This window comes from Cottoperca gobio, chromosome 7 (assembly GCF_900634415.1).
Source record: "Cottoperca gobio chromosome 7, fCotGob3.1, whole genome shotgun sequence".
Taxonomy (NCBI): Eukaryota; Metazoa; Chordata; class Actinopteri; order Perciformes; family Bovichtidae; genus Cottoperca; species Cottoperca gobio.
In genome coordinates, this window is record NC_041361.1 from 1,203,581 (window position 1) to 1,273,337 (window position 69,757).

Below are 69,757 nucleotides of genomic sequence, written 5' to 3' on the forward strand. Positions count from 1 at the left end.
TGAGTTTTCAGTCTGCGACGGAAGGTGTGACAGCTTTCTGCTGACCTGACATCAATGGGGAGCTTGTTCCACCATTTGGAGCCAGGGTAGCAAACAGGCGGGTTTTGTTTGAGGGGAATCTGTGTCCCGCTCGCAGTGAGGAGTAGCGAGCCGATTGGCCGATGCAGAGCGAGGTGAGCGAGCTGGGGTGTATGGTTTAACTATGGCCTGGATGTAGGAAGGGCTGATCCATTCACAGGCACGGTAGGCCAGCACCAGCGTCTTGAAGCAGATTTGGGCCGACACAGTGAAGGGAGCGGAAGAGCGGTGCAGTGTGGGTGAACTTGGGAGGTTAAAGACCAGTCGGGCTGCTGCATTTCTGAATTAGCAAGGAGGTAGTTGCAGTAGTCAAGGCGTGAGATGACAAGAGCCTGGACAAAAACCTGCGTTGCCTTCTGAGTCAGCAGGGGACGTATCCTCCTGATGTTATAAAGAGTGCGTCTGCAGGAGCGGGTTGTTGCAGCGATGTTGGCACTGAAGGACAGTTGGTCGTCCAGTGTCACACCCAGATTCCTTACAGTCCAAGTCGGCCTGTTCGTTAGATGTTTTGTGTTGTGTTTGTACTTCCTGTTTTATTTTGTTAATTACCTATTCTCTGTTGTTTCTACTTCCTACCCCCAGGTGTTCCCAATCTGTTCGTTAGTGTCCTCACCTGTGTCTCGTTCCCTCTCAGTTCTTGGTGTGTATATAGAGTCTGTTTTGTTTGTCTCTCGTTGCCAGTTCGTCTTCGTACTTTGATGTCAAGAGTTCCAGCATTAGTCCCGTCTTCCTGTTTCCCAAGCGTTTGATTCCCCGGCTTCCTTGACCTTGTTTCCGTGACTCGATTCTGCCCTTGCCTGATCCTTGTCTGCTGTACTGCTACGCTGAGTATCTGCCCGTGTACCAAACCTGTTTCCGTGACCCGACTCTGCTCCTGGATTACCCCTTGATAATTTGTATGATCAACTGTCTATGCGTGTACCATAGTAACTGCAAAGTTTTCAGTAAAGACTATTCCCATTCAACACTTGTCTGCCTCTGTGTCGTGCAATTGAGTCCCACCTCCCTTCCGTCTTGATCGTACCGTTACAGGGTGCTGGTGAATGGTTGGCCGGTGGTAACCATCCAAGGTGGATCACTTGGAAGTGCAGGATGAGGCCAGCTGATGGTGGATGATGTTGATTTTGGTGTCAAAGAATTGCAGGAAGTCGTTGTGGTGGTGGGTGGAGACATCTGGAGGGAGAGTTGTAGCAGGTTGAAGTAGGTGGCTGACTGTTGACAAGAGGGTACCCCCATTGAAATTGTCAACACCTACAAATACTATTGACGACAACCTCTGCTTTAAAATCTTTTCAGGAAACTGAAATTAAAACTGGGCTTCTTTTTTTAGAAACAAGTTCACGTGTGAGTTGCTGCAACGCTTCGTAATTTTCTTTGTATTTAAACGTCTAAGGTTGAAAGAAAATGCCAATCGTGTGCGCAGTGTATACTCGTGGTCATAACGCTACTCGTGACCCAGAGAAAAGGTTCTTTAGATTTCCTAAAATCATCAAAAACAATGATCCACAAAAGAGGGATGAATTACTGTCTACCGAACGCCGTCAGCTGGTTTAGCAACATAACTCGTGAGGATTTAACAGAAGAAAAAGCACAATTCACCCGTGTGTGTGGCGTCAACTTTATATCTGGTAAGAGCTCATGCTAAAGCTATGTTTTCAATGTCTACGTTAAACATTTGTGCATATGATATACCCGAACACTGTAAGACCTTACTTCTCCATATCGCTGACTGGTAAATAAGGCACTTTCTTTACATGTGATGGCAGCCATTTGCTCTTTTCTTCTGTGCATGTTTTTGTTTGGCTTATTCTTGAGAATACTTCACCTGCGAAAAGCAAAGCACCAATGTGAGAACATGCTTCGCTTAATCCAGCCATACAATCACAGTGTGCGAGGATAACATCGCCGCTCTTCTCACTCACAAACCACGGCTTGAGCGGTGTATCTCAAGTTCTTTGAGAGTGATTTACACGGGCATGGACGAGCACCCTGTCATCTTTCAGTGGTTTGGTAAGAAGACTACCAACCCAGCCAGAAACAAAGACATTATAAGCATCTAAGCTCTTGTATGCCTTCATTTGTGCGTTGGTTGCCCACAACGTTTGTAACACAAGGTAGTTCACAATATCCGGATATTCAATCGGCGGTAATGAATCTAAATCCTCAATATAATCCGACGGCTTTAGCGTGTACGGGTCAAGGTTGCAAATTTGGACTTTTTCTCTGAATCTTGCCTTTGCAGAGGACTCCAGAGAGTCACAATACTTTGAAGTCGGAGTTGTATTGTTGTTCGCTTTAGACGCCATTGTTGATTTGTTTTTCATCCAAAATGGCGTCGCACACATGCGTCACACAGTTTTGTCACGTGTTTGCACACTACCTATAGTAAAAGGTTTCTTCTCTTAGCAATACGGTTAGTCACTAAGTATGATGCTCTCAGTGCACTCGCATGTGTTGATGTGGTGACCATCAGTAGTTGTTTATGCCCTTCTTGTTCATGTTTTTTTCTTTCAAAAAACGCCAAGGGCTTGTCTTTTAATGGGGGGTGCTTGGTCTCCAGGTGCCGAAGCAGTTTTGAAGGCTTCGTTGCCTCATGTGCGACCCTGTGTATTATGCAGAGTGGCGCATGAGAATCTACTGTAGCGATAAACACGTATTTTAAGTAGAACTTCTGATATTGTCTTTTAAATGCAGCTTTCGATTTCTTGGAAGGCTCTTCTTCTTCTGCCTCCTCATTGGGTATTTTCCAAAAAAGCTCCTTAAAGACATTTGTTTTCCACTCATTGTTGCTTGTGCGCTTACATTTTGAAGTAAAGTATCACGTGACTGACATGGATGTATCTGGTGATTTTCCAAAATAAAACCTCTTTCAAAATAAAATATTTTTTTATTCATTCTTTCTGTGCGGCCCGGTACCAAATGCGGTACGGACCGGACCGGTGGTTGGGGGCCACTGCTCTAGTCAACTGGACATCATTATCAGTGTGCAGATTTCTGCACTGGTACAAATTCATCTACACATCTATTCTTGGACTGCTTTCCATCTACATATCACACAAACAGTACAGCTATGGGCTACAATCTCAAAACTACATCACTCTGTCAATTCGCACGGAACTTGGAAAAAAGGCCTTTTCATACTCTGCCCCCTCAACCTTGAACACGCTTCAGCAGGAACTTAAGCTGTCCAGCTTGATACCCCGAGGAGATTTTAAACTCATTTAAAAAAATCTAGAGAAATCAGCTGTCGGTGTTTGTTCTTGTCATTGAAAATGCACTTTTATGGTTTCTTTATGATGCTTTATTTGACTGTTGCCTCTTTGTTTAGTGTCCTGTACGTCTGTAACTTGTATGCTGCTGTTGCCATTTGATCAGGTCTCTCTTGAGAATGAAATAAAAAGAGGGTTCTGGTGTTATTTTTACCAGTGCTGATGAGGTTGGAGTAGTAGGAGGTATTTGCGGTGGAGAGAGCGTTCTTGTAGAGGTGTAGGTGTTCAGTGTAAAGTTGGATTAGCACTGAGATTCCAGTCTTTTTGCAAAGCCGCTCGAGTCGACGACCAGTGGTTTTATGCAAGACCTTTAGTTGTAATGTAGTATTTTTAAAGTGCGATATATATATAAACAAATAGGCTTCAATTTGTTTATGTGCTACCAAACCAAACTAAATGCAAATTTTTGCAAATTTAAACTGAGATCAGAAGTTGTTTTGAGGACACGTCTGTTCGACATGTTTCTTTCTTTCTTTCTTGCTATAATGTTTCCCTCATCTGTCAACTATATCCTATGAAGTCACATTGTATCTGTTTTGTTTATTATTATTTTATCTTATATTAATTGTATTTTATTGTGTCTGCTCTGTAACTATGAGCACACAAACACTGAGCACATCTCTTTCATGAGACAGATGTGTATGAGAGGGACGAGGAGCTCAACAGTTGCAGATAAACTCCTGAACACTGTCAAACTTCAACAAAAAAAGTGTTGGTACTAAAGTTCGTCTGTTAAAGGTGTAGTACCAAAATGAATACATTTATCTTTCAAGTAAGAAAGTGTGCTGGAGCTTGTTTGCATTTGTTGTGCTCTGTAACTACATCATTTCTTAAAATGCAACAAGAATCCCTGTGCTGTATCTGCTGCAGCAATAACACGTTGTTTGATGATGTCATCGTTCCAGACTCCCACCGGCATGCCGTACGGTACGGTGAACCTGCTGAACGGAGTCAGTCCACCGAAACACCCGTCACTTGTACCGCCGGCGTGGGAACCTTCATCCTGGAGTTCGCCACGCTGAGTTTACTAGCAGGAGACGCAACGTTTGAGAACGCAGCCCGCCGAGCCCTGAGAGCCCTGAGAGCACTGTGGAAGACCAGATCTGACATCGGGCTGGTAACTAGTCTGTTTAGAGCTCAGTTTATTGTGTTAATGTATGCATACCTCTGCTCACTGTCTTCATGTGGTTGACACAGCCTACTTTGCTTCCCTGAGGTTCATTAAAGTAAAGTTTAGAGTTTGCTCTGACCACCTGTAGGCTCTGACATTGGTACACATTAATATATAAAGCAATTCTTGGTCTTCTGCTCACATACAGTCTTTGTGTCTCAACCACGCAGAAAAGTGCCGGACAAAACCTCTTTGTGTTCTCAGGACTTCTTGTTGCTTTTTGTCCCAAATGTCTGAATAGAAATAAGAAAAAGGGCATTTGTTTATTCTGCTATACATTTACAACAGTATAGCAGTTCAATGTTTACTAAGCCGTGTAAACTTCATGTATACTAAATCATATACTATGCCCAGTGGAAGTTCAGTTCATGAATGGAAAGGCTACTGAGCTCTCAGCTCTTAGCTCAGCTGGTGAATCCTTTGAGATGAAGGAAGCTTTGTTGTGCGGCGTGCTGCCGGTCGAGTCCTTGTGTCTTTGTGCTGTTTCAGCTGTGCTTCCACTGGGCTGATGCACCAGGATGTTCCGTCGTGGGAAGAGAAAGAAGACATGGCTGTGTTTTGGGTATATCAGCTGAGTTTTCACACCTACGTGTGAAAGGTGACGTCAGGTTGCAGGATGTGAGGGTGTCGGGGGAAAAAGTATCTTCCTTCGCGCCAAAAAGAAGTTTGGACCTCTTCCTCAAACACTTTCATTTTAATAAGCTGTAGAAGTTCTGGTTTAGTTCTAGTCTTTAAAGTTACAACATATTCAATTAAGTTCACTGAAGAAGAATCAAGTTGAATACACAGAGTTTGTTCTGACATAAATAGGTTTCAGCCAGCTGAAAGCACTACAATTCTTACGTTCTGTGTTTCCCTTTATACCCCCCATATCTCTCGTGGAAATAAAAGGTCATAAGGTCCTCAGTTTCCCACCATCTACTTTTTTATATCCATAAATCATGGAGCGCCACCTGTCTCTCAAACTCCTGATTCAGCGTCTGCATCTGTGGGGCCTGAGGCCGTATTCTTCACATGTCGTGATAGCGTGAAGCTGGTTGGTGCGGTACAGTCTTTGCTAGAGTCTCAAAACCCCACCCTCAGTATTCCTCCACCATTTTGTGCTTAGGGCCCTGTCACACAGCTCCGTATGGAAGAAACATATGCCAGCGTATATGAAAAGTAGCTCAAAATTCCAAATACGTCCAACTTTTCCACAGCTGTGTTTTTGTTGACGTATACATAACGAATTATGATACGTATGTCAACCCTATTGATAGCGTATTACTTACTTATACAAAAGGTATAAGAGCGTCTGGCCAGCGGAGCTGGAAAAGTGCCAATTGGTTCACATCATGCTGATGCTGGAGAACAGAATGTACTCTTGTCGCAGCCTCTCAGCATCCTCCATGCTCTCTGATGCTGGGTTGATGTATTCATCAAGACGTGCTGTGAAGAAGTGAGGATGAGCTTCTCACAGGGACCCTACATACTATATTCAAACCCCAATAAGCTCTCAAAACGCTAGCTGTACTGTAGAAACACGTATTCACGTATGTCTAACGTAACAAACTTATGTGTAACGTCTGCATAACTTATGAAGCACACGTACGTCCGAACATTTTGAACATGCTCAAAACATTTTCACGGCCTCAGCGTTCAACAACGCACCCCAGCGTAACACCGCCTGCTCTTAATGAATACTACTTATGCCTTATATCAACGTACACCAGCATGTTGCCGATATTTTGTATACGTTATGCATTCGTTGGGCATTCGTCTGATACATTTTGTATAAGTAAGTGATACGCTATCAATAGGTTAGACATGCGCTTCACTTTTCCGATCCGATGAAAAGTTGGACATATTTGGACTCGTATACGCCAGCACACGTTTCTGCCATACGGAGCTTTTTCAAACATGAACTTACTCTGAACCTACGACGTCATATCTGCACTTCCTCCCTTACACTACACTTCTCATATATGCCCCTCCCCGCTTCTCCATGAAGATATACATGTATATCCTTTCATACACAAGACTATGTACATTGAACATCATTGTCATTTTACACACTTTCATCTTATGTTTGATACAAAGTACTTGCCGAATAAATAATTCTACAACAAGGGAGGGTCTTGATTCAAAGGATCATGAGAAATTCAGTCCGATAGCTCAATCTCAATGCTGTGAGGATCCCAACACTTACACTTGAGTTAAAGAAGCAGAAAGGAGAATAAAGTAACTAATACATTTTCTTATCTTTTCTATTTCCCTCTCTGTTAATGTTAAGCCATGCTAGCAGCTCTAGGGAAGGCAGTCAGTCTGTTGGTCCACCACTTTGGTCCAGACTGAAATATCTCAACAACTATTGGATGTGTTGGATGGAAATTATGTTCAGACATTCATGATCCCCAGAGGATGAATCCTACCGACTTTGGTGAATCCTTGACTTTTACTCTAAAGCCACAGTTAGGTTTACTTTTGTGGTTCAGTCTGAAACATCTTGATAACAATAAGAGCAATTGTCAGGACATTTACTACGGATATTTAGGGTCCCAAGAGGAGGCATTTTAAGACCTTTGTTGATCCTCTGACTTTTCCACTAGCTCCACCATGAAGTCGACGTTTTACATCTTTATTGAAACATCTTCACCAACTTTTGGATGTGAAACCTGCTGCACACATTCATGGTCCCCAGAGGATGAACTGATGTTTTTGATCTTTGGTCCAATTTTTTGATTTATGATAAAATAACTTCAAAATGAACAACATTACCATCAGCCTCAGCTGCACTTTGTGTTTAGTGCTAATAAGCAAATGTTAGCATGCTAATAGTGTGAGGAAAATGTATTTTCTCCGGCCAGAAGTGAAGTCTGGACCTCTTCCTCGAACACTTTAAATCCTATAAACTGTTGAAGTTCTGGTCTAGTTCTAGTCTTAAAGTAAATCTGTCATGTCTGGGTTAATTTGGTAACTTAATGTTTCCCTCTAAAAAGAACCTGCTCATTCAGCATTGTCACCGTGCTCCAGACCTGCTGTGAGTGCAGAGTTTTATCATTTATGCTAGGTATAAAGTACTTGCTGGATGAATATTTTCTCCAACAATAGGTGAATTGTAAACAAGGTGAACACTAAACCTGCTTATTATCAGCATGTGAGCATTTAGCCCAAGTTCAACCTTGCAGAGCTGCTATCCTGACTGTAGACTCTTAGGGCCCTCTCTATCTTACACCACACAAAGCGGCCGATAGCGCAGCACAACTGTCACTGCTGGTTTCAGACGACACGTTCTGTAAGTAGAAAAGGTACTTGCACCCGTCTGTGCGTCCATGGGCCTGTCGTCTTAAGATTGGATGTGGTGAGGAGCATTGTTGGACCATTTGCATGAAGTCAAATGATGCTGGCGTACTTTAAGCCTTGTATGTCTCACACAATACACTCTTTCAACAGCCGCAACACACATCAAATGAACAGAGAGCAAACAACGATGGACGTAGTTCTTCTGCTCATCATGGCTGCACCAGGCAAGTGTTTTATATGTGTTTATATTATTTTATTACAGTACATTGAGACATCATTGTGGCAACAGAACTCTTATCTGAACACTATTGTGACGCACTTCAGTTATATTATAATTAATGTGCAGACGAACACTGATCTTGAATCCGTCTGAAAGATGCAGGATCCACAGCTCTCCATTATCCTTTAAACTAAACGAGGGATAAATCAATTAAAATGTACACAGGTACCATTTATACCTGCACTAGTGAACAACAGTGAATCACCTCATTCTATTGTATTTGTTCTAAATGCAGGAGCCCTCAGGCACATTGGCCCCTGGTAGATCTGCCCTGATGCTAGATCTGGGCTTTCACCCATATCTGAAGATAACTTACCAATGTGCATGTGTGTGTCACTACAGGGCTGTGTGCTGTCTCATCACATGCTGAACGTCAGTTCCATTTTATTTATGATCTGAAGAACATGACTGAAGCACAAAGTTACTGCAGAGAGAAATACACGGACCTGGTCACTGTACACAACATGGAGGATGTGAACACCCTGAACGACATGGTGGATTTAAGCAGAATTAAAGACCCTGTGAGTTCCCTTTTCTATCTCTTTCATTTCAAAGTCCTTTTTAATAATTATGTTGGTGACAGGTGGTCTGAAAGGTTAAAATCTGACCCGACATAGTAACTAATAACTAAACTGTATCGCAGTAAAAAGTACAAAATGTCTCTAAAATGTAGTCGAGTAGAAGTATAAAGTGTTTTAGTATAAAACTCCCTCATTGTGTTTCACCAGACAGTGTTTCCCTTTTGAGCTGCAGTGGACGTTATCCTTCATCACTTACATTAAAGTGCTTCACAAGAGCGTCTCTTATAGTCCAGTATGAAGAGGAGGAATGATGAACATGTTTCTATCTTATATGACACCTGAATATTGTTTTAAGACACAAAGAATGTGAACCTGATCTTTAAGAGCTTTCAAATTGAAACTGTTTTGAAAGTTGAGCCAAAGGAATCATGAAATCCTGTAATAAAGTCGTAGAGGATCAGACTGATGGGCAGTATCAAGACTGTGAATGCAAAGTTTATGTAAATATGTTGCATTGAACAAAAGCTAGAGCAGGGTCTAATTCTTTATATCACAATGAAATATTGCTTTCAGCACATCTGGATAGGTCTTTACGATGACCTGGACAGCTGGAGGTGGTCACTGTCAGACAGAAGTTTCTACAGACCCGGAGAGACAGAGTTCAGACTGTGGGGTCCTGGAGATCCAGACAACTATAAAGCGCAACAACACTGCACGTTCATAAATCATCTGGGACAATGGGGGGACGTGAGTTGTGAAGAATCTCGTCTGACAATCTGCTTAGATGTCAGAGGTGAGAATACTAACTTGTGAAGTTTCTCTTCTCTTTTCTTTCTCTTCATTTATTTTATTTTATTTTGAGCCTATATAGTATCAGTCAATCAGTTCATACAGTTTAGTTCAATTCAAAGTCCTTTACAGGCGACTGAGAAGCAAATAATAAGTAAACATATGGCAGCAAAGGTATTCTCTACCTGCTAGCATTGCTGCCTGTCGCTCCTCTTTTCTTTGTTTAATTATTAATATATTTATATTCATGTGGAGAGACTGATAAGAAATACTCAATAACATTTATTAAGATGATGTCTTACATTTTAATGTTTACAAATGAATGACTTCATTGATGTGATTTCTTATATATCAGTGATTTAAAGATCATATATTATATATTATAAAGGCACCACAGATGTGTTACTGATGGCAGGCTGTATGTTATGGTGCCTCTACACAGAACTTCACTGTCGTCCATTTTCAGGACTGAATGTGACATTTGTCTTGATCAACATCCCGATGACATGGACTGAGGCCCAGAGCTACTGCAGAGCAAACTACACAGACCTGGCCAGTGTGAGGAACATGGCAGAGAACCAGAAGATACAGGATCTGGTACCTGCTGGGGGCACAGCCTGGATCGGACTTTCCAGAGACTCCTGGAAGTGGTCGGATGGAAGTGACTCCACATTTAGCTTCTGGGAGGCTGGGGAACCTAACAACTATGGGAACAAGGAGGCTTGTGTGGTTGCACGATTCAACTCCTTTGGACGATGGTGGGACATTCCCTGTGAGTGGAAGTACCCGTTCATCTGCTACTACAGTCCACGTGAGTGGTAACCCATGATTCAAATAGTATTTAGATTAAACTTCACTTTAGCATCAAATGTCCTGAATGATAATATAACAAACAACACAAAATATCTAATTCTGGATGATAAAGTTGAACTCTAATGATGTTGATCATATGCAGATGATCACTTTGACTTAATGCTGAAAATACCACATTTTCTCTGTCACTGTTTAAACACATGAAATCCAGAGGAATGTCAGAATTATATGGAAAAACTGAGTCTGCTGAAAAAAGAACCAACAATAAATGTTGTGACTGATGAAGTTTGTTTGTGTCTTCAGTTCCAAAGCAAGAGTTGAAATTGTTCAAACTGAAGGTGAAGAAAAGCTCCTCTGCGGATCTGGACGACCCTGCTGTGCTGGAGAACATGTTGCTGACGGTAAATCATCTTTTATACTTTTATGAAGAAACAGAACAACCAGATGAATCTTTAAAGCAAATTCAAATGAGATAAAACTTTATTGATCTCCAGAGGGGGAATTCACATTACAGCAGTACAAGAGACAGAAGAGGTAGGAAACACATGAAGAGATATTTAAACATATTAAACTCTGCAAAATAAGAACATTCAGTAAATGACATTGAAAAGCTGTTTCCATTATACATTACAACACTTTGTCCAAATACAGGACAGGACTTCAGCAGAGCGCTGCTCAAATAACAATCAGTCATACATATGCAGGATGATGAGGAGGATGAGGAGGAGGATGATGAAGAGGAGGATGAGGATGATGAGGATGATGAGGATGAGGATGAGGATGATGGTGATGGTGATGATGAGGATGAGGATGATGATGATGATGATGAAGAGGATGAGGATGAGGATGATGAGGATGAGGATGATGAGGATGAGGATGAGGATGAGTATGATGATGATGATGAGGATGGTGAGGATGGTGAGGATGGTGATGATGAGGATGGTGATGATGAGGATGGTGATGATGATGATGATGATGATGATGATGAGGATGGTGATGATGAGGATGGTGATGAGGAGGATGATGATGATGAGGAGGAGTTTTGTATCTCAGATCAAACAGAAGCTGAAGGGATTGGATGAGAACATCCAAGTGAACTGGAAGAAGCAGCCTGATGGAAAAGTCTTCTACAAGGAGAAGAAGACGAAGGAGGAGGAGAAGACGAAGGAGGAGCTTTAATGTGGAATCTCTGTCTGTTTTTCTTTCTTTCCTCTAAGTCGTCATGTAACGGCTCAGAATAGAGCTGAACAATCAGCTGATTAGTCGATTAGTCACAACTATTCTGATTTGATGCTTTTCTTTGTTATATATGGTCATGAACTTCATGTCTGTGTTCTTTAGACTGTTGCATTTATCTGCTTGACCTGTGGGATATAATGACAGGCATCTTTACTATGTTCTGACATTTTATATGATTAGATTAAATACAATATGATAAGAAACTATAAGATAAAATAAGATTTCACTGAAGGCAACTCCAGTGGAAAAATCACCAATAAAAAAGATGACGTTGTGAAGAATCTTTAAAATCTATTTACATGAGAGATAAATATTTCTTAATTTGAGAGTAATATTGCATCACAAATGTGTTGTTGTCTCGCTGTTATGTCTCAGAATATCTTAAAATGTAGTTTACAGAAAGATAATTACATGTATGCTGATTAAAACAAGACATTTATTATTCATCTGCTTTGTTTCTGGGGTTTTATAACAGGGAACTTTTCTATTTTCTGACATTTTATAGATCAGATATGATTAAATTAATAGGTAAGATAATATTGTAAGAATAAAAAATAAATAAATAAAATAGATGACCTTTAATGTTTTGAAGAATCTTTAAAATATATTTTAAAGTGAATTTAATGTTTTTCATATGAGATTTATAGAAACATAATTGTATGTATTATTCTTATGCTGTCACTTTGTTAGAGATGCAAACATGTGACTTTTCTTAAGTGACTGTAACATCTTCTAAGATAAAATGCTAAATCTCCGCTGGTTCCAGCTTCTTAAATATTAAGACTTGATGCTTGTTTTGTCACAAATGATCATGAACTAAATATCTTTTGGTTTTGAAAGTGTCTTTGGGGGAAATGTCAAATGAAATAAAAACTATATCCAATAAAGTAATGTTATTGAGTTTGAATGATTTGTTAAATTATTTCTCACATTGTTGGTTGATTTATTTATTTCATTCGTATGATTATTTATTTCTTGATCTTTTTTAATATTGAAAACTTTCCACAATATTGTAGCTTCAATATACCAGAATGGTCTTTTCCTGACTTTAAACAATGAACGTCCTCGTTATCTACACCGTGTGTATAAAGTTTAATTATCTCTGAGAGCACGTGAAGGCAACGTGTCACACGTCATCACGTCAGGCTGTTACCATGGACACGGAGTACTCTCAACGCTCGAGACGTTAGTGAGCTAAACAGAAAAGATCCTCCAAACAAAACCCGTTAATTTCTGTAGGACTGGGTGAGTACAGCTTTAAATACTTTATATACTTTAATATATATATTTAATAGTTCTTGTAACTTAACGCTAACACAGTTTGTTATTGTAACGTTAGCTTAATTCACATTCCACAGTTATTAACGCTACCGGTGATTTTTACCGGTGTTTCTTGATTGATCTATAGTTGGCTTAAACGTCTGGATCAAGACTGGGCTTTTTAAGAAGAGGTTTGTTATGAAGCTACTTTCACTGACTGTGGTACACAGCCTGATAGTAAAGACAGGTGGATCATATTTCATTTAAACAAGTGTTGATTAAGGGTGAAACGTTTTTTAACAGTTTAGTTGGAATCAGGTACAAGAGACAGGTTGATGGCTTAGAAGAAGAAGTTGAAGTTAGTTGTTGAAGGTCGATGAGAGAAAAGCAGTCTATATATATATATATATATATATATATATATATATATATATATATATATATATATATATTTATAAAACGGACATGTCAAATCAAGCAATCTGATTGGTTCTTAGCCGTGGTATAATGAGCGTATATCACAGGTAGAATTGTAGTTACTTTTCACAACAAGTCAGTATCCCTCCGCGGCGGAGAAAAAGCTACAACCGTTACAGCTGTTAAATTAGGTCCGTTTAGAAACAAACTTACAAAGCTTTACTCTGGAGGAGTGGATCGATCAGTGCCTATCTCCAGAGAAGAGAGCCCCTAAAAGACGACATGCAGAGCTACGTGAAGAGCAGGTAGACCAAATATGTTCGCTAGCTGTTAGTGTTGTTGCATAGCAACCACCTCGCACTATGTTTTGTGCAGCAGGCAACGGGGGACTATTTTATTTTGAACATCATTATTTAATAATAAAAACTATTTGAATTGGAGTGTGTATTTTTCTTTCATATTGCCACACTTGGTAACCGTTTTATAAAAGCAATAGCTCACTTCAGACCGTGATATATGGTCATTATATCACAGTTAAGGGGCGTGGTTCGGCCCGACGCGAAGCAGAGATCGACAACCCCCTTATACCACGGCCTGTCGTGAGCTATTGCTTAAATATATATATAATCAGGTTTTACAGCTGTTTTTAAGCTGGTAGAAGATACATCTGTACAGGCTGAGGGCAGGAGGTGATTCATTTAGTCTCTAATAATTATAATTGTATGGTTAAAGAAGCTCATGAAGTCTCACTACTAAGGGATGTGGGAATAGTGAGCTCAGTAGAGCTGTGGCTCTCTGTCGTCCTCAGTGCTGTAAAGAAACCTGGTGTTGTTCTTATTCTCTTCTGTTAATGATGAGGAATACGCTGCTCTGGCATTACGGAGAGCCTTCTGAGATGTTTTAACATTATCTACAGACTAGAAGAGATTCTTCCACCTTGGAGGAACGCCATTTCCTTTCTAGTTTTCTCGACTTCTGCTTCAGTTTGCAGTTTCGGGGTTGTGCCGTGGAGCTTTCTTTGTGTCATTAACTTCTTTTTTAGAGGAGCGACAGAGTCCAGTGTCATTCACAGTGAGCCTGCAGCACGATCAACAAGACCATCAATGTCGGGGTTGGGACTAAAGAGTCCTACGTTACATTGAGACATGGTGTGAATTAAATGCTGATGGAATCACTTCCTTAAATGTAACTACAGCACTATCATAAAGACATCTAGTGTGGGAACTGTTGCCTAGTAACTTGTAGTCCAGGAACAGGACTTCAAAAGTTATTATAAAATGGTCCGATAAAAGAGGATTATGTTGAAAGACTAACAAATGTTCAATGTCATGTGTCAGAACAAGGTCGAGGGTTAAAACAGTGAGTGTGTCTATGTACATTCTGACTGAACACAATCAGATCCAACAATGAGATAAACACAGTATTAAGGCTGTTACTATCGACGTCACATGGACATTAAAGTCATCTACAATAATAACTTTAACTGTTTGAATGTGAAAGAACGAGATCACGGGTACAAGCGGCCGAAATGTGTTTTCTCAGACGGGTGGCGTCTCCCTTAGAGATAGGGTGAGAAGCTCAGCCATCCGTGAGAGACTCGGAGTAGAGCCGCTGCTCTTTTACGTTGAAAGGAGCCAGTTGAGGTGGTTCAGGCATCTAGTAAGGATGCCACCTGGGCGCCTCCCTAGGGAGGTGTTCCAGGCACGTCCAGCTGGGAGGAGACCCCGGGGAAGACCCAGGACTCGGTGGAGAGATTATATCTCCTCACTGGCCTGGGAACACCTCAGGATCCCCCAGTCAGAGCTGGAGGATGTGGCCCGGAGAAGGGAAGTTTGGGGTTCCTTACTGGAGCTGCTGTCCCCGCGACCCGATCCCGGATAAGCGGTGGACGGTGGATGTATGGATGGATGGATGGATGGATGGATGGATGTATGGATGGATGGATGGATGGATGGATGGATGGATGTATGGATGGATGTATGGATGGATGTATGGATGGATGTATGGATGGATGGATGGATGGATGGATGGATGGATGGATGGATGTATGGATGGATGTATGGATGGATGTATGGATGGATGGATGGATGAATGGATGGATGGATGTTTGAATGTCTAAACTTGATAAAAACTCTGAGAATTCAGATAAATATTCAGAATACGGACCAGGTGTGTGGTACAATATAACATGTACAATTGGCTGAAGTGTTTTCCAGGTTGGGTTTGCAATATTGAATTTCACTTAATGCAAAATAAGTAATCTTTGCATATCTTTATCCCCATCGTGTCTTTAAATGAGAGACGACCTGGAATATCTTTACAAGCAGAATAGAAATATGATAAAAAGCCTTTATTGTCATTGTACAGAATACAACGACATTAAGAGCACAACTCCTGATCAGTGCAGATATAAAGTTACAGAATACAAACAGCACAAAAACAAGACCACAGCAAACAAACATCCACGACACACAAACACAGGAAGCAAAGTCTCTGTAGGCGACAGGACAGTGATGATTCATCATGAGCTGCTCGTCAGGTTCATGAGAACATCCTTTGTTTCTGACCGGCTGTTCTGTGGCTCACATTTCACACTTTTATTAAAGATGGAGACTGTACTGGAGTCAGACAGTGAGGAGCAAGTCAGAGGAGGAGAGACACGAGAGGAGGAGGAGGAGGAGGAGGAGGAGGAGCCGAAGAAGCTGGAGGGAACACTCCATGTTTCAGCTCCTCAGGAGCTTCTGTGAGTGTCCACCACTTATAAACACACAACACACTCACACACTGAAGGAGGCCATACAAAGTGAGTCTGTGTCTTCAAATGACTAAACAACTACTAACTGTTGCATTCAATATATATATTAATACATTTAGGGCTGTAACAATTAGTCATTTAAGTATTTTACGAAGTTAAACTATCTCTAAATAGTTTTATAATATTAATAATAAACTTTATTTTAAGAGCACTTTTCCTACAAGAGATTTAGCTCAAAGTGCTTTACAAGACAAATTAAATGAGGTAAAAAGACGATCAAGTTAATAGTTTCATCAGTTTCTTTCTCACTATAGTTCACATGGACTTAATATTTAGATTTTGTACTGAGATGAGTAAAAATAATGTAAAGAAATGTTTACAGGCCAATTATAAATGTCTGGTGTGCAGATCTGGTTAAAATGATTCAGCATCTAATTACATCAAAGATTGTGATGATTTAGATTATTATTATTAGATTTATTTGACTGTCTTCTCCTGCTGTCCTTCACCAGTCTGAAGGTGGACCAGGCAGACGGGCTGTGTCCAGAGTCCTACAGAATTAACTTCCCCGACGAGAGTCGACTGTTGGCCATCGGCGACAACTTCCAGCGTCAGTATTCACACTTGTATCCCGACCGCAAACCGCTGCTGCTCTGCCCTGTCAACGAATGTGGCGTTAAGGTAAAATTAACAATCTCAATTTACTGGACGAGTTTCTGCATCAACTTTCTTCTCTTTTCCTCTCTCGGGGAGAGAAACGCCACCCCGTCCCTACATCTTCAAACAGCCCATATAGGAGACACGGGACAATATAAACTTTTCATGTCACCATTATCCACAATAACTGATTTACGACATTATCCTGAGAATCCTCAAAATATGCATAAAAGTCTTGAAAGTCACTAAAACATACTGGAAATCACTTAACATTGAATTTTGTAAAGAAACAAAACAAATATTTTTATTGCATCACAGATAGAACATCTTTTTAGTGAAGTTCAACTTCTTGCATCTCAGGCTCTCTTCAACAACGCTCAATAAATATGTTTAGAAAATCACACACGTCAAAACAAAAAGAGAATCTAAAATATAAACAAACATTAAATATAAAACATATTTATATAAATTAGACAGTGAAAAAAAAAAAGAAAAAAATTAAACAGAACATTCTTAAATAAGGTAATCATAAATCATAAGTTGTACATGCTCCTCCAAAGTGCGAAAAAAATAAAAATAAAATCAGGATGTCGTCCAGATAAACAAATACAGAACAATTCAGCAGGTCTCGAGGGACATCGTTCACTAGAGCCTGGAAAACGACGGGTGCATTGGTGAGTCCAAATGGCATCACCAGGTATTCAAAATGACCAAGGGGGGTGTTAAATGCCGTCTTCCACTCATCCCCCTGCCGTATGCAGACCAAATGGTAAGCATTCCTGAGGTCGAGCTTGGAGAAGACGGTAGCTCCATGTAATGGCTCGAAAGCTGAATTGATGAGGGGCAGGAGATACTTGTTCTTAATAGTAATGTTGTTCAGACCCCGATAATCAATACATGGCCGAAGCGATTTGTCCTTCTTAGCCACAAAAAAGAAGCCCGCTCCCACAGGGGATGAAGATGGTCTTATGAGACCAGCCGCGAGAGAGTCCCGGATGTAGACCTCCATGGCCTCTCGCTCAGGTCGGGACAGGTTGAATAGGCGGCTTGAAGGTAGAGGAGCGCCGGGAAGAGTGTCAATGGCACAGTCGTAAGGTCGATGAGGAGGCAGAAACAGGGCCAGCTGTTTACTAAAGACCTATCCCAGGTTATGATAAACAGCAGGAACTGCAGACAAGTTGACTGACTCGGGTTTGGATGTGGGTCTGGTGCAACCCGCTGGGGAAAGTGCAGACTGCAGGCAGGAGGAGTGACAAAAAGAGCTCCAGCTCTTGACTTGACCAGTAACCAGTCTATGTGGGGGTTGTGCAATTTCAACCAAGGCTGGCCTAGTACTAGGAGTGTGTGGGGAGAAGGCATAACATGAAACCTTATCTCTTCATGGTGGTTGCCTGACAGGATGATATGAAGTGGTTCAGTGATATGAGTGACCTGGGCCAGGAAACTTCCATTCAACCCAGCAGATAGGGGCGTTGACAGAGGTTGAGTAGCGATACCGGCCGAGACCACTAATTGGGCATCCAGGAAACTCTCATCTGCTCCAGAATCAACCAGGGCTGGCAGGGAGATAGCTTGTTGGTTCACCAACAATGTGGCCTGCAGGGGCAGAAGAAGTGGTCTTGCTCGCCAGTATCCCCATCCTTACTGACGAGCTCCCTCTTTTGGTCGCTGGGGACAGGAGTCCAGGAAATGGCCGGAGTGAGCGCAATACATACAGAGTCTCTCCTTGAGTCTCCTGAGACGATCCTCGGGAGTGAGTCGGGCTCTGCCTAGTTGCATCGGCTCCACAGAAGATAGGTGGGAAGAGGAGACTACCTGGTTGGTATTAGGGTAAACAACAAGATCTGCACAGAGTCTAGCTGGAGAAGGAGGAACTACCTGAGAAGAAGACAACCCTGAGGACCGACTAGCCCTTTCCCTGCGTCGTTCCCTAAGACAGTTGTCCAATCTTATGGCTAACGACACTAAGTTGTCCATGCTGGCAGACTCGTCCCTCACCGCTAACTCATCTTTAACAGCATCCTCTAACCCTGTACGAAAAACTCCCTGGAGAGCTGAGTCGTTCCAACCAACCTCAGCTGCTAGTGTACGAAACTCAACTGAAAATTCGGCTACACTACGGGACCCTTGTCGTAAGGCAAGAAGACGTTGTGACGCCTCCCTACCGCTGACCGGGTGATCAAACACTTTCCTCATCTCCAATAAAAACTCTGGGAGTGAAAAACAAAGAGGACCCTGACCCTCCCATATAGCTGAACCCCAGGCTAGACCTCGATCAGTGAGTAGCCCAATAATGTAACTTATCTTGGCCCTGTCACAAACATATGTAGCGGGCTGCTGCTCAAAGTCTAGCGAACACTGTAACAAAAAAAACCTACATGTCCCCAAGTCTCCTGAATAACGATTGGGAGTGGGAATGTTAGGCTCACGTGCTGGAGGATGAGGCTAAAGTCTCCAGAGGGTTGGTCGGAGCAGAAGGCGTGAGGTGAGTAGAAACCAGGCTCAGCTGATGTCCCAGCTGTGCCATGTTGGTAGATAGTGATTGAATATTGTTCATTACCTCACGGAGTGATTGGTCATGGCGACCCACGAGAACACCCTGGTTAGCGAGAGCCTCACGGAGCGAGTCAGTGTCTGCTGGGTTCATGTTGGCCAGATTGTTCTGTTATGTGTACGTCCAGAGGAGACCCAGGCGCAGAACACTAGACTCTGGAAACGGAGTAAGTTTAAATAGTTTATTAAAGCAATACTGGCTAGTATAATGGTAGAGAATAATGGTACAGCAGGCAGGCAGGCAGGCAGGTAGGCAGGCAGGTAGGCAGGCAGGCAGGCAGGCAGGCAGGCAGGCAGGCAGGCAGGCAGGCAGGCAGGCAGGCAGGCAGGCAGGCAGCAGGCAGCAGGCAGGCAGGCAGGCAGGCAGGCAGGCAGGCAGGCAGGCAGGCAGAAGTTGAACAACAAGTTATGCAGTGATCCGGGGTAGTAGAAACAACAACCTGGCGATGAGTGACTGGAAGACCGGGGTAGATAAACTGTGCTGGGATGAGTTGATTGTAGACAGGTGAGCAGATTGGAGTTGATGGGTTGAATGAGATCAGCTGCTGAAGTCTTTGACCGTGCCCCTGCCACATACACACACACACACACACACACAAAGAGACAGGGAAAACATGGACCGGAAAACACTAGGTATACAGATGGGACTGTGACACCCCCTGTGTACATGAAGACATGTTTTTCTTTATATCAGGCTCTATTTGTCACTTCTTTACCTTGATAGCAATCTGGACGTTTTCAAGTCACTGTTGAGATTTTCACGATTATCCTGAGAATGTAAGTTCATCAACTTATTGTGTTTTCTTATCACCATCCTTCCATATACTAATGTACCTCTGTCTGAGTCCAGTGTTGGTTTTTCTAATATTCAGAAGTTTGTGTCCATGACGCTTCGGCCCACACCGACAGTGTTCCCTGAACTTCTCACCTGGGGGGGCTGTGCCTCCTTCGTGGCTAACTTCCTGTCTCTGGACCCTTTGGAGCCGCCTGAAGGCCTGGTGAGAAGAGCAACACGAATGACCACATAATCATTTGGTCCACTTATTTAAGTAGGTGTTGGAATAATAATAATAATAATAATAATAATAATAATAATAATAATAATAATAATAATACATTTTATTTGTAAAGCACCTTTCAAAGCTAAAAGCAATCTCAAGAAGTTTGTGTGTGTGTGTGTGTGTGTGTGTGTGTGTGTGTGTGTGTGTGTGTGTGTGTGTGTGGTTACCATGACTACAGTTCCTGACTGTAGACACTGTTCACGTCAACTTCCAAATCACAATCACGACTGTGAAACTCAGGTTTTTCTGAAAGCTCTAATATAGCCAACTTGATGCCTCCGTGTTTAATCTAATTAAATGCCAATTTAATTGAATGTGCTCTGTAGTCATTTTGCGTCTCTTTGTGTGTCCCTGTGCTTGTTTTGCATTATTTTAATAGACGTTTTGTGTCTCTTTGTGGTCATTTGTGCCTCGTTTTAGTCATTCTTGGTGATAGAGTTGCGTCCCTTTTGGTCATTTTGTGTCTCTTTGTGACTTCAAGCAGTAACTGTAGGTAGCAGTAACTTCAAACAGAAGATCTGGCTCAGGGACCCCCTAACCTGTGCCCAGCAGGCCCATTCAGAAATCTGTCCTTGTGTGTTGCTGTCCCAGCCCAGGTATTTGTTCTCCTCCAGCTCGGTTCTGCAGAGTCAGAGAGCCACATGTTTTGAATGTGCCACCCTGCTGTGCAGCCTGCTGCTCGGGGCCCACTACGACGTTTACTGTGTCAGCGGCTACGCTGTCAAAGAGATGTGTCTGCTGGACCAGAGTCTGCAGGAGTGCCCCCTGCTGGACACTGAGGTCAAGGTCAGTGCTGTGTTCAGTGTTCATGACTGCATACTGCTGCACATATAAAGAGCGGTAACCAGCTTGTCAGATAGATCGGTGACTCACAGATATGAATGTGTCTGTCTGCTTGTGCTTTGTGTTTGTATGTGCAGAGTGTGATCTCAGAGCAGGAGCCGCAGGAGAACAAATACACAGTGAAACCTCTGAGGGAGCTGAAGAGTAACTTTGTGACGCAGCAGGAGAAGAAGAAACAGGATGCAGAGGCTGCGAGGTTTCAGAAACACAAACTACAGGTAACATGATGTTTGTACTGGTAAAGCAACACTCCACAGTTAGACAGTGAGTCCCTGTGTGAGCTATATACCATTCACAGACCTTGTTCTCAGAGAATGAGTTGAAATTACTCTCAAATATCGATCATTTCTCTCGTGGCATAGTTACTAAAACATTATAAATCATTAGACTGTCATTAATAGATTCATAAACACCATAAAAAGTCATATTGTTGTCAGGAACAGAGACTGTAATCTTGTGCTGTTCCACAAGAGGTGACACATGAAGTCTGCATGGTGTCAAATAACGAATAAGACTCTAAAGTAAACACACAGTAACCGGAGTTCTGAGTTCATCACATTGTGTTTCACAGCTGATCATAATTCAAAAAGATGTTTAATAATATTGTTGCTGTAATAAAAGCTAGAGACACACGTACACAAATAATGTGACGATGGAAATATATTTCATAATTTATTGAAGCAAATATTAGATTAAAAAATACAACATTTCCCTGATTTAACGTGACTTTGTATAAAAGTGGCCCACCTCCAGTCTTCCACTACAGACACAGAGAAAGAGCTTCTTGTTGGTTGAACAGATAGAGATAATGGCGGCTCCGTACACTTCTAATAAAAGCCAAACTGCATGTTCTGACATCGCAGCACACATGAGCAAGCATCCTGAAATAAAGCTTCAAGTTAGATATTAAAGCCTTCCGTCTCTACTCTCCCTCCTTTGACCTTTTCTTTCCCTTTATGAACAGGAGAGTGAGCAGCGACCTGCTGACCCCCTGCGAGGACTGCGGGTGCACTGTTGGGTGCTGGTGCTGTCAGGGAGTCGGAGCGTCCAGGAGAACTTCTTCATCGACCCGCTGACCGGGAACAGCTACACCACTGACAATGACAACTTCCTGGGCATCGAGAGCGTGTGGAACAATCTCAACTACTACGTCAACATGCAGGACTGCAGGAACGGCTGCGCTGTGAGTCCACGACAACTCCACACACACTCGTCCGAAACAATAGAGACAATACATCTGAAAGTGTGTGTGTGTGTGTGTGTGTAGGATATGGTGTATGACCTGGAAGACTTAAAGATATGGGAGCCAGTCCTGTTCGGTGCAACCTACAAAAAGCAGCTGATTCTTGATGTGTTGAAGAAAAAGGAGAGTAAGCTGATGAGCAAAATCACCAATGATGTGGAGGTGTGTGTATGTGTGTTTTTCTCTGTGTGTGTATATGAGTTTATACCCTCACCCTATGTAGTAGTTTTGATAGTGGATATTAAGACCTAAAAGTAGAGCTGCAGCGATTATTCAACCGACAGGAAAATAAGCGCCGACTATTTAGTTAATCGATTAATTGTTAAAGTAACTTTTCATGTAAAAATGGCCAAAAATGTTTTTCTGTTTCCACATGATATTAAAGTGAATATCTTTGGGGTTTGGACTGAAAGACGAGACATTTAAAGACTTCATCTTGGACTTGGAGAAACTGGGATGGACATTTTTCACAAGTTTATAAAATTAGACCAAGCGATTAATCTAGAAAATAATCGTCAGCAGGCAGGAAAACACCTTTGAAGATAAGGATGATATTTTTATTAGTGTCAATAAATCCCATTAAAAGATTGAAAGCAGCGGTGAATGTATCGACTAACAAGTATTGTGTGTGTGTGTGTGTGTGTGTGTGTGTGTGTGTGTGTGTGTGTGTGTGTGTGTCTCTTCTTCCTCTGGGCCACAGAGCTCCATTACTGTCCAACAACTATTAACACATCAGTGAGCCTCACTGTTGCACTGACATGTTCTTTCAGTACCATGAACACACACACTGCAGTTTATTCTGACTCAACCCCACACACACCGTCCTGCTGCAAACAGGCCTCAACAAACACACTCTTATCACCTGTTTGTCATTATAGGTAACAAGAAAGAAAGAATAATACAATTTACAGCTAAATGAAACTGAAACATGATTTTAGGATGAATGAAGTTCAACACTTTGTTGTTTATGAAGGAGGAGGAGCAGCCCCGAGCTTTTGAGATGCCACGATCCTGGGTCAGTGACATCCCGATCTCAAAACAAGGTACAGGAAGTCCACACGAGCAGTATTTACCTGATGGTGCCGTGTGCTGATTCTGTACATCACCCTGTACGCTCTTTACCTGTTTGTTTGCAACGTAGTGTTTATTTTATGACATCTATAAAGATGGAGATGTTCAGGATCACAGCTGACAAAACTGACAAAACATTAAAGCATCAAGACAGAAACATGAAACACCTTAATGACTTCTATTCAAATAAAGTGCACAAAGACACAGATCAGTGCTGATATCCAGCCGCTCTCTAACGTCTTCTCAGTATATCTTTTAAATAGCATTCAGCATCAAACACAATCCCATAAATATTATAATATTGTATGTCCATCATCCATTTATTGTACGTATGAAATTCCCATTTTAAGGTTTGTGACAAACAATTAGGGAGTGATGGTTTCTCCACCATATAATCATACTTTTGCTAAATGAAAGCTTGCCTCTGGAGCGTTACATAGTCAACAGTTTTCCACTTGTGGGTAAAATATGCTGTTATCTTCTCCATTTTGTAAATGTCCATTGTAATATCCATCCGTGAATTAATCCTTAATTAATCATTAAATGAATAAATCCTTCTTGAGATATGAGTCCCAAAAATAAGGTCTTACTCTCCAGGGGCATTATAGACATTATGTATCGCTCTCCACAAATATTTAATAACAGGGCAATCCCAGAAAACACGGAGATCATTTGCATTTAGATTTCCACAGTTTCTCCCGGGGGAGTTAGCGTCACAGTGGGATTTCCAAGAGGGTGTAATAAAATACACAAACACATGATGCTGTAAAACCTCCACAAACTGCTGCCTCTGCGTTCGTCTGCAGACCTGGAGACCTGCTGGCCGGGAACACAGAAGGTGACCCAGTACAGAAAAGCAAAGCTGGAGAAGTTTGCACCGGACCTGATGTCAGACGGGCTGATCACACGACTGACTACATACAAAGACCTGAACTGTGAGTGTTCAGGAGAAACGGATGACTTCTAAAGAACAGTTCAGTTGTTTTCAGCACAAAGAGACAAGCTGTGTGTGTGTGTGTGTGTGTGTGTGTGTGTGTGTGTGTGTGTGTGTGTGGTGTGTGTGTGTGTGTGTGTGTGTGTGTGTGTGTGTGTGTGTGTGTGTGTTGAAGGCACTGATGTCGTCATGGTGAAGGAGTGGTATCAGCACAGAAACGACCACCTGGAGGAGAGGGAGGTCAACGAGGTCGACAGCTTCATCACAGAAAGCTTCAAACGTGTACAACGTTTCCACCTTTTATGTAAATCCAGTTAAAACTTCACTGAACCAAAGACACATGTAACTGACCTGTAGCACACATCTGTTTACAAACAACAACAAAACAAACTGAAACATAATGGAGCGTCTTCAACCCTCATTCAGTAACGGTTGTTTTATGTGGGATAACTAAATGACATTCTTTCCTCCTCCTGTTGTTATACTGTGTCCGCCATGTGCGTAGCTTCCTCTGCGTGCTCACAATCTGGCAGCTGCTCGCTACGTTTTTACAGATGTTCATTTCATTTGTTCATGTTCATTATGCAGCACGGCTGACACTGGTACCAGATAATGTATGTGAGGCACGGTGTACTTTGTGAAGCAAGTGTTTCAAACTCTGCAGGATAATAGAGCTCGTTTTTGACATTAAACATAATTAATATTTGTGTCTAACTTGCCTTCAGCTGTAGGAACACTGTAATAACACTTCTGAAAATATGAGTTAGCCAGAAAGTACATTTTTCATCTGTAGTCCAATAAGTAAAAGCACAGACGTTAAGAATAAAAGCATAAAAAATACAATCAACCATAAAAGTAGTCAAAATAAATGTAGATAGAAACAGAGCATGTAGTACAGGGGTGGCCAACCGAGCAGGATCCCATCCTTCCAGTACCCCGCTTGATTGCCTCTCTCACTTGGGAGGTGGAGGAGAGGGTTAAAGCCGCCTTGAAAGATCAGTTCGGTCCTAGTTCCTGCCCACCGGACCGCCTGTTTGTTCCCCTGGATCTTAGATCTGACGTCATTCAATGGGCCCACAATTCCCGGCTCACCTGCCACCCTGGGATCCAACGGACTAAGGAGGTCCTTCTACGGAGATTCTGGTGGGCCACCCTGGAGGAGGACACTCGTGGGTTCGTCAATGCGTGTCCCATTTGTAGTCAGCACAAGCCATCTCACCAAGCTCCTGCCGGCCTTCTGCTACCTCTACCAGTGCCCCATCGTCCCTGGTCCCACATCTCTCTAGACTTTGTAACCGGCCTGCCTATGTCCAACGGTTATACCACCATCCTGACTATAGTTGACCGGTTCAGCAAGACGGCCCACTTCGTGTCGCTGCCCAAGCTCCCGTCGGCCAAGGAGACTGCGGAACTGGTTCTGCTGCATGTCTTTCGACTCCATGGACTCCCCACCGATGTGGTCTCCGACCGAGGACCCCAGTTCACGTGCATATTCTGGAGGGAGTTTTGTTCGCTCCTGGGGGCCACCGTCAGCCTATCTTCCGGATTCCACCCACAATCAAATGGGCAGACATAAAGGAAAAATCAGGAGATGGAGACAGCACTTTGGTGCATGATTTCCAAACATCCCTCAGCCTGGTCTCAGCAGCTCCTGTGGATGGAATATGCCCACAATACCCTGGTCAGCTCAGCCACTGGACTGTCCCCATTTCAGTGTGCCTACGGGTTCCAACCACCACTGTTCTCCGCATTGGAGAAAGAGGTCTCCTGTCCTTCCGTCCAGGCTTTCATTAACCGCTGCCACCGAACCTGGACCCAGGCTAGAGCTACTCTCCTCCGCTCGATGGACCGGTACGTCATGGCTGCCAACCGCCGCCACACCGTCGCCCCCAAATACCTAGTGGGCCAGAAAGTGTGGCTGTCCACACGGTACATCCCGTTACGGGTAGAATCTAAAAAATTGCCGCCTCGGTTCATCGGCCCGTTTGAGATCCAGGAAGTTATCAACCCCGCGGCAGTCAAACTAAAGTTGCCCCATTCCATGCGGATACATCCGACCTTCCCTGTTTCCAGGGAGAGCCCACTGGTCCCGGCTGCTCCGCCTCCCCCGCTGCCTCGCTTCATCAATGGTGGTCCTGTATACACCTTTCGCCGCCTCCTTCGTTCCCGCCACCGGGGAAGGGGTCTGCAATACCTGGTGGACTGGGAAGGTTATGGTCCTGAGGAAAGGTGTTGGGTTCCTGCACGACACGTCCTGGATGCCCGGTTGATCAATGAGTTTCACCGTCGGCAGCCTGACCAGCCAGCAAAGACCACCCCACCATTAGGGGTCCCATCTCGACTGGCTTGCCCCCCTATTTCGTCTGAGGCATCTGACGAGGAGGAGACACCCCCCGGAGGCTGAGGAGGAACGGATGGACGTTTCCCAGGAATATTAATGTCAAAAGGGGGAATGGTAAGTGCTATTAATACACACTGGTACACAAGGGGTTTCACAGTTGTGGCTCAAAAACATTGTGAAGCATGTTTAATTTGCAAAACTCAAAATTCTGGTAAACCTGTAACAGTTCAAGGGACAGGTGCACACCCACTCCCCGGTGGTCCATTTAAGCATATTATGCTTGATTTTATAGAACTCTCTCCATCAGCAGGAAAGAAACACTGCCTGGTTGTAAAATGGGTTGAAGCATTTCCTGTAAAAGCACAAACAGCAGGGGCAGTAGCAAAAATACTACTAAGAGAGATTATCCCAAGATGGGGTCTGCCAAAGAAAGTATCAAGCGATAACGGCTCACACTTTGCAAACAAAGCAATAGCCCAAATCGGTGAATACCTTGGCATGGACATCAGGAAACACTGCTCCTATCACCCTCAAAGTGGAGGCGCTGTTGAAAGAGAAAATGGCACAATCAAAAATAAACCAGCTAAATGTTGCGCTGACGCAAAGATGTCCTGGACACAAGCTCTGCCAATAGTGCTGATGTACATGAGAATGAGGAAAAGAACCAGAAGTCAACTGAGCCCATTTGAGATATTGTTTGGTGCTCCTCCTCAGATTGGATTGACGGCGCCAGGGATGCCACTCCCCTCCACGACTTTGTGTGAGGATGCTATGTTGAGCTATTGTATTAACCTCTCATCCAATTTAGCAGATATCCGCCGCCAGGTTGTAGCAGCCCTACCAACACCTGCAGACGGACCCCTGCACAGCCTCCAGCCTGGAGACACGGTGCTGATCAAGGATTTCCGCAGAAAGAGCTGGAAAACCAGTCGTTGGCAGGGCCCATACCTCATACTCCTCGTCACCCAGACGGCGATAAAGGTTGCAGAAAGAGCCACTTGGGTCCATGCAAGCCACTGCAAAGCCGTAACAACTCATCGGGAAAAGAACAAAGAAACAGACGACGACAAGTAGTGTGCCAAACTACCACCAGCACCACACCACACACACACACCACACACACCTAAGTGTTAGGGATACAACTGTTGGGCCTATGCTGCGTAAAAATAACGTTACTTCTACTGTTTATAATTTTCTGTGCTATGGTTGATTGAACTCCAGCCATCACCATTCTAGATACCCTGATGTATACTACCCATCACTATCTTGAGTACAGACACCCTAGTCATCATGCTCAGAAAAGAGAGGTGATTAGCCCAGGGGCAAAGTTCGTTAGTGGAATTTTCCCATGGTGGGGTGCAGTTAACAATGCTCACAACATAGACAAACTCCATGCCTCGGTAGAAAATCTGACCGCCATGTTATCTCTGGTTTCACGGCTCTAACCCCTTACATGGCAGCCTCCAGAAACATGTTGCTACAGCACCAACTCGCCCTTGACCTTGTGTTTGCCTCCAAGGGGGGTCTGTGCCACGTTATAGGTGATTCATACTATACCTACATACCCGATGTATCCCAGAACATGTCTGCAACCATATCTCATCTCAACACCCTCTTAGCTGACATGAAAGCCGAGGACGTCCCTCATAGCTCTGGCTGGGACTGGTGGTCCTGGCTCACTGGGGGCGGATGGGAAGCATGGGCAGCCCGGATATTGACGCCATTACTCATCATTGCTGTCCTACTAATCACATGCTGCTGTTGTGTTGTTCCTTTAATCAGAAAACTAGTATCTAGCATGATTTCCACAGCATTCGTACAGTACACTTCACTCCCAGACAAGGACCAAACACAGATTGTAATTTTCTGTACACAGATTCTGAATGTTCAGACACCGAAGTATAACTCCGTTCCTACCTCTCACTAATGCTTATCTACCTCATGGCTCTGAAGCCATAAAACCCAGCTAGAGTTCCATGACATATTTATGATGTACTTACTTAAAGACTGCAAGGTGCCCTATGTTTGCCTATCTATCATTGTATTATTATTCTTGATGATCAAGTATGATCAAAAGAGAAGAATGTAATAGCAATTTAAATGTCTATTATTTGAATAATGTCCAAATAACATTACAAGTGATGATCTGCCTATTTCTCACTCTATGCATGATTGCACAACTTTACAAGTTCCCTTATCAAGCTAGGGCCAACTGCCATTTCATGTTAATAAGGGGGTGTCGTTTAGAATACAGGACACAGACAGTCCTCTCATCATTATTTACATCCTGATTAAGACAGGACACAGACAATCCTCTCTTCAAATTAACATCCTGATTAACTGATTAACTCACTGAGAAAGAATATTGAGTGTGCCACTTCCTTTAGTGTTTACATAACTGTTATAAAAGAAGCAAATGTCTCTGCATCTACATATATACCCAAAGATCAAAGGATTGAGTTCAAAGGACTGGGTTTTTCAGATTGGAGGGAATGACCTTACAAACATCAAAAGGAAGTAATCTAACAGAGAGATCGTTTTTGGTTTATTGCTTGTTTACAGTAAATAACAGGTGTGCTGATCAATCACCTGTTGACTGCTGTTTTATTGTCCCCTGTCCCATGCTGTTTATCACTAGAGTCAGAGGACCAAGTGTGTATAAAATCTCTGTGTGTTCTCTTCCTTTGCGTGCTCTCCTGCAGACTACACTGTGCTCTGTATGACTTGTGTCTTTGAGGCCTCAAATAAATGTACAAAGACAACTCTGTCTCTATCACCATTTATTTGACTTTATATACATCTCTCCAGAGTAAAGCAGGAAAACTTCCACAACACTACCAACTGAATAACTACTATATATTAAATACATTTAAAATGGCCTTTGACAATGTCGTTCAGTTTCAACAGCCAAAAAACACCTTTTTCTGACAAAAGTAGAGTTGAATACGTCCAAGCAGGCTAACACCTTCAGGAAAGCCAAACACGTGTCTGTGACGTCCTTTGTCGACCATTTCTCTGCCGTTGCAGGAGCGTCTGGATGCGGAGGAGCAGCGGTGGCTGCAGGAGAAGGAGAAGGACATCCTGGCTCCTCTCCTCATTCGGCTGGACAACACAGAGACTCTGAGCGCCGAAGACGCCAAGCAGCTCCACCAGGACTGTTTGGCCGAGTTTAAACAGAGACTGGTGGAGCACGCCGACCTCATTCAGGAACGCTATGAAAAGGTAAAGTTCACTCATGATGTATATTATATCCCTTATTCACTGCAGGAACTTTAACGTATAACATGTAACATTTCCACATTAATATGTCTAAAAGCGACTCGATCTATATTAAATATTTTACTGAATTGTGTACTTACATTATCCCAAATGTTTCCAACAATATTCAAAGTTCAAACTTAGAGAAATCTTTAATTCAAGGTAGCAGTGCGTTTCAGTTTGACTAAAGGTTGAATATACTGGAGTTCATAGCATTTTTCTGAAGGTGACCTTCTACCATGTATTCATAATGAGGGTGTGGCCATATGGAGGTGTTGATGTTAAAGATACAATATTAACTCTCTCTCCACCTGCCTACACTAATATCTTTAGTGTAAAAGTTAAAGATGAAGTTGTTATTACGTTATTGTGCATCTTTTATCCAATGCTGGACAAAGACCTTAAAGATGTAGTTTCTTTGTTTAGGAGACACAGGAACTGCAGAGGAAACAGCAGTGGTACCACAAGAAGCAGCTCAACATGACGGAGCAGCAGGAGGAAGAGTACCAGACCTACTGCTCTGAGAAAACACTACGAATACATGCCGCCAAGAAACACCTCAACATGTACTACACACACACACACACACACACACACACACACACACATACACACACACCCCCACACACACACACATATTTGTAGGCCGACCCAGAAGTTAGCATCGCACTGGTTCCCTCGACAAAAAGCCAAAAGGGATTTTTCCATTAGACTTTGAATTATGGCAGAAAATAAGTTTATTATACTTACACCTTTAGTTCAGCAGGATAATCTCCACATATTAACACCACTTTGATGATTTCTAAAGCGTAGATGCAATCACTAGAAGTAAAAAGCTAACGTTAGGCTACAAACAAACTGCACACCGGTCACATGACTTCACGTCACCACCACTAAGCTAAAGGAGGGCTCGTGTTCACAACGTTGTCCATCCATCCATCCATCGTCTACCGCTTATCGGGGGTTGGGTCGCGGGGGCAGCAGCTCCAGTAAGGAACCCCAAACTTCCATTCTCCGGGCCACATCCTCCAGCTCTGACTGGGGGATCCTGAGGCGTTCCCAGTGAGGAGATATAATCTCTCCACCGAGTCCTGGGTCTTCCCCGGGGTCTCCTCCCAGCTGGACGTGCCTGGAACACCTCGCTAAGGAGGCGCCCAGGTGATCCTTACTAGATGAACCACCTCAACTGGCTCCTTTCAACGCAAAGGAGCAGCGGCTCTACTCCGAGTCTCTCCTGATGGCTGAGCTTCTCACCCTATCTCTAAGGGAGACGCCACCCGTCTGAGAAAACACATTTCGGCCGCTTGTACCCGCGATCTCGTTCTTTCGGTCATGACCCAGCCTTCATGACCATAGGTGAGGGTAGGAACGAAGGTCGACCTGTAGATCGAGAGCTTTGCCTTCTGGCTCTGCTCTCTTTTTGTCACAATGGTAAAGTGACTGTAATACCGCCCCCGCTGCTGCGATTCTCCAGCCAATCTCTCGATCCATCGTGCCCTCACTCGCAAACAAGACCCCGAGGTACTTGAACTCCTTCACTTGGGATAATGGCTCATTCCCTACCCGGAGTAGGCAATCTACCGGTTTCCTGCTGAGAGCCATGGCCTCAGATTTTGAGGTGCTGATCCTCATCCCAACCGCTTCACACTCGGCTGCGAACCGATCCAGTAACTGTTGAAGGTCACAGACCGATGATGCCATAAGGACCACATCATCTGCAAAGAGCAGCGATGAGATCCTCAGGCCACCGAACTGCAACCCCTCTCCTCCAAGACTACGCCTCGATATCCTATCCATGAACATCACGAACAGGAGGCTATCGGTGATAAAGTGCAGCCCTGGCGGAGGCCAACATTCACTGGGAACGAGTCCGACTTACTGCCGAGTATCCGGACACAACTCTCACTTTGGGCGTACAGGGATTGGATGGCCCTCAAAAGTGACCCCCTCACCCCATACTCCCGCAGCACCTCCCACAGTATCACCCGGGGGACCCGGTCATACGCCTTCTCCAGATCCACAAAACACATGTAGACCGGATGGGCGTACTCCCAGGCCCCTCCAGGATCCTTGCGAGAGTGAAGAGTTGGTCCGTTGTTCAAGACGGAATCCGCATTGTTCCTCTTCAATCAGAGGTTCGACTACACCGACTACACAACGTTGTGTAGTGTCATAAGCCACCTAACCTGTAAGACATGTAAAAGCTTCAAAATTCACAAGTGGGATATTTACTGACGTATTTTATGTTGAAGAACAAAACTTTAAAATCTTTTTATCTTGTGTTAACCACATTTATTTCAGGCCTCTACCCAAAAACCCATAAAAAGAAACGTTGACTTTGAGAGAACCAGAAGTGGTCAAATGCTCAGTGCTGCACCACTCTATAAAATGTATTTATTTTTAACATTCTAACCATTCAAAGTCATATAATTATGAAAAAGCATCACTCTGCTCGCTGTTACTGCAGAAGATTAACGGCAAGCGTTTTGGCCCAAAAGCAAAGGGTGTGTGTATCTGATTATTCACGTGTGTTTGTTCCAGGCACAAGGAAGCAGCTCCTCAAAAGTACCAAACTCTTGATTGGAAGCTGAAACGAGACCCTCGACTGGCCCCTCACCTGCTCTGCTGAGTCACCTGAATGTTATACATGTGCATACTTTCCTCTAGAGAAGGATTTAGAAATCCTCCTTCGCACATGCCCATGTGTTCGGAGCACAACATGCTGTGCAAATAAACCTGCAGAAGCAACTTGATCTGGTGCAGTCGAGCTACAAAGCACATTAAAGATATTTCTATTGGAGGACTGGAGTAAATATATTATCTCTATTATCTGTACCCCAGGGACAGTCTCATATCTGAGGCAGCTGCTGTATGAAGAGCTCGACACATTATTTTATATTCCTTTCTTCTTTATATATATATAAGAATAGCAATCAGAAAATCTAAACGAATCAAATGCAACAACGTCATGAATTGAATTGCAGACATTCAATGCCTTCCATTATGGATGTTTCCGAATAGTGAGACAGGCAGCACACATGTATTTATAAATGTATTTTATTTCACTTCAAACATTAAAAACTACTTGTAAATAAATAAATGTTAAACAAATGATAGTTAAAAACAAATTCACAGCAATGTATCGATATAAAATAACTGACAGCTTCTTCAACAGGTCAGCGTGTTTATTTCTCCTTAAACATAAAACACTATAAATCAATCTAAACAAGAACAAATGAACAAATAAAATGATTTAACGTTGGAATAATATATCTGTTTTTAAAATGTAGAGCTGTACAGTTTTGTGCAGGTACATTTATAACAGTTGTTTTTCTCTTTGTGCCAGATGAAGACTCCCCCGGACAGGTCAGGAATCACCTTTGAGGTTGGAGCTCAGCTAGAAGCCCGAGACCGCCACAAGAACTGATGTGGACACACACACACACACACACACACACACACACACACACACACACACACACACACACACACACACACACACACACACACAATCTTTCATCGTCTACAATCATGCAGCTAATACTAATGAACTACTCCTCTTCCAGGTAGAAGCGGTGGAGCTCAGAATCAGCCAATCACAGCCGACTCCACCCAGCCCGCTCCTCCTGACCCCGCCTCCATCGACAAAGGTAAACATCAGAGACTTTCAGACACGAATAATTACAGGAGGCCTCTGTGGATAAAAACCTCCTGAACGATGAACACTGAAGGAATCCTAACAAGGACAACCTGACTGACCTGATGAACTCCCATGATGCACCGCTGCTAAACGACGCCACCAAACTCCATCTTTTGTTATTTCTTTGATTGAGAGACCCCTAGTGGCAGAAGATTAAATATTGTGCATTTAATTAATACATAATACATGACATTACGCTGCATGTATTTCCAATACCCTTTATCCATCACAAGAGAGATGTTTACTGACCGTATGGAAAATAATATAATAACATTATTGGCTATTCTGCAAACTGAGGATGGCTCAACTTTTCAAGTGTAGTTTTTGAGAGGAGAAAAGAAGCAACGACTCGTCCTCTATCTGGACTGATTCAATAGTTATTGCTATAAATGATGTTTATTTCTTTAGTCCTCCTATAACCGCACGCTCTGTCTGTTTATCTCAATCTTTCTCAGACGTCCTGTTGGAGCGCCAGGCCCACCTGCCCACCACTCACAAATTCAGCAGAGAGCCACGTAAGAGCTCTGACAAACTATACAAAACATTATGCTCCACATAAACACAAACACTGCATACAAACTGTACAGTTATATTGTAAATGAGGGCTAGGTACTGTAAGTCATGCGTCTGCGCCTTATCATTTATTAAGGATTAAAGCACATACGGTACACATCCCAAACAGCTGGGTATCATTTTAAATGTTTCAAGTGTAGATACATTACATGAGTTCTGTTGGTCCGCACAAAACAAGTATTTCTATGAAAGCTCACTTTGAGTTTTATATAAACATGTTATTCAAAAAAAGAAGCCAAAGTTCTCAAATATTAAACACAAGTTGCAGCGATACAGGAATTTATTAGAATCTAAAATTGGCAAAATGTTGACTGCAAAGAATATATAAACCAAATAATGACCAGATGTTTGCTGAACACTTTGCTATGTGACATCTCTGTGTATATAAATATATTACTTCCCATTACGTATTATACATACATTTACTACATTTCTGTTTATTCATTTTGCAATTAATGTTACACATTCTCTCCATTGAGTTGGAGCACAACCCCTTCAAGTGTCCCGCAGCCGGCTGCACCAAGTCGTTCAGGAAGGCGCGTCCGCTGCACTACCACATCAAGTACTACCACTCCGACCAGCAGCTGGACGAACAGCTGGACGAGCAGCTGGATGAACAGCTGGACGAGCAGCTGGACCAGCAGCTGGACCAGCAGCTGGACCAGCAGCTGGACGAACAGCTGGACCAGCAGCTGGACGAGCAGCTGGACGAGCAGCTGGACGAGCAGCTGGACGAACAGCTGGACCGGCAGCTGGACCGGCAGCTGGACGGGCAGCTGGACCGGCAGCTGGACCAGCAGCTGGACGAACAGCTGGACCAGCAGCTGGACGAGCAGCTGGACGAGCAGCTGGACGAGCAGCTGGACGAACAGCTGGACCGGCAGCTGGACCGGCAGCTGGACGGGCAGCTGGACCGGCAGCTGGACCAGCAGCTGGACGAACAGCTGGACGAGCAGCTGGACCAGCAGCTGGACGAACAGCTGGACGAGCAGCTGGACCAGCAGCTGGACGAACAGCTGGACGATCAGCTGGACCAGCAGCTGGACCAGCAGCTGGAGGAAAGTTGTGTCTAAGTTTTGTGTTTCACTGACTGCTGCTGCTGTTGTAGAAGGAAGTGGTCATCTTCTCAGGGCGGCAACTTCATGGCGGAGAGGAAGAGTGAGGACCAGAACAGCCCCTGTCACCGTGACAACAGAGAGCTCATGGGAACAGGTAGGACCACAACAACCCGTCCAAGTTTTAATGCAACGTTAAAATGTGGTTCATCTTTGTGTTTATTTAAAAGTGTATCTTAACCCTTATGCCTCACTAAGAGTATTTTTTGTTTTTGATCATGTTGGCTGTGTTAATGCGCAGGGCAAACATTTTAGCAAAGGTGTGAGTTTTCTTTTCTATTTCCTGAATTTTGGAAGTTGAACCTCAGCTCCTATAATAAGTCTATAATAAACTCACAGCCTTGATTGATTGAAACCCATTAAAACCACAATATTTGAACACACAACCATTACAGAATAATTCATGCTTGCTATCATATCAGGCTTCAATCTGGAGCCCTGCTTTCAAAATTGTACTTTTTACTGTTTTCCACCAAATTGAGCCGTTTTCTCATGTTTGCCCTTCGGAGCAAACACGTGCTGTTCCCATGGTTTCCACGAGGGGCACTGCTGCTGTATTATGTGTTTGATGCAATGGATCAAAATCAATGTTGTTGCTCATCATTGAAATATCCCAGACTGTTAAAGAAATGTTTCCCTTGTATTTAGTAGATAGAAAATATAAAGAATTTTGTGCAGGTATTATGTTAACAAACTCACATTTAAAGGGTTAACACTTTTAAATGAATATTTAGTATTTATTATCAGGACTGATGTTGGTTTTAAAGTAAGAAAATAATATTAATTTATAAATTTATGGAAGTTCTTTGATGTTTCTGTCCTCCAAGGACTCTAGAGCGTCTTTATTTAAAGGGACTTTCTGTGTCTGTGTGCTGATATGTTTCCCTCCTTCTCCACGTCATTGCTGGGTAACAGGTAGGTGGACTGACCTGGTGTCATGACTCTGGATTTGTGTTCCTGTTTTATTTTGTAGAGTTCACCTCCCTTGTGTCATGTCTTGTGTTTACGTCCTGTCCTTGTGTGGTTTCCCACCATCGTCAGCGTCTGCCCCGCCCCTGATTGTTTCCACCTGTTCCCACTCACCTCTAGTATAAATTGTCCTGTCTCCCCTTGTCATGTGTCAGTTCGTCTTGTCTTATCCTTGTCATAGCGTGTGTGTGTGCCAGTGTGCCAAGTACCAGTGTGTTTTTTCAGAGAACTTTGTTTATCCTCCTAGTGAGAGCTTTCAGTTAAGATTCTGTTTTATTGAAGTAAAGTATTGTTTTTCTTACGCTTTACCATTGTGTCCGGAGTCGTGCGTATGAGTCTTCCTTCCCTGTGTCTGAGGCGTAACACCTGGCCTCAGTGGGTATCCCTCTCTCTCCACAGTGTAACCCTGAGGGATGCTGTAAAACTCCGGCAGACCTCCAAACTGTCTCCACACAGAGTAATAGTTCTGGAAGGTTCTCACTGCGCTGTCCAAGTTCCCCAGGAGAGACTGAAACACAAAGGAAATGAATATTTACCAGTATTATGCATTTATCAGAAGCTTAAGTTCAGTGTACTGTTTGTACCTGCAGGCCGGGCCAGAAGGCCTCCAGAGACTGGAAAACTGGCATGGAGACGGTTCCTTTGTGCATCTGGACCCACAGGTACCAGTCGTCAAACCGGGTGTAGTTCTGAATGGCTCGATCGTACTCTGAGAAAAGTCATCACATAGATGTTGATTTGAAATCCTTTAGGCTTTGTTTTTCATTCTTTATCTGTCTTTAGGATGTAGGCGCGGTTGTGTGGTGCCTTGCTCAGAGGCACGCTGAGCGAGATGAGAGGGCTGTGAGCGTTACCCAGGAACATGCTGAGCAGCTCCTCGTCCTGCAGCATGATGGCTCCTTTCACCAGATACTCAAAGTAGGAGTCGACCCCCGCTCCGATACCCGCATCCTGAGCAACCCACTTCTTGTCAATGTGGTTCCCCACCTGGACAGAGAGACAGACAGGTGTCCAAAGATCCTTCCTGTACTTTTGTTTTCTACATTGAAACATGTAAATCAGCAGTTCTTTATTTAAATAGCATTTATAATAATAATAATAATAATAATAATAATCTTTACAGACGAACTTTAGTACCAAAACTTTTTGTTTTCAGTGTTCAGGAGTTTATTTGCAACTGTTGAGCTCCTCGTCCCTCTCATACACATCTGTGTCATGAAAGAGATGTGCACAGTGTTTGTGTGCTCATAGTTACAGAGCAGACACAATAAAATACAATTAATATAAGATTAAATAATAATAAACAAAACAGATACAATGTGACTTCATAGGATATAGTTGACAGATGAGGGAAACATTATATCAAGAAAGAAAGAAACAACAAGCGGGTAGCAGAGATACACAAACACACACAATCGTCTTAACTGTCACATCTAACCGAGGGATCATCAGAAATGTTGTGTGTTGTAAACCTCACACAGTTTACACATCTTTTACATTCCATATTTTTCCTTAACCAGATTCTTACATTTGGAGTTAGTTAAGTTATCATCCTTTAATCCCTTGTAATGTATTTAATTGTTGACTCGCTTATTATTACGATAAAGTGTCTTTCTTCTGGAATATGGGATCAGTGCATAGATCTGCCCTCACTTCACTTTGGTGACACGAACTTATTCTTATTCATCAAACTAACAAACATCGAGTGAGAACAGACGTGTCCTCCAAACAACTTCCGATCGCAGTTTAGATTTGCAAAGATTTGCATTTAGTTTGGTAGCACATAAACAAATTGAAGCCTATTTGTGTAATTTATTCTAGTGACTTATGAAAGGTGTGTGTGTGGGGGTGTGGGTGTGTGTTTATACCAGGCAACAATTTTCGAGCAGCGTCCTCGGCCATCATCAGCAGCGGTCCTGAACAGGGCCAACCGGGCTCAAGGTCCATCCCTGCACGTCCTGCTAACAGGTGAGCCGACAGCAGACCACCCACCACTACACAGACACACATACACACACACACACACACACACACACACACACACACAGGCTAGTTTGACTACTTAACATGAAGGTACAATTCCTCCGCCCCCTCCTCTTTACCTCTGATGTTGGTTTTGAACACGGAGGCGTTGACGTCAAAGTCTTTAACACACTTTCACACAGACAGGAGTCTAAAGTTTGTCTCTGATAATAATCAGACGTCATCTAAGACGTTTACAGAATGACATTTTTTTTTCTTCAGATCTTACCAGAAGAGTGTCGAGAGCATCAATGAGAGTGAGCGAGAAACTGTTGGGGAAAGATTGAGGGGAGATAATTCATTATTGGCTCATTTCTATTTGACAATATTGAATATCATCCGCAAAAGATAACAAGATCTTGACGTTACACAAAAACAGAAATTGCAGCTAAAGAACAAACATTTGAACGAACGATTTACAGACTTTACAATTATAAATATAAAATGTAATCATCAAATGATAAAAACTGTTTTCTTGTGTCAGAAGCATCTAATGAAGAAATGTAAAGTTAAAGTAAAAGACTAAAAATATGAGCAGACCTGCGGTGTTCATGAATCATCACACTGCAGGAACATGCAACACACACATTAATGCAGCAGGAACATGTAACACACACATTAATGTAACAGGAACATGCAACACACACATTAATGCAGCAGGAACATGTAACACACACATTAATGTAACAGGAACATGTAACACACACATTAATGTAACAGGAACATGCAACACACACATTAATGCAGCAGGAACATGTAACACACACATTAATGTAACAGGAACATGCAACACACACATTAATGCAGCAGGAACATGTAACACACACATTAATGTAACAGGAACATGCAACACACACATTAATGTAACAGGAACATGTAACACACACATTAATGTAACAGGAACATGTAACACACACATTAATGCAACAGGAACATGTAACACATACATTAATGCAGCAGGAACATGCAACACACACATTAATGCAGCAGGAACATGTAACACACACATTAATGTAACAGGAACATGTAACACACACATTAATGTAACAGGAACATGCAACACACACATTAATGCAGCAGGAACATGCAACACACACATTAATGTAACAGGAACATGCAACACACACATTAATGTAGCAGGAACATGCAACACACACATTAATGCAGCAGGAACATGCAACACACACATTAATGTAACAGGAACATGCAACACACACATTAATGCAACAGGAACATGCAACACACACATTAATGCAGCAGGAACATGCAACACACACATTAATGCAGCAGGAACATGCAACACACACATTAATGCAGCAGGAACATGTAACACACACATTAATGCAGCAGGAACATGTAACACACATTAATGTAACAGGAACATGTAACACACACACATTAATGTAACAGGAACATGCAACACACACATTAATGTAACAGGAACATACAACACACACATTATTGCAGCAGGAACATGCAACACACACATTAATGTAGCAGGAACATGCAACACACACATTAATGCAGAAGCAACATGTAACACACACATTAATGCAGCAGGAACATGTAACACACACATTAATGCAGCAGGAACATGTAACACACATTAATGCAGCAGGAACATGTAACACACACATTAATGCAGCAGGAACATACAACACACACATTAATGCAGCAGGAACATGTAACACACACATTAATGCAGCAGGAACATGCAACACACACATTAATGCAGCAGGAACATACAACACACACATTATTGCAGCAGGAACATGCAACACACACATTAATGTAGCAGGAACATGCAACACACACATTAATGCAGAAGCAACATGTAACACACACATTAATGCAGCAGGAACATGTAACACACACATTAATGAAGCAGGAACATGCAACACACACATTAATGTAACAGGAACATGCAACACACATTAATGCAGCAGGAACATGCAACACGCACATTAATGCAGCAGGAACATGTAACACACACATTAATGTAACATGAACATACACATTAATGTAGCAGGAACATGCAACACACACATTAATGTAACATGAACATGCAACACACACATTAATGTAGCAGGAACATGTAACACACACATTAATGTAACATGAACATGCAACACACACATTAATGTAGCAGGAACATGCAACACACACATTAATGTAACATGAACATGCAACACACACATTAATGTAGCAGGAACATGTAACACACACATTAATGTAACAGGAACATGTAACACACACATTAATGTAACAGGAACATGCAACACACACATTAATGCAGAAGTAACATGTAACACACACATTAATGCAGCAGGAACATGTAACACACACATTAATGCAGAAGCAACATGTAACACACACATTAATGCAGCAGGAACATGTAACACACACATTAATGCAGCAGGAATATGTAACACACACATTAATGCAGCAGGAACATGTAACACACACATTAATGTAACATGAACATGCAACACACACATTAATGTAGCAGGAACATGCAACACACACATTAATGTAACATAAACATGCAACACACACATTAATGTAGCAGGAACATGCAACACACACATTAATGTAGCAGGAACATGCAACACACACATTAATGCAGAAGCAACATGTAACACACACATTAATGCAGCAGGAACATGTAACACACACATTAATGTAACAGGAACATGTAACACACATTAATGCAGCAGGAACATGTAACACACACATTAATGCAGCAGGAACATGTAACACACACATTAATGCAGCAAGAACATGCAACACACACATTAATGTAACAGGAACATGCAACACACACATTAATGTAACAGGAACATGCAACACACACACACACACATTAATGCAGCAGGAACATGCAACACACACATTAATGCAGCAGGAACATGCAACACGCACATTAATGCAGGAGGAACGTGCAACACACACAATAATGTAGCAGGAACGTGCAACACACACATTAATGCAGCAGGAACATGCAACACACACACATTAATGCAACAGGAACATGCAACACACACATTAATGTAACAGGAACATGTAACACACACATTAATGCAGCAGGAATATCTTTACAGAAACATCAGATATAATAGTGAAACACTAACAGGGAAAATGTATTGCAAAATTCATGTTTTTTTACTTTCATACTTTTAAATACATATTGCTGATTATACTCACATACTTTTCCTTTTACTATGTAAGGATTTGAATGCAGTACTTTAACTTGTAGTGGAGTCTTTTCACAGTGTGGTATTAGTACTTTTACTGAAGTAAACTACTGAATACTTCACTGTATTTCTCTGGATGTGTTTCAGTGTCTCTGTGTTACCTGACAGCAGCCATCTCCTCCTCAGTGAACTGACGAGCCGCCGCATCGCTCAGCAGCCAAACTGACAGGGTCACACACACGGGAGCGGGATACAGGAAATTGAATAAAACACGAAGTGAAGGAAACACACGAGCACAGGTAGATTTCTGCTGTTGTTGTGTCAGCTGTCAGGAAGTGAAAGATGTGCGCGTGCAAATTCCTTCCTTTTTTCATCCATCGATCATCGGCTAGATTAAATTTGAATAAGTGGTTACTCATTATAAATTAATGAAATACCAAATGTTTTTATTTGGCAGATGCACCTGAACCTGGCAACTCGTACACTGAGTTGTGTAGCGGATGTGTGTTTAATTTAATAAGAGTATTGAAATCGTATGAGCTTAAGCTTGAAGCCCTTACAAACCGGTAACAATCAACAACCTCATATAAAACTGATACTACAAGGACCATTGGTTCTATAACTACAGCACTACCACTACTGTGACTGCTCAGGCTAAAATAGTTCCATTAGTATTACAGACATCTCACAAGTACAAGTACCACAGCTACTATAGCTGGAACTGGAAGCTGTTAGTAATGCCACTGATTTCATGTGTCTGGACAATTGTTCCTTCAAATTCATTTGTTAGCCTCCCTGTTGATTTCAACATGTATAGATAACTCCCTGAACACCTCATGACCTCTCACATTATCCCTCTATTTATCCCCCATCATCCCACCATGGATGAAGATTTATTCATTTATTTTTTGTTAGTTCATGGCTGGCACCTAAATGATGCACATGTTACATTACAGTTCATTTAGCTGGCGCTTTTGTCCAAAGCGACTTACAATAAGTGCAAACAATCATGAGGATTGAACTCCGAACAGCTGATATCTTTAGTACATTAGCTTCAAATAGGTGAAATCATTTAAGTGCAGAACAATAGCCTCAAATAAGCCAAACCAATGTAAGTGCAACATACAAAGAACAGATTTATTTTATTTATTTTTCTACTTCATTGGCTGAAGTAAAGTTGAAACAGGTGAGTTTTCAGTCTGCGACGGAAGGTGTGACAGCTTTCTGCTGACCTGACATCAATGGGGAGCTTGTTCCACCATTTTGGAGCCAGGGTAGCAAACAGGCGGGTTTTGTTTGAGGGGAATCTGTGTCCCGCTCGCAGTGAGGGAGTAGCGAGCCGATTGGCCGATGCAGAGCGAGGTGAGCGAGCTGGGGTGTATGGTTTAACTATGGCCTGGATGTAGGAAGGGCCTGATCCATTCACAGCACGGTAGGCCAGCACCAGCGTCTTGAAGCAGATTTGGGCCGACACAGTGAAGGGAGCGGAAGAGCGGTGCAGTGTGGGCGAACTTGGGGAGGTTAAAGACCAGTCGGGCTGCTGCATTCTGAATGAGCAAGGAGGTAGTTGCAGTAGTCAAGGCGTGAGATGACAAGAGCCTGGACAAAAACCTGCGTTGCCTTCTGAGTCAGCAGGGGACGTATCCTCCTGATGTTATAAAGAGTGCGTCTGCAGGAGCGGGTTGTTGCAGCGATGTTGGCACTGAAGGACAGTTGGTCGTCCAGTGTCACACCCAGATTCCTTACAGTCCAAGTCGGCCTGTTCGTTAGATGTTTTGTGTTGTGTTTGTACTTCCTGTTTTATTTTGTTAATTACCTATTCTCTGTTGTTTCTACTTCCTACCCCCAGGTGTTCCCAATCTGTTCGTTAGTGTCCTCACCTGTGTCTCGTTCCCTCTCAGTTCTTGGTGTGTATATAGAGTCTGTTTTGTTTGTCTCTCGTTGCCAGTTCGTCTTCGTACTTTGATGTCAAGAGTTCCAGCATTAGTCCCGTCTTCCTGTTTCCCAAGCGTTTGATTCCCCGGCTTCCTTGACCTTGTTTCCGTGACTCGATTCTGCCCTTGCCTGATCCTTGTCTGCTGTACTGCTACGCTGAGTATCTGCCCGTGTACCAAACCTGTTTCCGTGACCCGACTCTGCTCCTGGATTACCCCTTGATAATTTGTATGATCAACTGTCTATGCGTGTACCATAGTAACTGCAAAGTTTTCAGTAAAGACTATTCCCATTCAACACTTGTCTGCCTCTGTGTCGTGCAATTGAGTCCCACCTCCCTTCCGTCTTGATCGTACCGTTACAGGGTGCTGGTGAATGGTTGGCCGGTGGTAACCATCCAAGGTGGATCACTTGGAAGTGCAGGATGAGGCCAGCTGATGGTGGATGATGTTGATTTTGGTGTCAAAGAATTGCAGGAAGTCGTTGTGGTGGTGGGTGGAGACATCTGGAGGGAGAGTTGTAGCAGGTTGAAGTAGGTGGCTGACTGTTGACAAGAGGGTACCCCCATTGAAATTGTCAACACCTACAAATACTATTGACGACAACCTCTGCTTTAAAATCTTTTCAGGAAACTGAAATTAAAACTGGGCTTCTTTTTTTAGAAACAAGTTCACGTGTGAGTTGCTGCAACGCTTCGTAATTTTCTTTGTATTTAAACGTCTAAGGTTGAAAGAAAATGCCAATCGTGTGCGCAGTGTATACTCGTGGTCATAACGCTACTCGTGACCCAGAGAAAAGGTTCTTTAGATTTCCTAAAATCATCAAAAACAATGATCCACAAAAGAGGGATGAATTACTGTCTACCGAACGCCGTCAGCTGGTTTAGCAACATAACTCGTGAGGATTTAACAGAAGAAAAAGCACAATTCACCCGTGTGTGTGGCGTCAACTTTATATCTGGTAAGAGCTCATGCTAAAGCTATGTTTTCAATGTCTACGTTAAACATTTGTGCATATGATATACCCGAACACTGTAAGACCTTACTTCTCCATATCGCTGACTGGTAAATAAGGCACTTTCTTTACATGTGATGGCAGCCATTTGCTCTTTTCTTCTGTGCATGTTTTTGTTTGGCTTATTCTTGAGAATACTTCACCTGCGAAAAGCAAAGCACCAATGTGAGAACATGCTTCGCTTAATCCAGCCATACAATCACAGTGTGCGAGGATAACATCGCCGCTCTTCTCACTCACAAACCACGGCTTGAGCGGTGTATCTCAAGTTCTTTGAGAGTGATTTACACGGGCATGGACGAGCACCCTGTCATCTTTCAGTGGTTTGGTAAGAAGACTACCAACCCAGCCAGAAACAAAGACATTATAAGCATCTAAGCTCTTGTATGCCTTCATTTGTGCGTTGGTTGCCCACAACGTTTGTAACACAAGGTAGTTCACAATATCCGGATATTCAATCGGCGGTAATGAATCTAAATCCTCAATATAATCCGACGGCTTTAGCGTGTACGGGTCAAGGTTGCAAATTTGGACTTTTTCTCTGAATCTTGCCTTTGCAGAGGACTCCAGAGAGTCACAATACTTTGAAGTCGGAGTTGTATTGTTGTTCGCTTTAGACGCCATTGTTGATTTGTTTTTCATCCAAAATGGCGTCGCACACATGCGTCACACAGTTTTGTCACGTGTTTGCACACTACCTATAGTAAAAGGTTTCTTCTCTTAGCAATACGGTTAGTCACTAAGTATGATGCTCTCAGTGCACTCGCATGTGTTGATGTGGTGACCATCAGTAGTTGTTTATGCCCTTCTTGTTCATGTTTTTTTCTTTCAAAAAACGCCAAGGGCTTGTCTTTTAATGGGGGGTGCTTGGTCTCCAGGTGCCGAAGCAGTTTTGAAGGCTTCGTTGCCTCATGTGCGACCCTGTGTATTATGCAGAGTGGCGCATGAGAATCTACTGTAGCGATAAACACGTATTTTAAGTAGAACTTCTGATATTGTCTTTTAAATGCAGCTTTCGATTTCTTGGAAGGCTCTTCTTCTTCTGCCTCCTCATTGGGTATTTTCCAAAAAAGCTCCTTAAAGACATTTGTTTTCCACTCATTGTTGCTTGTGCGCTTACATTTTGAAGTAAAGTATCACGTGACTGACATGGATGTATCTGGTGATTTTCCAAAATAAAACCTCTTTCAAAATAAAATATTTTTTTATTCATTCTTTCTGTGCGGCCCGGTACCAAATGCGGTACGGACCGGACCGGTGGTTGGGGGCCACTGCTCTAGTCAACTGGACATCATTATCAGTGTGCAGATTTCTGCACTGGTACAAATTCATCTACACATCTATTCTTGGACTGCTTTCCATCTACATATCACACAAACAGTACAGCTATGGGCTACAATCTCAAAACTACATCACTCTGTCAATTCGCACGGAACTTGGAAAAAAGGCCTTTTCATACTCTGCCCCCTCAACCTTGAACACGCTTCAGCAGGAACTTAAGCTGTCCAGCTTGATACCCCGAGGAGATTTTAAACTCATTTAAAAAAATCTAGAGAAATCAGCTGTCGGTGTTTGTTCTTGTCATTGAAAATGCACTTTTATGGTTTCTTTATGATGCTTTATTTGACTGTTGCCTCTTTGTTTAGTGTCCTGTACGTCTGTAACTTGTATGCTGCTGTTGCCATTTGATCAGGTCTCTCTTGAGAATGAAATAAAAAGAGGGTTCTGGTGTTATTTTTACCAGTGCTGATGAGGTTGGAGTAGTAGGAGGTATTTGCGGTGGAGAGAGCGTTCTTGTAGAGGTGTAGGTGTTCAGTGTAAAGTTGGATTAGCACTGAGATTCCAGTCTTTTTGCAAAGCCGCTCGAGTCGACGACCAGTGGTTTTATGCAAGACCTTTAGTTGTAATGTAGTATTTTTAAAGTGCGATATATATATAAACAAATAGGCTTCAATTTGTTTATGTGCTACCAAACCAAACTAAATGCAAATTTTTGCAAATTTAAACTGAGATCAGAAGTTGTTTTGAGGACACGTCTGTTCGACATGTTTCTTTCTTTCTTTCTTGCTATAATGTTTCCCTCATCTGTCAACTATATCCTATGAAGTCACATTGTATCTGTTTTGTTTATTATTATTTTATCTTATATTAATTGTATTTTATTGTGTCTGCTCTGTAACTATGAGCACACAAACACTGAGCACATCTCTTTCATGAGACAGATGTGTATGAGAGGGACGAGGAGCTCAACAGTTGCAGATAAACTCCTGAACACTGTCAAACTTCAACAAAAAAAGTGTTGGTACTAAAGTTCGTCTGTTAAAGGTGTAGTACCAAAATGAATACATTTATCTTTCAAGTAAGAAAGTGTGCTGGAGCTTGTTTGCATTTGTTGTGCTCTGTAACTACATCATTTCTTAAAATGCAACAAGAATCCCTGTGCTGTATCTGCTGCAGCAATAACACGTTGTTTGATGATGTCATCGTTCCAGACTCCCACCGGCATGCCGTACGGTACGGTGAACCTGCTGAACGGAGTCAGTCCACCGAAACACCCGTCACTTGTACCGCCGGCGTGGGAACCTTCATCCTGGAGTTCGCCACGCTGAGTTTACTAGCAGGAGACGCAACGTTTGAAAACGCAGCGCCGAGCCCTGAGAGCCCTGAGAGCACTGTGGAAGACCAGATCTGACATCGGGCTGGTAACTAGTCTGTTTAGAGCTCAGTTTATTGTGTTAATGTATGCATACCTCTGCTCACTGTCTTCATGTGGTTGACACAGCCTACTTTGCTTCCCTGAGGTTCATTAAAGTAAAGTTTAGAGTTTGCTCTGACCACCTGTAGGCTCTGACATTGGTACACATTAATATATAAAGCAATTCTTGGTCTTCTGCTCACATACAGTCTTTGTGTCTCAACCACGCAGAAAAGTGCCGGACAAAACCTCTTTGTGTTCTCAGGACTTCTTGTTGCTTTTTGTCCCAAATGTCTGAATAGAAATAAGAAAAAGGGCATTTGTTTATTCTGCTATACATTTACAACAGTATAGCAGTTCAATGTTTACTAAGCCGTGTAAACTTCATGTATACTAAATCATATACTATGCCCAGTGGAAGTTCAGTTCATGAATGGAAAGGCTACTGAGCTCTCAGCTCTTAGCTCAGCTGGTGAATCCTTTGAGATGAAGGAAGCTTTGTTGTGCGGCGTGCTGCCGGTCGAGTCCTTGTGTCTTTGTGCTGTTTCAGCTGTGCTTCCACTGGGCTGATGCACCAGGATGTTCCGTCGTGGGAAGAGAAAGAAGACATGGCTGTGTTTTGGGTATATCAGCTGAGTTTTCACACCTACGTGTGAAAGGTGACGTCAGGTTGCAGGATGTGAGGGTGTCGGGGGAAAAAGTATCTTCCTTCGCGCCAAAAAGAAGTTTGGACCTCTTCCTCAAACACTTTCATTTTAATAAGCTGTAGAAGTTCTGGTTTAGTTCTAGTCTTTAAAGTTACAACATATTCAATTAAGTTCACTGAAGAAGAATCAAGTTGAATACACAGAGTTTGTTCTGACATAAATAGGTTTCAGCCAGCTGAAAGCACTACAATTCTTACGTTCTGTGTTTCCCTTTATACCCCCCATATCTCTCGTGGAAATAAAAGGTCATAAGGTCCTCAGTTTCCCACCATCTACTTTTTTATATCCATAAATCATGGAGCGCCACCTGTCTCTCAAACTCCTGATTCAGCGTCTGCATCTGTGGGGCCTGAGGCCGTATTCTTCACATGTCGTGATAGCGTGAAGCTGGTTGGTGCGGTACAGTCTTTGCTAGAGTCTCAAAACCCCACCCTCAGTATTCCTCCACCATTTTGTGCTTAGGGCCCTGTCACACAGCTCCGTATGGAAGAAACATATGCCGGCGTATATGAAAAGTAGCTCAAAATTCCAAATACGTCCAACTTTTCCACAGCTGTGTTTTTGTTGACGTATACATAACGAATTATGATACGTATGTCAACCCTATTGATAGCGTATTACTTACTTATACAAAAGGTATAAGAGCGTCTGGCCAACGGAGCTGGAAAAGTGCCAATTGGTTCACATCATGCTGATGCTGGAGAACAGAATGTACTCTTGTCGCAGCCTCTCAGCATCCTCCATGCTCTCTGATGCTGGGTTGATGTATTCATCAAGACGTGCTGTGAAGAAGTGAGGATGAGCTTCTCACAGGGACCCTACATACTATATTCAAACCCCAATAAGCTCTCAAAACGCTAGCTGTACTGTAGAAACACGTATTCACGTATGTCTAACGTAACAAACTTATGTGTAACGTCTGCATAACTTATGAAGCACACGTACGTCCGAACATTTTGAACATGCTCAAAACATTTTCACGGCCTCAGCGTTCAACAACGCACCCCAGCGTAACACCGCCTGCTCTTAACGAATACTACTTATGCCTTATATCAACGTACACCAGCATGTTGCCGATATTTTGTATACGTTATGCATTCGTTGGGCATTCGTCTGATACATTTTGTATAAGTAAGTGATACGCTATCAATAGGTTAGACATGCGCTTCACTTTTCCGATCCGATGAAAAGTTGGACATATTTGGACTCGTATACGCCAGCACACGTTTCTGCCATACGGAGCTTTTTCAAACATGAACTTACTCTGAACCTACGACGTCATATCTGCACTTCCTCCCTTACACTACACTTCTCATATATGCCCCTCCCCGCTTCTCCATGAAGATATACATGTATATCCTTTCATACACAAGACTATGTACATTGAACATCATTGTCATTTTACACACTTTCATCTTATGTTTGATACAAAGTACTTGCCGAATAAATAATTCTACAACAAGGGAGGGTCTTGATTCAAAGGATCATGAGAAATTCAGTCCAATAGCTCAATCTGAATGCTGTGAGGATCCCAACACTTACACTTGTGTTAAAGAAGCAGAAAGGAGAATAAAGCAACTAATACATTTTCTTATCTTTTCTATTTCCCTCTCTGTTAATGTTAAGCCATGCTAGCAGCTCTAGGGAAGGCAGTCAGTCTGTTGGTCCACCACTTTGGTCCAGACTGAAATATCTCAACAACTATTGGATGTGTTGGATGGAAATTATGTTCAGACATTCATGATCCCCAGAGGATGAATCCTACCGACTTTGGTGAATCCTTGACTTTTACTCTAAAGCCACAGTTAGGTTTACTTTTGTGGTTCAGTCTGAAACATCTTGATAACAATAAGAGCAATTGTCAGGACATTTACTACGGATATTTAGGGTCCCAAGAGGAGGCATTTTAAGACCTTTGTTGATCCTCTGACTTTTCCACTAGCTCCACCATGAAGTCGACGTTTTAGCTCTTTATTGAAACATCTTCACCAACTTTTGGATGTGAAACCTGCTGCACACATTCATGGTCCCCAGAGGATGAACTGATGTTTTTGATCTTTGGTCCAATTTTTTGATTTATGATAAAATAACTTCAAAATGAACAACATTACCATCAGCCTCAGCTGCACTTTGTGTTTAGTGCTAATAAGCAAATGTTAGCATGCTAATAGTGTTGAGGAAAATGTATTTTCTCCGGCCAGAAGTGAAGTCTGGACCTCTTCCTCGAACACTTTAAATCCTATAAACTGTTGAAGTTCTGGTCTAGTTCTAGTCTTAAAGTAAATCTGTCATGTCTGGGTTAATTTGGTAACTTAATGTTTCCCTCTAAAAAGAACCTGCTCATTCAGCATTGTCACCGTGCTCCAGACCTGCTGTGAGTGCAGAGTTTTATCATTTATGCTAGGTATAAAGTACTTGCTGGATGAACATTTTCTCCAACAATAGGTGAATTGTAAACAAGGTGAACACTAAACCTGCTTATTATCAGCGTGTGAGCATTTAGCCCAAGTTCAACCTTGCAGAGCTGCTATCCTGACTGTAGACTCTTAGGGCCCTCTCTATCTTACACCACACAAAGCGGCCGATAGCGCAGCACAACTGTCACTGCTGGTTTCAGACGACACGTTCTGTAAGTAGAAAAGGTACTTGCACCCGTCTGTGCGTCCATGGGCCTGTCGTCTTAAGATTGGATGTGGTGAGGAGCATTGTTGGACCATTTGCATGAAGTCAAATGATGCTGGCGTACTTTAAGCCTTGTATGTCTCACACAATACACTCTTTCAACAGCCGCAACACACATCAAATGAACAGAGAGCAAACAACGATGGACGTAGTTCTTCTGCTCATCATGGCTGCACCAGGCAAGTGTTTTATATGTGTTTATATTATTTGATTACAGTACATTGAGACATCATTGTGGCAACAGAACTCTTATCTGAACACTATTGTGACACACTTCAGTTATATTATAATTAATGTGCAGACGAACACTGATCTTGAATCCGTCTGAAAGATGCAGGATCCACAGCTCTCCATTATCCTTTAAACTAAACGAGGGATAAATCAATTAAAATGTACACAGGTACTATTTATACCTGCACTAGTGAACAACAGTGAACCACCTCATTCTATTGGTATTTGTTCTAAATGCAGGAGCCCTCAGGCACATTGGCCCCTGGTAGATCTGCCCTGATGCTAGATCTGGGCTTTCACCCATATCTGAAGATAACTTACTCAGTGGTAGAAAAGTACTCGGATCCTTTACTTTAGTAAAATAACCAACACAACAATCTAAAACCTCAACGGGCCTCTTTTGTCTCAAAGGAGCAACTTAACTCCCTCCGGAGGTCTGAGCTCCTCCAGACACCCGACAAACTCATTTCAGACGCTTGTATCCACGAAAACCTGTTTGATGTACATTTTGTCCTGTGAGAATTGTTTTAAGACAGGCTTGACGTACCTGAATGTACTTAATGTATCAGCAGTAAAAGTAGTCATTGAGCAGTAACATGTCTCCAGTGACTGATATCTGATTCTATGTGACATCATTAGATTGTTAATGCTGATCAATGTTAGAGCAGCGTTACTGTTGGAGCTGCTCCAGATGGAGTTTTAACTACTTTGTGTACACTTGGCTAGTTTAGTCCAGTGGTTCCCAACCTGAGGGTCAGGCCCCTCCAGAGGGTCACCTGGTAGATCTGAGGCGTTGTGAGATGATTCATATAAGAAGAGGAGAAACTAAGTTTAATACAGAATGATTAACTGTATTTTAAGATTACTATCATTTGTTTTAAGGTAAAATCTTAAAAATATTTCAGTGTAAAATGTTCTGTAGTAGAAGTATGAAGCAGCATAAAACAGAAATACTACTAAATACTAAACAATTCTGCTGGTATGTAAAGTACTAGAGTAAAATGTAAATGTTAAACTCCACACTGAGTTACAATGACACGTCTGAATACACTGAAATGTGATGTTACAAAGTCAAGTTACAGCCTAAATCTAATCAATGTGCATGTGTGTGTCACTACAGGGCTGTGTGCTGTCTCATCACATGCTGAACGTCAGTTCCATTTTATTTATGATCCGAAGACCATGACTGAAGCACAAAGTTACTGCAGAGAGAAATACACGGACCTGGTCACTGTACACAACATGGAGGATGTGAACACCCTGAACAACATGGTGGATTTAAGCAGAATTAAAAACACACGTTACGGCCGTGTGAGTTCACTTTTCTATCTCTTTCATTTCAAAGTCCTTTTTAATAATTATGTTGGTGACAGGTGGTCTGAAAGGTTAAAATCTGACCCGACATAGTAACTAATAACTAAACTGTATCGCAGTAAAAAGTACACAATGTCTCTAAAATGTAGTCGAGTAGAAGTATAAAGTGTTTTAGTATAAAACTCCCTCATTGTGTTTCACCAGACAGTGTTTCCCTTTTGAGCTGCAGTGGACGTTATCCTTCATCACTTACATTAAAGTGCTTCACAAGAGCGTCTCTTATAGTCCAGTATGAAGAGGAGGAATGATGAACATGTTTCTATCTTATATGACACCTGAATATTGTTTTAAGACACAAAGAATGTGAACCTGATCTTTAAGAGCTTTCAAATTGAAACTGTTTTGAAAGTTGAGCCAAAGGAATCATGAAATCCTGTAATAAAGTCGTAGAGGATCAGACTGATGGGCAGTATCAAGACTGTGAATGCAAAGTTTATGTAAATATGTTGCATTGAACAAAAGCTAGAGCAGGGTCTAATTCTTTATATCACAATGAAATATTGCTTTCAGCACATCTGGATAGGTCTTTACGATGACCTGGACAGCTGGAGGTGGTCACTGTCAGACAGAAGTTTCTACAGACCCGGAGAGACAGAGTTCAGACTGTGGGGTCCTGGACAACCAGACAACTATTTAGGGAACCAAAACTGCACACTGATTGATCGTCTGGGACGATGGAGGGACATGAGTTGTGAAAGATCTTATCCGGCAATCTGCTTAGATGTCAGAGGTGAGAATACTAACTTGTGAAGTTTCTCTTCTCTTTTCTTTCTCTTCATTTATTTTATTTTATTTTGAGCCTATATAGTATCAGTCAATCAGTTCATACAGTTTAGTTCAATTCAAAGTCCTTTACAGGCGACTGAGAAGCAAATAATAAGTAAACATATGGCAGCAAAGGTATTCTCTACCTGCTAGCATTGCTGCCTGTCGCTCCTCTTTTCTTTGTTTAATTATTAATATATTTATATTCATGTGGAGAGACTGATAAGAAATACTCAATAACATTTATTAAGATGATGTCTTACATTTTAATGTTTACAAATGAATGACTTCATTGATGTGATTTCTTATATATCAGTGATTTAAAGATCATATATTATATATTATAAAGGCACCACAGATGTGTTACTGATGGCAGGCTGTATGTTATGGTGCCTCTACACAGAACTTCACTGTCGTCCATTTTCAGGACCGAATGTGACATTTGTCTTGATCAACATCCCGATGACATGGACTGAGGCCCAGAGCTACTGCAGAGCAAACTACACAGACCTGGCCAGTGTGAGGAACATGGCAGAGAACCAGAAGATACAGGATCTGGTACCTGCTGGGGGCCTAGCCTGGATCGGACTTTCCAGAGACTCCTGGAAGTGGTCGGATGGAAGTGACTCCACATTTAGCTTCTGGAAGGCTGGGCAGCCTAACAACTATGGGAACAATCAGGCTTGTGTGTTTGCACAATTCAACTCCTCTGGACGATGGTGGGACGCTCCCTGTGAGTGGCAGATCCCGTTCATCTGCTACAGTCCACGTGAGTGGTAACCCATGATTCAAATAGTATTTAGATTAAACTTCACTTTAGCATCAAATGTCCTGAATGATAATATAACAAACAACACAAAATATCTAATTCTGGATGATAAAGTTGAACTCTAATGATGTTGATCATATGCAGATGATCACTTTGACTTAATGCTGAAAATACCACATTTTCTCTGTCACTGTTTAAACACATGAAATCCAGAGGAATGTCAGAATTATATGGAAAAACTGAGTCTGCTGAAAAAAGAACCAACAATAAATGTTGTGACTGATGAAGTTTGTTTGTGTCTTCAGTTCCAAAGCAAGAGTTGAAATTGTTCAAACTGAAGGTGGAGAAAAGCTCCTCTGCGGATCTGGACGACCCTGCTGTGCTGGAGAACATGTTGCTGACGGTAAATCATCTTTTATACTTTTATGAAGAAACAGAACAACCAGATGAATCTTTAAAGCAAATTCAAATGAGATAAAACTTTATTGATCTCCAGAGGGGGAATTCACATTACAGCAGTACAAGAGACAGAAGAGGTAGGAAACACATGAAGAGATATTTAAACATATTAAACTCTGCAAAATAAGAACATTCAGTAAATGACATTGAAAAGCTGTTTCCATTATACATTACAACACTTTGTCCAAATACAGGACAGGACTTCAGCAGAGCGCTGCTCAAATAACAATCAGTCATACATATGCAGGATGATGAGGAGGATGAGGAGGAGGATGAAGAGGATGAAGAGGATGATGAGGATGATGAGGATGAGGATGAGGATGATGAGGATGATGAGGATGATGAGGAGGAGGATGATGAAGATGAGGATGATGAGGAGGATGAGGATGATGATGATGAGGATGAGGATGATGTTGAGGAGGATGAGGAGGATGATGAAGATGAGGATGATGATGATGATGAGGATGATGATGATGATGAGGATGAGGATGATGTTGAGGAGGATGAAGAGGATGAGGAGGATGATGAAGATGAGGATGATGATGAAGATGAGGATGATGATGAAGATGAGGATGATGATGATGATGAGGATGATGATGATGATGAAGAGGATGATGAAGAGGATGAGGATGATGAGCATGATGAGGATGAGGATGATGAAGAGGATGATGAAGAGGATGAGCATGATGAGGATGATGAGGATGAGGATGATGATGATGAGGATGATGAAGATGATGATGAGGATGAGGATAATGAGGATGATGAAGATGGTGATGATGAGGATAATGATGATGATGAGGATGATGATGATGGTGATGATGAGGATAATGATGATGATGATGAAGATGGTGATGATGAGGATAATGATGATGATGAGGATGATAAGGATGAGGATGATGAGGATAATGAGGATGGTGATGATGAGGATGATGAGGATGGTGATGATGAGGATAATGATGATGATGAGGAGGATGGTGATGAGGATGATGAGGAGGATGGTGATGAGGATGGTGAGGATGGTGATGAGGATGGTGATGAGGAGGATGATGATGATGATGATGAGGATGGTGATGAGGATGGTGATGGTGAGGATGAGGATGGTGATGATCAGGATGATGATGATGATGATGAGGATGCTGATGATCAGGATGATGATGATGATGATGATGATGAGGAGGAGTTTTGTATCTCAGATCAAACAGAAGCTGAAGGACCAGGGATTGGATGAGAACATCCAAGTGAACTGGAAGAAGCAGCCTGATGGAAAAGTCTTCTACAAGGAGAAGAAGACGAAGGAGGAGGAGAAGACGAAGGATGAGCTTTAATGTGGAATCTCTGTCTGTTTTTCTTTCTTTCCTCTAAGTCGTCATGTAACGGCTCAGAATAGAGCTGAACAATCAGCTGATTAGTCGATTAGTCACAACTATTCTGATTTGATGCTTTTCTTTGTTATATATGGTCATGAACTTCATGTCTGTGTTCTTTAGACTGTTGCATTTATCTGCTTGACCTGTGGGATATAATGACAGGCATCTTTACTATGTTCTGACATTTTATATGATTAGATTAAATACAATATGATAAGAAACTATAAGATAAAATAAGATTTCACTGAAGGCAACTCCAGTGGAAAAATCACCAATAAAAAAGATGACGTTGTGAAGAATCTTTAAAATCTATTTACATGAGAAAGATAAATATTTCTTAATTTGAGAGTAATATTGCATCACAAATGTGTTGTTGTCTCGCTGTTATGTCTCAGAATATCTTAAAAGTAGTTTACAGAAAGATAATTACATGTATGCTGATTAAAACAAGACATTTATTATTCATCTGCTTTGTTTCTGGGGTTTTATAACAGGGAACTTTTCTATTTTCTGACATTTTATAGATCAGATATGATTAAATTAATAGGTAAGATAATATTGTAAGAATAAAAAATAAATACATTTTAAAAAATGACCTTTAATGTTAATTGTATGTATTATTCTTATGCTGTCACTTTGTTAGAGATGCAAACATGTGACTTTTCTTAAGTGACTGTAACATCTTCTAAGATAAAATGCTAAATCTCCGCTGGTTCCAGCTTCTTAAATATTAAGACTTGATGCTTGTTTTGTCACAAATGATCATGAACTAAATATCTTTTGGTTTTGAAAGTGTCTTTGGGGGAAATGTCATCATGAAATAAAAACTATATCCAATAAAGTAATGTTATTTCATTTAAACAAGTGTTGATTAAGGGTGAAACGTTTTTTAACAGTTTAGTTGGAATCAGGTACAAGAGACAGGTTGATGGCTTAGAAGGAGAAGTTGAAGTTAGTTGTTGAAGGTCGATGAGAGAAAAACAGTCTATATATATATATATCAGGTTTTATTACTATTATCAATTAATATTAATATTAATACATACTATTAATTAATACATTATTACATACTTACCTGGCAGGGGAGCTACCATGATCAAGAATCAGGGCAAGGCTCAGCCATTGCTCTCCGGTTGTGCTGACCCCTGCGAAGTCCCCAAATGTGGGAATCTCGACTGCATAATTTGTGGTAGTGGGGGACTGCGTTCGCGCTCTCCCCTTATATCTATCCGGCACTGGTTCAAGTCACTGACCTGACCTACAAAAAATGGAGTCAGAGACAGAGCGGAGGAAAGGGAAGGAGAGAACTTAAAAAATCTGCACCACGCACAGACCTGATCCAGCCCAGGCAGCACCCCACAGAGCAGTAAACCTAGAGGAAACACTGAAGTAAAGAACCTTCATAACCTTGTGTACAGTTAAATGCAATAGGCCTAATTGTTTCAAAATCCCACGGCTAACTGGGATTTGTCTCACGGCATACCATTTGGGAACCACTGGCTTAGAGGATCACAGATTCAAAGAGAAGCTTCATCAAACCGTGAGAGTCAACAGAAAATAAGAAGGCCGAGGACTTCACACAAGACATGGTCTCCAGCTTCCAGGTACAACAAACACACACTAAGACATACAGCAGGTTTCACAGCCTTTCAAAGTAAAAGTCTCAGAGCTGTTCCTGTTTCTCACTCTCCAACAATCACAACATTTGTGTCTGTGTGGGCGTTCAGGTGGATCCATCCGAGGAGCCTCTTAAAACTTTGGCTCTACATGAGATGCTGGTGGCCCTGATGAAGGATGAGGACAAGGTGCTTCTCCAGATCAGGGAATCTAAGAAAGAGGTAACGTGTCCTCAGTGTCAGCTGGAGTCACAGTACAGTGGTGTCCCAATTCATCCCATAATATTCATGGTTTCTGGACACCTGCACACATAAGGAAAAGAAACGGTGTGGTTCCCATAGTAATAAGAAGGGATTAAAGGATGGAGATGAATCAATCACTCACATGTTATTTATAGAACCCTATGTGTCTCAGTTACATCTGTACAGCATACGACCCTCTGTCCTTATTGCAGAGATAGAAGTTGGTAGTTTGCCTAACAATGTCTTGGCAATAAGAGGACCATCCTAAAGATTTATATAAAATGTAATGGGGAGTGCGTGAGCCTGCATTTGTTACAAAGCATGCGTGACCTGCAGAATCCAGAGTATAACCCTCCAGCAGTCGCTGCAGACTCCCTCAGTCAAACCTCTCCCAGTTAATCACAGTCAGGTCCTCATGAAGAGCTGACAATGTGATGCACCTGGGAAACGTCCATGATGCTGGAGTTTCTAATACATCTTGGTGTTTACTACTTTCACTCAAGTTAAAGACGTGAATGTGTGAGCAGGTGAGAGACATCGTGGCCTGCAGAGAGCAGGAGGAGGGAGACATTCAGCTTCACTTCTCCCCGTGGACGACAACCGGAGCTGCCAGGGCCCGCAGCCAGAGACAGGAAATGGTGAGACAAGATTCCCATTGAACAGCAACTGTTTCCTACCTTCCTGTTGACCCTTTCCCTTCGAGACAACACTTACCTACCAACCTGCCAGTGGTGTGTGAGTGGAGTGAGGCACTTTAATTCAGATTGTTGCTACTTTATACTTAAAGGTAAATATTGGACTTTTGACTCCACTACATTTCTCCGACAACATTAGTTACTTATTATTGACTATTATCTCTCCTTCTCTTTCCCTCTGTTTCATGAAGTCGTTTTGAACCATACTTAGTCTGGCCCCTCGCCTGAGACCAATTTGCCTTGGGAGACCCTACCAGGAGCACTAGGCTCCAGACAACACAGGTGATGGTTCATAGGGACACACAAACCTCTCCACTGCGGTAAGGTGATGGTTCCCGGACAACATTAGTTACTTATTATTGACTACTTTTCAATGTCAAGATCATTAATACAAAATATAAATCACCTTTTAAATGATTATGGATTAAGCTCCCCGGCAGTATATAAAGTCGTCCTTTAACTCAATGTTTAGCTTCAATGATATACGGTAACATATATCATTCTGAAATGTGTTATTCAGTAGAATGACAACTTTTACTTTTGGTACTTTAAATACATTTTCATGCAAATACTTTTGTACTTCGATCCACAAAGCAATTCTCTTTGGTGGGAGTTGCAGGTGTTTGTGGATCTCACTTCCTGGAGATGCTGCTTGTGATTTTTGTCGCCACAGACGTAAAACTGCAAATACAAAAGCTTCATCAGTGGGCCGGAGGCTCAGTCACCATTGTGTTGCCGCGTTCAGCCAAAGATACAACAGAAATGTGTTGAGATGAACATCTTTGAGATCATTACTTGAAGTAAGAATGCAGGACTTTGACTTGTTACAGAGTATTTCTACACTGTGGTATTACTGCTCCCTCACTAGGTATCTATTTACCTACCAACTGAATAACTACTATATATTAAAGACATTTAAAATGGCCTTTGACAATGTCGTTCAGTTTCAACAGCCAAAAAACACCTTTTTCTGACAAAAGTAGAGTTGAATACGTCCAAGCAGGCTAACACCTTAAGGAAAGCCAAACACGTGTCTGTGACGTCCTTTGTCGACCATTTCTTTGCCGTTGCAGGAGCGTCTGGATGCGGAGGAGCAGCGGTGGCTGCAGGAGAAGGAGAAGGACATCCTGGCTCCTCTCCTCATTCGGCTGGACAACACAGAGACTCTGAGCGCCGAAGACGCCAAGCAGCTCCACCAGGACTGTTTGGCCGAGTTTAAACAGAGACTGGTGGAGCACGCCGACCTCATTCAGGAACGCTATGAAAAGGTAAAGTTCACTCATGATGTATATTATATCCCTTATTCACTGCAGGAACTTTAACGTATAACATGTAACATTTCCACATTAATATGTCTAAAAGCGACTCGATCTATGTTAAATATTTTACTGAATTGTGTACTTACATTATCCCAAATGTTTCCAACAATATTCAAAGTTCAAACTTAGAGAAATCTTTAATTCAAGGTAGCAGTGCGTTTCAGTTTGACTAAAGGTTGAATATACTGGAGTTCATAGCATTTTTCTGAAGGTGACCTTCTACCATGTATTCATAATGAGGGTGTGGCCATATGGAGGTGTTGATGTTAAAGATACAATATTAACTCTCTCTCCACCTGCCTACACTAATATCTTTAGTGTAAAAGTTAAAGATGAAGTTGTTATTACGTTATTGTGCATCTTTTATCCAATGCAGGACAAAGACCTTAAAGATGTAGTTTCTTTGTTTAGGAGACACAGGAACTGCAGAGGAAACAGCAGTGGTACCACAAGAAGCAGCTCAACATGACGGAGCAGCAGGAGGAAGAGTACCAGACCTAGTGCTCTGAGAAAACACTACGAATACATGCCGCCAAGAAACACCTCAACATGTACTACACACACACACACACACAGACACACACAGACACACACACACACACACACACACACACACACACACACACACACGCACACACACACATATTTGTAGGCCGACCCAGAAGTTAGCATCGCACTGGTTCCCTCGACAAAAAGACTTTGAATTATGGCAGAAAATAAGTTTATTATACTTACACCTTTAGTTCAGCAGGATAATCTCCACATATTAACACCACTTTGATGATTTCTAAAGCGTAGATGCAATCACTAGAAGTAAAAAGCTAACGTTAGGCTACAAACAGACTGCACACCGGTCACATGACTTCACGTCACCACCACTAAGCTAAAGGAGGGCTCGTGTTCACAACGTTGTCCATCCATCCATCGTCTACCGCTTATCGGGGGTCGGGTTGCGGGGGCAGCAGCTCCAGTAAGGAACCCCAAACTGCTCTGTTTTTGTCACAACGGTGCGGTAAAGTGACTGTAATACCGCCCCCGCTGTTGCGATTCTCCGGCCAATCTCTCGATCCATCGTGCCCTCACTCCCGAACAAGACCCCGAGGTACTTGAACTCCTTCACTTGGGATAATGGCTCATTCCCTACCCGGAGTAGGCAATCCACCGGTTTCCTGCTGAGAGCCATGGCCTCAGATTTGGAGGTGCTGATCCTCATCCCAACCGCTTCACACTCGGCTGTGAACCCATCCAGTGACTGCTGAAGGTCACAGACCGATGATGCCATCAGGACCACATCATCTGCAAAGAGCAGCGATGAGATCCTCAGGCCACCGAACTGCAACCCCTCTCCTCCACGACTACGCCTCGATATCCTGTCCATGAACATCACGAACAGGATTGGTGATAAAGCGCAGCCCTGGCGGAGGCCAACATTCACTGAGAACGAGTCCGACTTACTGCTGAGTATCTGGACACAACTCTCACTTTGGGCGTACAGGGATTGGATGGCCCTCAAAAGTGACCCCCTCACCCCATACTCCAGCAGCACCTCCCACAGTATCACCCGGGGGACCCGGTCATACGCCTTCTCCAGATCCACAAAACACATGTAGACCGGATGGGCGTACTCCCAGGCCCCCTCCAGGATCCTTGCGAGAGTGAAGAGTTGGTCCGTTGTTCAAGACGGAATCCGCATTGTTCCTCTTCAATCAGAAGTTCGACTACACCGACTACACAACGTTGTGTAGTCTCATAAGCCACCTAACCTGTAAGACATGTAAAAGCTTCAAAATTCACAAGTGGGATATTTACTGACGTATTTTATGTTGAAGAACAAAACTTTAAAATCTTTTTATCTTGTGTTAACCACATTTATTTCAGGCCTCTACCCAAAAACCCATAAAAAGAAACGTTGACTTTGAGAGAACCAGAAGTGGTCAAATGCTCAGTCCTGCACCACTCTATAAAATGTATTTATTTTTAACATTCTAACCATTCAAAGTCATATAATTATGAAAAAGCATCACTCTGCTCGCTGTTACTGCAGAAGATTAACGGCAAGCGTTTTGGCCCAAAAGCAAAGGGTGTGTGTATCTGATTATTCACGTGTGTTTGTTCCAGGCACAAGGAAGCAGCTCCTCAAAAGTACCAAACTCTTGATTGGAAGCTGAAACGAGACCCTCGACTGGCCCCTCACCTGCTCTGCTGAGTCACCTGAATGTTATACATGTGCATACTTTCCTCTAGAGAAGGATTTAGAAATCCTCCTTCGCACATGCCCATGTGTTCGGAGCACAACATGCTGTGCAAATAAACCTGCAGAAGCAACTTGATCTGGTGCAGTCGAGCTACAAAGCACATTAAAGATATTTCTATTGGAGGACTGGAGTAAATATATTATCTCTATTATCTGTACCCCAGGGACAGTCTCATATCTGAGGCAGCTGCTGTATGAAGAGCTCGACACATTATTTTATATTCCTTTCTTCTTTATATATATATAAGAATAGCAATCAGAAAATCTAAACTAATCAAATGCAACAACGTCATGAATTGAATTGCAGACATTCAATGCCTTCCATTATGGATGTTTCCGAATAGTGAGACAGGCAGCACACACGTATTTATAAATGTATTTTATTTCACTTCAAACATTAAAAACTACTTGTAAATAAATAAATGTTAAACAAATGATAGTTAAAAACAAATTCACAGCAATGTATCGATATAAAATAACTGACAGCTTCTTCAACAGGTCAGCGTGTTTATTTCTCCTTAAACATAAAACACTATAAATCAATCTAAACAAGAACAAATGAACAAATAAAATGATTTAACGTTGGAATAATATATCTGTTTTTAAAATGTAGAGCTGTACAGTTTTGTGCAGGTACATTCTGCAAGCAATGTGCAAAAGTTCACAGTATAAAGAATAATAAAGTCTAAATATATCAGATTATAACATCTCGTAGGGTCGTGAAGCCTTCTTCATTTAAAGGGGTATAAGACACCACATCGTTGGCCTCTATCTCTGGATTTCATTCATTTCTGTGAAGAAAACTAAATTGTTCTATTTAAATCTGGATTAATATTTAATATTTTAAACCTCACAGGATAAAGACACGGTGAAGAACACAGTCTGTTATATTCACAGAGTCGTTGTGCTAAACAGTCTCGTCCAGCATTAGAACAGTTAAAACAACCAAAGAGCTAATAGAAGAATGGTCGAGCATCAGGGTGAAGAAAACACAGAATAAAACAACTAAAACAAAGTACGTATATTAAGTATTTATAAGTGTTAAAATATATATATATATATTTAAACATAATACAGACAGAACATTGTATTAAAAGTACCTAATAATAACAGGAAACCTCATCTCTGATGCAACATTTTACCCAAACGTCCTGCAGTTATTGCGTTCACTATTTGGGTTAATTGTACAGTTAATCAGTTGTTCTGTAGTCATTGTTTTGCAAAATCCATAAAACGTCAGGAGTCGTCAGTTTATAAATAAAAATAAATATAAAGCATAAAACTTTAAAATGCAAATTAAAATAACTTTTAAACAAAAGATAAGAACTGATAAAATGAGAACTCAACCCGGGTGTAAAGGTATTCAAAGTCAGCACGAATGTTCTGGAAGTGTTTCTCACTAAATGTTGCTTCTCCGTGTTTAGACTGGACTCTGGGAACAGTCTGCAAAGTTTCTTTAACACATGTCTGGACTTGTATCCACTGACTTTGACATGGCTGTAAATGGTGAAGCGTAATAAACATTTCAGCCTCTTAGAGTCGCTGTTGCTGTTTGACCCAGTTTGCCTCTGGAACAATTAGCAAAGCTACATTAGTTTGACTTGGCTGTTTATTAAGTCAAGAGAACAAGAAACATACTAAGTGGGATTTTACAAATATTACTTTTTAATAATGCTATTTTTTAATTGAGATTGCCAATATTTATTGCTAGTATTAGCCAATATATCTACTTATATTTTGTGTGGATGTTTAGCGTGTCTAACATTTCTCAGGTGGAAGTGGGTGAGCAGCAGGTGGACCAGTACATGAACACAGGACATGATGAGAACAAAGTGTTCTAATGTTTCGTCTGTTTCTTTACAAAAGGTACAAGGGTCCACTGCAAATTAGTAAACTTTATGAATTATTTTTAAATAGGTTTCTGTGACCTTTGGGGTCATGGATTCAGAATGTGCTTTGTCAATAATAGAAAAAGTTTCCGTATCAGGAACTTGTACGCACAACCCTCTAAAACACTTTGGATTTCAGAACAGAATTAATAAAAGATGTTTATGATGTTTATTGAAAAAGAAAACCTCTAAATATACAAACATTGCAGACATTTACTCAACATAATGGTCCAAAGAAACAAGAATATTAATTCAAATAAGTAGATAAACATAATATTTGTTTAGCAAGAATTGGGATAAATAAACGTAAAAATATTAAATTATAATTATATATTATATAAGCTCAAAAACATACAGTAAACTATGTTGTGGGTGTGGGCTATTTTGCTTCCATAACATGTCTTCTGTCGGGCTAGTGGAACAAAAACATCCAAAATACAGTTTTTACTTTGTTTATCTGTCCTTGTGTTGTACGTTATCTATACTGTTTGTATTTTGTATATATTGTTAATTGTTATTTTTTTATATTTATGCACCAGCTAAACCAGAGCAAATTCCTTGTAGGTGAAAACCTACATGGCAATAAAAATGATTCTTATTCTGAGTCGCGTCCGCAGATTTGTCCTAAATTCACCAAAAGTTAGCATCAGATAATGCTTCATTTTAGCATATTTAATTTTGACACATTTTAACGCTCATAATTACGTTTGAGCAGCGGGGACAGTTTTATAAAATTGGCAAAATGTTGACTGCAAAGAATATATAAACCAAATAATGACCAGATGTTTGCTGAACACTTTGCTATGTGACATCTCTGTGTATATAAATATATTACTTCCCATTACGTATTATACATACATTTACTACATTTCTGTTTATTCATTTTGCAATTAATGTTACACATTCTCTCCATTGAGTTGGAGCACAACCCCTTCAAGTGTCCCGCAGCCGGCTGCACCAAGTCGTTCAGGAAGGCGAGCCTGCTGCACTACCACATCAAGTACTACCACTCCAACGTGCAGCTGGACGAACAGCTGGACGAACAGCTGGACCAGCAGCTGGACGAACAGCTGAACGAACAGCTGGATCAGCAGCTGGACCAGCAGCTGGACGAACAGCTGGACGAGCAGCTGGACGAGCAGCTGGACGAGCAGCTGGACGAACAGCTGGACGAGCAGCTGGACGAGCAGCTAGACCAGCAGCTGGATCAGCAGCTGGACGAACAGCTGGACGAACAGCTGGACCAGCAGCTGGACGAACAGCTGAACGAACAGCTGGACCAGCAGCTGGACCAGCAGCTGGACGAACAGCTGGACCAGCAGCTGGACCAGCAGCTGGACGAACAGCTGGACGAGCAGCCGTCCAAGTTTTAATGCAACGTTAAAATGTGGTTCATCTTTGTGTTTATTTAAAAGTGTATCTTAACCCTTATGCCTCACTAAGAGTATTTTTTGTTTTTGATCATGTTGGCTGTGTTAATGCGCAGGGCAAACATTTTAGCAAAGGTGTGAGTTTTCTTTTCTATTTCCTGAATTAGAAGTTGAACCTCAGCTCCTATAATAAGTCTATAATAAACTCACAGCCTTGATTGATTGAAACCCATTAAAACCACAATATTTGAACACACAACCATTACAGAATAATTCATGCTTTCTATCATATCAGGCTTCAATCTGGAGCCCTGCTTTCAAAATTGTACTTTTTACTGTTTTCCACCAAATTGAGCCGTTTTCTCATGTTTGCCCTTCGGAGCAAACACGTGCTGTTCCCATGGTTTCCACGAGGGGCACTGCTGCTGTATTATGTGTTTGATGCAATGGATCAAAATCAATGTTGTTGCTCATCATTGAAATATCCCAGACTGTTAAAGAAAGGTTTCCCTTGTATTTAGTAGATAGAAAATATAAAGAATGTTATGCAGGTATTATGTTAACAAACTCACATTTAAAGGGTTAACACTTTTAAATGAATATTTAGTATTTATTATCAGGACTGATGTTGGTTTTAAAGTAAGAAAATAATATTAATTTAGAGTTTTATGGAAGTTCTTTGATGTTTCTGTCCTCCAAGGACTCTAGAGCGTCTTTATTTAAAGGGACTTTCTGTGTCTGTGTGCTGATATGTTTCCCTCCTTCTCCACGTCATTGCTGGGTAACAGGTAGGTGGACTGACCTGGTGTCATGACTCTGGATTTGTGATTCCTGTTTTATTTTGTAGAGTTCACCTCCCTTGTGTCATGTCTTGTGTTTACTTCCTGTCCTTGTGTGGTTTCCCACCATCGTCAGCGTCTGCCCCGCCCCTGATTGTTTCCACCTGTTCCCACTCACCTCTTGTATAAATTGTCCTGTCACCCCTTGTCATGTGTCAGTTCATCTTGTCTTATCCTTGTCATAGCATGTGTGTGCCAGTGTGCCAAGTACCAGTGTGTTTTTTTCAGAGAACTTTGTTTATCCTCCTAGTGAGAGCTTTGAGTTAAGATTTTGTTTTATTGAAGTAAAATATTGTTTTTTTTACACTTTACCATTGTGTCCGGAGTCGTGCGTATGAGTCTTCCTTCCCTGTGTCTGAGGCGTAACACCTGGCCTCAGTGGGTATCCCTCTCTCTTGTCCACAGTGTAACCCTGAGGGATGCTGTAAAACTCCGGCAGACCTCCAAACTGTCTCCACACAGAGTAATAGTTCTGGAAGGTTCTCACTGCGCTGTCCAAGTTCCCCAGGAGAGACTGAAAAACAAAGGAAATGAATATTTACCAGTATTATGCATTTATCAGAAGCTTAAGTTCAGTGTACTGTTTGTACCTGCAGGCCGGGCCAGAAGGCCTCCAGAGACTGGAAAACTGGCATGGAGACGGTTCCTTTGTGCATCTGGATCCACAGGTACCAGTCGTCAAACCGGGTGTAGTTCTGAATGGCTCGATCGTACTCTGAGAAAAGTCATCACATAGATGTTGATTTGAAATCCTTTAGGCTTTGTTTTTCATTCTTTATGTGTCTTTACGATGTAGGCGCGGTTGTGTGGTGCCTTGCTCAGAGGCACGCTGAGCGAGATGAGAGGGCTGTGAGCGTTACCCAGGAACATGCTGAGCAGCTCCTTATAATGTTCTTAAGCTAAACTCTACATACACGCAGGACTTTTACTTGTAATGGAGTATGTTTACAGTGTGGTATCTCATACGAAGAGAAGAGATGTATTGTACTAGATCCCTCTCTGGGAACCATCACCTTATCGTGGTGGAGAGGTTTGTGTGTCCCTATGAACCTGAGAGCTGTGTTGTCTGGAGCCTAGTGCTCCTGGTAGGGTCTCCCAAGGCAAATTGGTCTCAGGTGAGGGGCCAGACTAAGAATGGTTCAAAAACGACTTCATGAAAGAAAGGGAAAGGAAAGGGGAGACCCTGCCCGGAGGAAGCCCGGGGCCCCCGTCTGGAGCCAGGCCCAGAGGGAGGGCCCAACAGCGAGCGCCTGGTGGCCGGGTTTGCCACGGAGCCCGATCGGGCACAGCCCGAAGAAGCTACGTGGTGCCTCCCATCCATCCATCCTGTGGGCCCACCACTCATGGGAAAAACCGCTGGGGTCGGGTGCGCTGTCACACGGGTGGCAGTGATGGTCAGGGACCTCGACGGACCAGACCGGGGCAGCAGAGGCTGGCTCTGGGGACGTGGAACGTCACCTCTCTGTGGGGGAAGGAGCCGGAACTAGTGCGGGAGGTGGATCACTACCAGTTGGATCTGGTGGGGCTTACCTCCACGCACAGTCTTGGCTCTGGAACCGTACTCCTGGATAGGGGTTGGACTGTATTCTTCTCCGGAGTTGCCCAAGGTGTGAGGCGTTGGGCCGGGGTGGGGATACTCACTAGCCCCCGGTTGAGCGCCGCTACGTTGGAGTTTATCCCGGTGGATGAGAGGGTCGCCTCCCTACGCCTTCGGGTTATGGGGGGGAAAACTCTGACTGTTGTTTGTGCCTATGCCCCAAACCGCAGTTCTGAGTATTCGGCCTTCTTGGAGACCCTTCTTGGAGCCCTGCAGGGGGCTCCAGTAGGGGACTCCGTAGTCTTGCTGGGAGACTTCAACGCACACGTGGGAAACGATGGAGACACCTGGAGAGGCGTGATTGGGAGGAAGGGCCTCTCTGATCTAAACCCGAACGGTCGTTTGTTGTTGGACTTCTGTGCTAGTCATGGAATGGCCATAACAAACACCATGTTCGAACATAAGGATGCTCACAAGTGTACGTGGTACCAAAGCACCCTAGGCCAAAGGTCAATGATCGATTTCGTAATCGTATCATCTGATCTGAGGCCGCATGTTTTGGACACTCGGGTGAAGAGAGGGGCGGAGCTGTCGACTGATCACCATCTGGTGGTGAGTTGGATCAAGGGGTGGGGGAAGACTGTGGACAGACCTGATAAACCCAAACGGGTAGTGCGGGTGAACTGGGAACGTCTGGAGGAAGCCCCTGTCCTGGGGATCTTTAACTCACACCTCCGGCGGAGCTTTTCAGCCATCCCTGTGGAGGTTGGGGGCATTGAACCTGAGTGGGCGATGTTCAAAACCTCTATTGCTGAAGCTGCGGTGATGAGCTGTGGTCTCAAGGTGTTAGGTGCCTCAAGGGGCGGTAACCCTCGAACACCGTGGTGGACCCGGTGGTCAGGGAAGCCGTCCGACTGAAGAAGGAATCCTTCCGGGTTATGTTATCCGGGAGGACTCCGGAAACAGTTCCAGGGTATCGAAGGACTAGAAGGGCGGCAGCTTCTGCCGTGTCAGAGGCTAAGCAGCGGGTGTGGAAGAAGTTCGGAGAAGCTATGGAGAAGGACTTTCGGTCGGCACCAAGGCGCTTCTGGAAAACCATCCGGCACCTCAGGAGGGGGAAGCGAGGAACCATCCAAGCTGTGTACAGCAAGGGTGGGACCATGCTGACTTCAACTGAGAAGGTTATCGGCCGCTGGAAGGAGCACTTTGAGGTACTCCTGAATCCGACTAACACGCCCTCTATGGTTGAGGCAGAGCTGGAAGCTGATGGGGGATCATCGTCAATTTCCCTGATGGAAGTCACTGAGGTAGTCAAACAACTCCACAGTGGCAAAGCCGCAGGGGTTGATGAGATCCGTCCAGAAATGCTGAAGGCTTTGGGTGTTGAGGGGCTGTCTTGGTTGACACGCCTCGTCAACATTGCGTGGAAGTCTGGGACAGTGCCTAGGGGTTGGCAGACCGGGGTGGTGGTTCCCCTATTTAAAAAGGGGGACCAGAGAGTGTGTGCCAACTACAGGGGTATCACACTTCTCAGCCTCCCTGGTAAAGTCTACTCCAAGGTACTGGAAAGGAGGGTTCGGCCGATAGTCGAACCGCTGATTGAAGAGGAACAATGCGAATTCCGTCCTGGTCGTGGAACAACAGACCAACTCTTTACTCTTGCAAGGATCCTGGAGGGGGCCTGGGAGTACGCCCATCCGGTCTACATGTGTTTTGTGGATCTGGAGAAGGCGTATGACCGGGTCCCCCGGGTGATACTGTGGGAGGTGCTGCGGGAGTATGGGGTGAGGGGGTCACTTTTGAGGGCCATCCAATCCCTGTACGCCCAAAGCGAGAGTTGTGTCCGGATACTCGGCAGTAAGTCGGACTCGTTTCCCATGAATGTTGGCCTCCGCCAGGGCTGCGCTTTATCACCTGTTCGTGATTTTCATGGATAGGATACTGAGGCGTAGTCGTGGAGGAGAGGGGTTGCAGTTCGGTGACCTGAGGATCTCATCGCTGCTCTTTGCAGATGATGTGGTCCTTATGGCATCATCGGTCTGTGACCTTCAACAGTCACTGGATCGGTTCGCAGCCGAGTGTGCAGCGGTTGGGATGAGGATCAGCACCTCAAAATCTGAGGCCATGGCTCTCAGCAGGAAACCGGTGGATTGCCTACTCCGGGTAGGGAATAAGCCATTACCCCAAGTGAAGGAGTTCAAGTACCTCGGGGTCTTGTTCGCGAGTGAGGGGACAATGGAGCGAGAGATTGGCCGGAGAATCGGAGCAGCGGGGGCGGTATTACAGTCACTTTACCGCACCGTTGTGACGAAAAGAGAGCTGAGCCAGAAGGCAAAGCTCTCAATATACCGGTCGATCTTCGTTCCTACCCTCACCTATGGTCATGAAGGCTGGGTCATGACCGAAAGAACGAGATCACGGGTACAAGCGGACGAAATGGGTTTTCTCAGACGGGTGGCTGGCGTCTCCCTTAGAGATAGGGTGAGAAGCTCAGCCATCCGTGAGAGACTCGGAGTAGAGCCGCTGCTCCTTTACGTTGAAAGGAGCCAGTTGAGGTGGTTCGGGCATCTAGTAAGGATGCCACCTGGG

At 42.7% G+C, this 69,757-nt stretch overlaps 4 protein-coding genes, 1 long non-coding RNA gene and 1 pseudogene across 12 annotated transcripts; 4 read left to right on the top strand and 2 right to left on the bottom strand.

Annotated features, from left to right (window-relative positions):
• Positions 1 to 12,556: 12,556 nt before the first annotated feature.
• Positions 12,557 to 25,051, top strand: LOC115010561 (dynein regulatory complex subunit 7-like). 2 transcript variants are annotated; one of them, XM_029435197.1, is made up of 11 exons: positions 12,557 to 12,687; positions 15,726 to 15,862; positions 16,387 to 16,555; positions 19,957 to 20,082; positions 20,737 to 20,931; positions 21,066 to 21,206; positions 21,953 to 22,171; positions 22,256 to 22,393; positions 23,205 to 23,274; positions 24,109 to 24,237; positions 24,412 to 25,051. In XM_029435197.1, the coding sequence occupies exons 2-11, from the start codon at positions 15,726 to 15,728 to the stop codon at positions 24,552 to 24,554; spliced, it is 1,467 nt and encodes a 488-aa protein (XP_029291057.1). In that variant the 5' UTR covers positions 12,557 to 12,687; the 3' UTR covers positions 24,555 to 25,051. The 2 variants fall into 2 exon arrangements, with proteins under 2 accessions (XP_029291057.1, XP_029291058.1); XM_029435198.1 differs by lacking the exons at positions 12,557 to 12,687; positions 15,726 to 15,862; positions 16,387 to 16,555 and adding an exon at positions 18,496 to 19,251.
• On the bottom strand, positions 19,463 to 38,194 carry LOC115010576 (ER degradation-enhancing alpha-mannosidase-like protein 2). Its single transcript, XM_029435236.1, has 5 exons — positions 38,061 to 38,194; positions 37,047 to 37,179; positions 36,777 to 36,901; positions 36,502 to 36,700; positions 19,463 to 20,079 (listed from the first exon to the last, which is right to left on the bottom strand). Exons 2-5 carry the CDS (start codon positions 37,081 to 37,083, stop codon positions 20,039 to 20,041), a joined length of 402 nt encoding a protein of 133 aa, XP_029291096.1. The 5' UTR covers positions 37,084 to 37,179; positions 38,061 to 38,194; the 3' UTR covers positions 19,463 to 20,038.
• On the top strand, positions 29,497 to 33,162 carry LOC115010581 (uncharacterized). Its single transcript, XR_003832492.1, has 3 exons — positions 29,497 to 29,799; positions 30,262 to 30,401; positions 32,377 to 33,162. It is a non-coding gene; the product is annotated as an uncharacterized LOC115010581 (long non-coding RNA).
• LOC115010567 (lymphocyte antigen 75-like) lies at positions 35,077 to 56,258 on the top strand. 7 transcript variants are annotated; one of them, XM_029435214.1, is made up of 12 exons: positions 35,077 to 35,320; positions 36,783 to 36,854; positions 36,976 to 37,199; positions 38,064 to 38,160; positions 38,437 to 38,471; positions 41,556 to 41,707; positions 50,547 to 50,620; positions 51,793 to 51,983; positions 52,557 to 52,776; positions 53,239 to 53,580; positions 53,886 to 53,983; positions 55,233 to 56,258. In XM_029435214.1, the coding sequence occupies exons 7-12, from the start codon at positions 50,563 to 50,565 to the stop codon at positions 55,362 to 55,364; spliced, it is 1,041 nt and encodes a 346-aa protein (XP_029291074.1). In that variant the 5' UTR covers positions 35,077 to 35,320; positions 36,783 to 36,854; positions 36,976 to 37,199; positions 38,064 to 38,160; positions 38,437 to 38,471; positions 41,556 to 41,707; positions 50,547 to 50,562; the 3' UTR covers positions 55,365 to 56,258. The 7 variants fall into 7 exon arrangements, 6 of the variants coding, with proteins under 6 accessions (XP_029291074.1, XP_029291075.1, XP_029291076.1 ...); XM_029435215.1 differs by having other exon boundaries at positions 41,595 to 41,707; XM_029435216.1 differs by lacking the exon at positions 38,437 to 38,471 and having other exon boundaries at positions 41,595 to 41,707.
• Positions 56,259 to 56,473: 215 nt separating this feature from the next.
• LOC115011477 (uncharacterized) lies at positions 56,474 to 56,627 on the top strand (annotated as a pseudogene).
• A 9,290-nt stretch (positions 56,628 to 65,917) lies between these two features.
• LOC115010951 (ER degradation-enhancing alpha-mannosidase-like protein 2) lies at positions 65,918 to 66,501 on the bottom strand. Its single transcript, XM_029435880.1, has 3 exons — positions 66,492 to 66,501; positions 66,222 to 66,346; positions 65,918 to 66,145 (listed from the first exon to the last, which is right to left on the bottom strand). The coding sequence occupies exons 1-3, from the start codon at positions 66,499 to 66,501 to the stop codon at positions 65,933 to 65,935; spliced, it is 348 nt and encodes a 115-aa protein (XP_029291740.1). The 3' UTR covers positions 65,918 to 65,932.
• Positions 66,502 to 69,757: the final 3,256 nt, after the last annotated feature.

Bases quoted from the DNA above. Each gene is read 5' to 3' on its own strand.
- LOC115010567 (XM_029435214.1), top strand. From the start codon at position 50,563: ATGAACAGAGAGCAAACAACGATGGACGTAGTTCTTCTGCTCATCATG. The intron at 52,777-53,238 runs GTGAGAATACTA...GTCCATTTTCAG, and splicing joins AATCTGCTTAGATGTCAGAG to GACCGAATGTGACATTTGTC. The intron at 53,581-53,885 runs GTGAGTGGTAAC...TTGTGTCTTCAG, and splicing joins GTTCATCTGCTACAGTCCAC to TTCCAAAGCAAGAGTTGAAA.
- LOC115010561 (XM_029435197.1), top strand. From the start codon at position 15,726: ATGGAGACTGTACTGGAGTCAGACAGTGAGGAGCAAGTCAGAGGAGGA. The intron at 22,394-23,204 runs GTGTGTGTATGT...TTGTTTATGAAG, and splicing joins AAATCACCAATGATGTGGAG to GAGGAGGAGCAGCCCCGAGC. The intron at 23,275-24,108 runs GTACAGGAAGTC...GTTCGTCTGCAG, and splicing joins CATCCCGATCTCAAAACAAG to ACCTGGAGACCTGCTGGCCG.
- LOC115010576 (XM_029435236.1), bottom strand. From the start codon at position 37,083: ATGCTGCAGGACGAGGAGCTGCTCAGCATGTTCCTGG. The intron at 36,701-36,776 runs GTACAAACAGTA...TTTGTGTTTCAG, and splicing joins CCTTCTGGCCCGGCCTGCAG to TCTCTCCTGGGGAACTTGGA. The intron at 20,080-36,501 runs GTAAAGCGTAAG...TCTTCTCACCAG, and splicing joins GCACGACTCCGGACACAATG to GCCTTCAGGCGGCTCCAAAG.
- LOC115010951 (XM_029435880.1), bottom strand. The intron at 66,146-66,221 runs GTACAAACAGTA...TTTGTTTTTCAG, and splicing joins CCTTCTGGCCCGGCCTGCAG to TCTCTCCTGGGGAACTTGGA.